The 63,109-nt window shown below is 42.1% G+C and overlaps 2 protein-coding genes across 14 annotated transcripts; both read right to left on the bottom strand.

Moving 5' to 3' along the window:
- Positions 1-2,404: 2,404 nt before the first annotated feature.
- Positions 2,405-41,619, bottom strand: LRP11 (LDL receptor related protein 11). 4 transcript variants are annotated; one of them, XM_064486587.1, is made up of 9 exons: positions 40,937-41,619; positions 33,880-34,037; positions 20,255-20,396; positions 16,494-16,619; positions 15,567-15,773; positions 12,685-12,761; positions 8,423-8,512; positions 6,666-6,748; positions 4,209-4,311 (listed from the first exon to the last, which is right to left on the bottom strand). In XM_064486587.1, the coding sequence occupies exons 1-8, from the start codon at positions 41,568-41,570 to the stop codon at positions 6,710-6,712; spliced, it is 1,473 nt and encodes a 490-aa protein (XP_064342657.1). In that variant the 5' UTR covers positions 41,571-41,619; the 3' UTR covers positions 4,209-4,311; positions 6,666-6,709. The 4 variants fall into 4 exon arrangements, with proteins under 4 accessions (XP_064342656.1, XP_010992296.3, XP_064342657.1 ...); XM_064486586.1 differs by lacking the exon at positions 6,666-6,748 and having other exon boundaries at positions 2,405-4,311; positions 40,937-41,614; XM_010993994.3 differs by lacking the exons at positions 6,666-6,748; positions 12,685-12,761 and having other exon boundaries at positions 2,405-4,311; positions 40,937-41,606.
- Positions 41,620-42,716: 1,097 nt separating this feature from the next.
- On the bottom strand, positions 42,717-49,968 carry LOC105100916 (retinoic acid early transcript 1E). Of its 10 annotated transcripts, none has more exons than XM_010993998.3 (7): positions 49,533-49,968; positions 48,650-49,167; positions 48,250-48,352; positions 47,375-47,638; positions 46,843-47,121; positions 46,032-46,169; positions 42,717-44,919 (listed from the first exon to the last, which is right to left on the bottom strand). In XM_010993998.3, exons 2-7 carry the CDS (start codon positions 48,761-48,763, stop codon positions 44,810-44,812), a joined length of 1,008 nt encoding a protein of 335 aa, XP_010992300.3. In that variant the 5' UTR covers positions 48,764-49,167; positions 49,533-49,968; the 3' UTR covers positions 42,717-44,809. The 10 variants fall into 10 exon arrangements, with proteins under 10 accessions (XP_010992300.3, XP_064342649.1, XP_064342652.1 ...); XM_064486579.1 differs by having other exon boundaries at positions 48,650-49,118; XM_064486582.1 differs by having other exon boundaries at positions 48,250-48,440; positions 49,073-49,167; positions 49,533-49,966.
- Between the last annotated feature and the right edge of the window lie 13,141 nt (positions 49,969-63,109).

Here is a 63,109-nt window from a genome sequence, read left to right as displayed (position 1 = left end):
GGGTGTGACACCCCTCCCTCACCTCTTAAAGTCTTAAACATTACTTCTTTGAAAATGGCTTTTAAAAAATTATGCATACGTCTTTTCACTAGTGTCTCTTCTTGGACAAGTCTTAGGTATAGGAAACTAGCATTAGTAGGTGGGCAAAATGTGTGAGTTTTGAGTTCAATGCTGGCTTCAGTTTGCTGTTGTTGGTACTGCTTCTGGACTCAGGTATTCTTTAGAAATTAAAATTAAACCAATTCTTCAACTTATGCACTGGTCTGTATCCTTCCTAGCCATTATCAACATTTTACTCTATGTAAGTCCCTTTGTTAGGTCTTGGGGATAGAAAAAGGCCCTTACTCTCAAGGGGTTTGCAATCTGATTGAGGGGATAATTTATAAATCTGATAAGACAACCTAAGAGGCATCTGATTGGTGCAGACAAATGCTGGGCCAAGCATTGCTCTTGGACTTCACACTTTTGTGAATTAAAATTGTTAAATAGGAATGGAGTTTAGGGTAGCATCAATAAATGGGTAGAGATAGAAATAAAAAATTTTAACTAGATCTGTGAACTTTTCTCTTTAAAAGAATTGAATTTATGTATGTTTTGATCCGAGAAGAAATCTCTTTTTAATCTTTAGTATTCATAACTTCCAAAATATTTTAGCATTTCATTTTTCCTTAATATAAGTCACTCCTTTACATAATATGAAGGACAACAATAAAAAGATTTTTAAAAGTTCCAGCATAGTGAGATCCTGTTGATACAAGATGATTTTTATGGATCTGCTTTTATTAAAGCCAAATCTAGCTCTCAATTATGAATTAAAGTAAGAATTTAGTTTTGAATAAGGGTTTCAGCTCTTTCCCAAGTAGTATTCAAAGAAATGACATTCTGCAAATATTTAAAATCCCATTGCTGTAATTTTTGAAAGTTGCATTACTCAAAAAAAGCTGATTATACTTTTAAATTGACTATAAGTTACTTACACTAGGGCATCTTAAAAATTCAATGTATTTTAAAATATAAAATATTTTTTAATAATAACTTAATACTCATGAATTCTTTGAAGCTATTCTTGGCATCTGATTGTCAGCCTAGAAATAAAACTCCTTAGTTTTGTTTCATTAGAGAGGTAGGTGTTACTGGTTTTTGACCAAATGTTAACAAATGTTCTAATGGTTTGGTACAGCCCTAAAATAACTCATCTGATTATGGTAATGGAAAACTAGTATTGCAAATGAAATAACAAACATAGGAAATTTTTTAAATGTTCTAAGTGGGGTTCAAAAAGCTAATAACTTAGGTAAGTAATAAATTTCTTGCTGAGTATAAATCATCATTTCCTATAAATTACTGTGCTCTTAAAGAGCTGCATTCAGTAAACAAGTTCTAATCAGATTTCAGTTTCCTGTCTCTCAATTTCTCCTACCATTTTCCAGGAAGATGACAATGTTTTGTCCCCGTTGTACTGAAAGGGTGGTTCACAAAGAGGGCCACTAAAAAAAGAGAACTAACTGGCTGTCCATGGGGCCCAAGAAGTTTGTGTTTATGTATTATAATATAATAAAAAGGAAAAAAAGTCTGATAATTTCCTTATCCTTAATCCTTCCTAATATCATTGCTACGACCACAGTGGTTGGTTCCCCACTTGAGGCTTCATCTTTCTAATTGACTTTGTGCTGTTTGGCCAGGACTGTGACATGCTCCCTTGCTTTAGTCCGCATAGAGTGTTGTAGGAGCCAGTGAAACCCTCACTCTCTTTCCCCTCTTTCCTGTTCTTCTTGCCCCTTTCCCTTCATTTCCTTTCCTAACATAAGATGAAGTTCTGGCTGCTGGGTGTGAAGAAATCATTCTCACTTGGGTGGAGTATCCCAATAGGATGGGCATCACGCAATAATTTTTTTTTTGTCCACAGGGCAGGTGATGGACTACTGAGGCAGCAATCCAGGGACTAAGGGCAGCTGAGGACATTTGTATTTGAATTCCCACGCACTGAACATTTTACCGTGACCTTTAAAAGATAGCGTCGAGGAATTTCTTTTATCAGCACTCTTTGTTTATTTGGGTCTTTGGTGATTATCTGTCAGGATTTTGCCTAGAAATTACATTTTGGATCAAAGAGCCTGAAGCATTTCCATGCTAGCAATACTGTATCAGTTTTAAATCAAGATAAAAGGATATTTTCTGGGGAAAAAGACTTGCACTGCTGCTGTCCAGCATCATGAGAGAGGATGGTACCACATATCACTAGCCCAGGACAAGATCCAAATTCAAAATTCCAAGTACAGTTTCTACTGAATGTGTATTCTTTGCACCATCATAAAGTCAAAAAAAAGTAAGTCAAAGCAATGGAAGTCAGGGACTATCTGTACTAGCAACTGTGATTATATTAAAAAGTTGTTTTAAAAGAGGATTAAAATATAATACAATTTATTAAAGGAATATTGTACATATAGATATGGGACATCTTTTGTCAAGTATTTCAACACCGTACCAATACTAACTTGTGTTTAATTTTTTCGTGTATAAAAGATGTGCTGAAAGATGCATGCCTCATCAGGTTTTATTTTATTGGGTATGGCTGTAGGTGACATCCTTCTATATAAAAACAAACTGCACAGCATCACATACAGAGTACAAAATCTTCAGTTCATTCACACAGTCATTTCTCTAAACTCCTTGAGGAAAAGTTTAAATCTGCTCAATTCTAAAATTCAACAAAACGCTTGAGTTTCTCAGGAAATAAAAATAACCAATTTATTTGTTTTCCTAGAACTACTCATCCATTTGTTAATGTATTCAGTTATATCTGTGACCCAAATTAAGTCCTTTGCCAAAGGAAAAGCCTATATCAGGTTCAGTCTAAAAATAAAGTGTTCTAGAGGGTTTCAACAATTTTAAAAGATTTGCCACTTAACAGTAAAAAACCATATTATGTAAATAGGAACATCACAACATATGTTCCTCTCAGTAGAATAATTTCTAGAATGTGCATAATCCCAGCATTAAGCAATGATGGAAATAATATGCCTTTAAAATCCTGAAGATTAAAAGGTAAAAGATGCTAATAAGCTAGATGCTGGTTTTCTGTAAAGATGAATTTGTGCAAAACTCCTTTATGCTCTGGGAATACATAAGCCTGGCATTAGCTGTTTGCACATTATAACATTTTAGAGCATTAAATAAATAATGGAAAAACTGGCTCACTCCACTGGACATAAGAACTGCTGATACTTAAACACATGATGTTTTTACAAAAGCCGTACCCAGAAATCCATTCAGTGTTCTGCTTTTCAATTTGAATGCATTTTTCCTTCCTTCAGCACATAACTAATGTTGAAAACCAGTGACTATATATATGAACAACTGTGTTCTGGACCATCAAGTTGAGTAGATATAAGAAAGAACTAATCACCTTCTTTGCTCATTTTGCCCTCAGCTAAGTTTCTGTTAAAATTTTTGACCTGCTGGGTTCTCTGCTTCCACCTTGATTTCCTATCTCATTTAATGACCATGTCAGAGCTACGTAATCCAAAGTCTGAGTTTTTCTCCCAAAGTTAATGATGTCAGAGGCATTGGGAAGAACCCATATTCACCTTCCCCGAGGCCTCTTTGATCTGCTCCTTAGGTTTATAATTAAGATATTCCTGCCATAGATACCATCTCATTGAGGGTATAAACACTTGAGATCCATCCTCAGAAACAGGTTTGAAGGGGAGAAGGGAAAAGAGAGCCCTGGAAGCTGAACGTGAGGAACAGGAGGCCACAGAACAAGGGAAGCAGGGCAGAAAGTAAAGAGTTAACACTGCCCTTCTCAGGCCACCTCTTGAGAGACTGAATTTTCTGCCTTGGCTAACTACAAATTTCTGTTTTTAGGGATACCTTATATAAATCAGAATCAGCTATGTAAAGGTCTTTAATCATATGGACTCCTCTCTCTAAATTTCAAAATAGTTCACATACTTTCCAAGGAAAATCAATAAATAAAAACAAAGATTTAGGTCTTGCAGAATCTCTAGGGTTTTCAGTAGTTTTCTTAGCCCAGTTAAAAACAGAAGAGTTTACAATTATATATTGTAACCCAATATATGTATTATATAACCCAATATATGTATAAATTATAAGTGCAACATGTCCTTGACCTCAGCTATTTAAATTACACTTATTATAGATACATCCCATTTATGAGGTAGTCAGATTCCTCAGATGTAATGGGACGAGCTTTTTTAAGTTTCTGTTTCACCAGTCGTAGTCGACAAGCAACCATGAGAAGCAGCAAAGCCGTGATTGCCAAACCCAGGGCCAGGGGCAGCACTGCACCTGTGCAAAGGTCAGAGACAAACAGAGTACATCAGTGGTTAGTAACAATCACAGCTACAATTTATTATATGGTAAGTACTTTGCATGCACTATTTTGTTTAATCGGAACAACTCAAGTAGGCACTTGTATTACCTCCATTTTGCAGATTAACTGAGATGCAGAAAGATTAAATGACTGGCCAAAGAGCACATAGCTTGTAAATTGCAGGTCTAGGTCTCAAACCCAGACTTCTTTAAAACCAAATTCTGTACCAGCCAGGCTCCTAAAAGATTTGTATGCCACCAGTGGGTACAAATGTCACAGTTAGATCATCCTTATATCCAATTGTAATAGATATTTTATGACTAGAACTGTAAAGACATTGTGACCATAGGAAATATTTTCATTTTAGTTGCAGCTAACATTTATGGATTCATATATGATCATTCTCTCTTAACGTAAGTATGAACTAACTCCTCATTTCCTGTTCTGGCTAGGGCTTTAAGGAATTTGTTTCCTAAATCCAGGAAACCTACTCCCAGCCAGGAGAACCACTATTGACAACTTGAGGGAAAAAAACCTCTTTGGTTCTCCTTCAGAGGCTTTTTCCTGTGGGGCTGGTCCTAGACACGTAGACAAGAAGCAGCGTTTAGAGCCTTTCAGGAGTCTGGAAGGGACAGAATGTACCCCAGATCAGTCTTTCTTATCAAGCTCAGCAGGCTCTATTCTTAGTCTGATCTACCCTGTAGTCAGGCCAGGCTTGGAGATGATATGGTGGAAATATTTTTAGCTACAGGGGTCTTGCCAACTGGTGGAACTAGAGGAGCAAAAATCTCCATTGCATAAGCTGATTTTATAACATTTTCTTTCATTCAGTTATTCATTCATTTTGCATTAATTAGCAACCATGGGCCGAATACTGGTAATCAAAGATAATAAAGTGTGCCAGCACTGTTCTAAGTGCTTCATAGATTAAGCAGTTCTCACAACCACCATATGAGTTGGCACTATTATTACCTGCATTTTACAAATGAGGAAACTAAGGCATTGAGAATTAAGTGACTTGTCTGAGTTTATAGGGTAAGTGGCAGAGTCAGGATACAGCCCCAGGCAGCAGTTCCAGAACCACTGTGGTCCACTACTTCTCCAAAGCTAAATAAGATTGTTTTTTAATGACTTCATGTCTGGGTAGATAGACATTTAAATGAAAACATGCAATAAACTTTTATAGTTACTATGATAGAATTATATATGAAGTACAGATATAAAAAGGAGTGGTCCACGTATCCGGTTTGTAGGATTTTTGCTTGAGTGATTTAGATGCGATGGGGCTTGTTTGGGATGAGTGAGAGAGATTAATTTATTTTTTGACAGTTTCAGATTGAGATGCCTACAGCCAGTCCAGGTGGAATTTTCTGTTAGACTGTTGGATTATTTGGGCCTAAATATCTGAGGGCCTTTAGCATCAAGGTGATGGTTGCAGCCGCAAAAGTGGGTGAGACTGCCAGAGAGAAAAGGAGAAGAAAGGAGGGCCAGGAGCAAGGCCCTAGGGAATACCAACATTTAAAAGGGCAGACGAGAAGAGAACCAAAAAGTGCACAAAGAGGTCAGAGAAATGGTCAGCATCCAACAGAGAGGGGGGTCCTGGAAGCAGAGGGATGAGGCTATTTCTAAAGGAAAGCGGTCAGCACAACCAAATGCTAAGCAGAGGTCAAGCGGGGGGAAGCCCGGACTCGGCAACTGGAATTCATTTACAGGGAGGTCGAAGGCTGAGGGATGCTGTTTTGTTTTCTACATATTTTGAGAGATCAGAATGTGTCTGAATGTGTCTGGGGGAATGAGCCAGGAGAGATTACAAACACTGGGAGTTAACAAACGATGGAGAAACAGACTTGCAGAGATAAGGAGCTGCATCCAGGTCAGGGGGAAAGACTGACCTTGGAAAGAGGAGATACCTTTTCCCTCAGTGCTGAAGGAAAGGAAGAGACGGTGAGTACAGACAGGCGTTTACATCTGCGGGTAAGTAACTGAGGAAGTTCCCTCCTGATAACTTTGACTTTCTGAGCTTAAAACTAGTCCTAGGTATAGCTGGCCTCCTCTCAAAGACAAGAGGACCTGGGGCTGAGTACATACTAATGGCATTTCAACCTCTGGTGTGTTTGTAGAATCCTAGGTAAACCTCCTGAAGAAGATTCTCAAGAGTACTCTGGAAGTGTCTGGGTTCAGGAGGATGGGATGGGGAAGCTGTGTTAGTGACTCGGGTACAAAACAAAGTTTTGGGTGAGGCCAGTATTCCCATAGAGAACTGTGAAAGATAAAAATCAATGATAAACCAATGGTCTAGAATTGGATTCTAGAGCTGCCTCATACATACCCATCTCCCAGTGGCAACCCTGAGGAAAGAAGTTTTGAAAGGGCTTAACTGAACCTGGAGGTGTCAGTTCCTTCTGCATCTTCCTGTACGAGCGACATAAGTTGGATATGTTTGTTACAAAGGATTTGGAGAAAAATAGAGAGACTTTGGTCAACCCCCACAAAAACCCTGGGAACCCAAAACCATTTGTTTTAAACTGGAGCCCAATACCCAGCCCGGATCCTATTTGTTCAGGGCAGGTTGCGCTTCTAGATATGTGTAATGTGTTTAAAGATGAGTGCCAGCGTTCAGGCTCCAGGGGAAGGGAACTGTGGTTGAAGACCCCACCCCAAGTCTGGGGCTCAGATTTAGCTATGGCTACAATGATAGCACCTCATCTAGGAGGATTTTCTGTTTGCCAAAGTCAGATACGAAGTTGCTGAACTGTCAGATATGATTCCTGATTAACGCTTTGATGACAAGATAAGTCTCCCATAACGTACTTGCTAGGAGACTGAAAATGATTCTCAACTTTTACTCAGTTGACATAGCTTCTTCAATATTTTTAGTTTGGGTAATTTGAGACTTTAAAATTTCCCAGCTCCTTCTAAAACACATCACGATAGTTTTCTCAGAAACGAGCTAAGAGGATGAATTAGGTATTCTGTTCATAAGACTGGAGTGACGCTCAAATCTGTAACAGTTAGAACAGGCACCAGGCAATCAGAATTGAAGCTCTCTGGATACAGCTGGCCATGGGAGCAAGGGACAAGCCCGGTTCTCTGTTATGTTGACAGGGGATGGGATCTTTTTATCCAAATATCCTGGGACAGGCTAAGTTCAGCAGGCCAGCTGACAGACTGGGCAGCATCCAGGAACTTGACTTCTGGGTTATTTTAGTCATTTATTATTTAAAAATTATACTTGAATATTGTTCAGATATTACAAAAAATACTTGTAAAGAAAGTTTTCTCAATGTTTAGATATATAACTTGAGAATCATATTTTGTTCTAAATATTCTTTTACTAATTAGTTTGTGAGAGTATGTATGTTGAAATTGCTTTCTTTCTAGTTAAAAATAACCAAAATGATGGAATTATGATCTTTTTCTCCTGCCTGCTAAGTACTCCCTCTCCTTCCGACCCCCTTTCCCCCTTCCTGCTGTCTTCTGTCCTTTGTCCCTAGAGCACCTCGAGAGAGAGCTGGGCACACTAAGACCTTCGCCCTTGTTGACCATAAACAACAGTCACAATAGCCGCCATTCATGTGGCTCACTGCATGAGCAAGCAGTGTGCTGAATGCTTTATATTAATTGTCCCCTCTATTCTAACAGCTCTGTAAGGCAGGTACAGTTATTATCTCCATCTGACTAATGAGGAAATTGAGATCCAGAGAGATAACCTGCCCAAGGTCTTAGAGTTTAGTTGGGGAGCAAGGATGTGAATCTTCGCATCTGATTCTAAAGTCCATGTTCTTAACCACTATGTCCTGAGTATTATTTGCTCCATAGAATGTGACACCTGGAAGGAACTATAGTGATTATCCAGTCCAACTAACTTAACAGAAGAGGAAGCTGAGGCCCAAAGATGTGAAGATACTGGTTCAAGAGCCCAAAGACGAACATGGTGTAGGAGAAGAGAATGCACTGGTTCTTCTGACCCACAGATCCCTGTTTGTGTCATGAACTCTTGCAGCTTCATCTAATAACCTCAGCTACAGGATGTGTGGTTCTGCAAATGCTTATTCTCTGCAATGAATTTCCAAGGTATATATTTACCTGCTTCTGGGGCTGGGTGTTCTCTTTGACTGCTCTTTGACTCAAAAATATAATTTTTCTCTTTTCCATTCTTCCCTGAGGAACCACTACCTGCAGAAAATAAATAAAACATACAGAAGGTACATCAGAAACTTCAGGGAACAGACACGAAAATACAGCCTCATTTATTTTTTAAGGAAGCACTTACAGACTTTATTTCTCCAATAAACATAGGCCTATGTTTGATAGTAAAACATGAGATAATTAAACCAGAGTGAGAGGCTAGTACAAAATCAGGGGGCAGAGAAGGGGGAACAAGCACATTGTCCCAGAACTTCCACCCCTACCCAGAGAAGGAAGGAAAGGCCTCAGCCGAAAGTCAAGGGTCATCTCTGAACTTCATAACGTAGAAACAGACACGATCCAGAAAAGTTTTTCTTTAGAAAATGAACAGTGAGCAAATGTAAAGCACTCATAAGCACACCTCATACATAAGGTACTCAGACATGCTACTTCACTTATCTCAGCCCTGCTTAGCAGACAGTAATAGCTCCATTTTTTTCTGGTTAGGCTCAGAGAGGTTCAGCACTCAGCCGGGTTCATTCAAGCAGTAAGTGGGGCCCAGGGCTGGGATTGAAACTCAGGTGTGTCTAACTGCTTGTTGGTGGAAACCAGCACTTCTGATTTAATGATAGGTTATCAATTGTGTTTTAACTATTCTATTAACTTATAATTTACTATTGAGAACAAATATAAAGACAGACCAGATTTTAGGATTTTTATCCCAGGTTCTGATGAGCCATGGCTGCATCATTCTACTTGTCATCTAGGAATTCATAGCATTTGTGTCTACCACATTGACAGTATCATAATTAATGAGTTAGTGGAGTTACCCTCAGGCTGTAGTGCAACTTCTTTGGATAATATAATGATTAACGGGAAAGAATTGGAAATGATCAGCTGACATGAGGAACTTTATGAAGAAACCAAAAAAAATTTTTTTAAGCTTCTTTACTCATATGGCATCAACAGAAATGTTCAAAATAACCTGCAACTAAAATAAGACTATTTAAAAGTAGTGCATGGGATTCTTTGGTCATTTGTAATAAGAAATATACATGAATTTCATGAATTTACTAAGGATCATGGAATCAACTGCAAAATGGAAAACTGTTAAGGTATTCCGGATTTCCACTAGGGCCGGATAAAGCAATGATGGTAAATGATCATTGCAGCCACGTGTTAAACAGAAGGGACTGTAACTACGTTTATTTCATTAAGGCATCCTTAATGCCCCTTTCCACCCAGCCCTTCAACCCATCAGTCACCATATCACGCAGACCCTCTTCTCTGTCCTCACTGCCGCACGCAGCCCTGGGTCTCCATCACCTTTGGCTCGGGAACCGCAAGAGCCTCCTCCCCGGCCTTTCTGCTCTTAGACGTTCCTACTGGAGTGTGTCTGCAAAGGATATGCATCCTACTCATTCACTATCAGTGCCATGAGATCAGCCCATGTTTGCTTCTCTCGACCAAGACCAGCAGGCTCGCAACCTTCTACTGTGCCTCTAAAAGCCCATGCATGCCAGCCTAAATAGAGCCGGTCATTTGGGCTCCCTTCGTAAACTCTGAGCCTAAAGAGAAGGGAAGAATAAGGCATAAGCAATTTCTTGTGGGCTAGGAATCAGCTTTATCTTTCAAATAGACTTCTATTAGTGTCCACTTTACTGCAGTGGTGGAGGCCCCACTGCCACCCACAGTGAGGGGACGGAAAGGAAGAAGAGCAGCCAGTGTGAGACTGAAGAGAAGGCAGTGACCACCTTGGAACCAAAGGGGAGAGAGACGGCCAGGTAAGAGCCATTACAGTGGCTGGGCTGCCAGGTGTAGGGGCTGCTCAGCCCTTAGAGCAAACGGATTGTCACCTGGGCTGGAGACCTGCACCTAAGTAGGATGGGGACAGGGACTACTGAACCTAAATGACAGGGCTGGTGTAGCGCTGGGACCATACAAGTTCATTTTGAATCTTCAGTTGTCAAATTTGAAGAGTATTTTCTTAACTGCCCTCATGCCCTGGGGGAGGAAGCCAGCGATCTAGGAGGTGGGAGAGATGGGACGGATGGGGTAATTAGGGAGAGGGTGGTCCCCAGAGGAAATTTCAGAAGACACAATTGCCAAGGACTCTAGAATCTCCTAGGGCACCCGCCCTGCCCTCTTAGTATTTGAAATGGGAATTTCTGTTTTCTACATTTTATGAAGGAATTGACCGTAATTTCCTAGACTGCCTGATTCACTTGTCCCAGACAGCAGCATATGGAATGCCACAGAGAAATGCCTCACTTCCACACATCCTATCACAGGCTCTAACCAGTGCAGCAAGTCAGAACAAAACAAGACGACTACATCGCTTACTTTTGCGAATAATTCACTTTGGTAATGATCCTTTTGGAAGAGTTAATGTTTCAGGAAATTTTTTTCCCTCCTCTGAATGATATATTGGGTTATGTCGAACATACATAGCTACACATTCACAGAGGGAGTTGGAAGCTGGATGGCAGCTATTTTAATCTCATTTTCAGTTGCCGTAGAACATACAGGCATGTTCTAGAGGGAAACTGGAAAGCCAGCTGGGAAACTGGCTACCACATGGGCCTGCCTCCCAGAGTGCTCTGTAGATTCCTGTGACCACCTGCCAAATAATGTGGACAACACAACTGTCCTTTCACTGGTAGACAATACTGTGTGTCTGCCAAGTAGGTAAGAGGGAGCTCTCGTCAAGAAATGCTCTGAAATGGGGTGGGAAGGGATACACTGGGAGTTTGAGATTTGCAGACACTACTACATATAAACTAGATAAACAACAAGTTTCTTCTGTATAGCACAAGGAACTATATTCAATATGAAAAAGAATATGAAAACAAATATGTGTATGTATATGGATGACTGAAACATTGTGCTGCACACCAGAAATTAACACAACAATGTAAACTGACTATACTTCAATTAAAAAAAAAAAGACTGGGAGGAGGGTATAGCTCAAATGGTAGAGCATATACTTAGCATGCATGAGGTCCCAGGTTCAATCCCTAGTACTTCCTCTAAGAATAAATAATAAGTAAACCTAATTACCTCCCACTAACCAAAAAACAAAACAAAACAAACATAAAAAGAGCTATCATGCCACAAAAAAAAACTAAGTAAAAATAAACAGTAAGAAATGCTCTAGAGATGGTACTAGGGCCAGATTACAGTTAACCATGACGCCGGGCTTGCGTATCTGCTTGTCCTGGAAATGCTACTCAGTCCTCATTATAGCCATAACCTCCTCGTTGATATTCTCTTTGCTCATTATTATATTGTTTCTACACTAGGCAGCTTTGAAAAGAGCCTTTACAACTTGTCAAAGATTAGTTAAAAGGAGTTCCAATTTCATGGGTGATGGAAGGCTAAGAAAATTATCACCTTATATTTGTATTTGGCTGGAGGGACATGTTTTAATCCTATTAGAATACTGGAGGTATTCAACTAGCTTCTAGATAAAATGAACTGTGTCATTCTGTTTAATACCAAGAAACCACATGGTTCCTTGGGACTGACCCAAGTGGATCAGATGTTATAGAATAGAATTTACTGCATAAGCCATCAATAGATTTCAAATAATAAAATGATGTAATCCCCATTACAGTGACCAAAGCTTTTAGACTGACACCTTGTAGAAGGCAGAGGATGCCTTTTCCAAGACCCATGTTTGTTTCTCTCAGTGCCGCAGAATATCTGGGTATGCTTAAAGGCATCTGCTGACTATAGCTGATTAAATGACATTTTCCAAAGAAATGAGTAGGTCCATGTTAGTTAGTTCAAAATAAGTTAGTGGAAATAACCATTTGATTATCTTCATTTGTGATAAGTAAATTTCCCGTAACTGGATCTTCCGTTCATGGAGATGCAGGTGGTCCCTGCCACACCGGAGCGTAGCAGGCTATTCACCTGTGCTGCTTAACAGGCTTCGACAATTTCAAACCACCTTCCCAGAAATGTTTTATAGTTTCAGAATGGTTTCACAATTAGAATAAAGACAGTCCACCATAACAAAAACATGAAATATGGGGCATGTGAAAATCACCCTTTTAAACATTCTTTATGAGAATATCCTCTTTCAATAAAATTCTTTCCACAATAATGCAAAGGTCATGGCTGCTCACTCTAGTTACCTCCAGAGATAAGCTAAACAGCCAGGCTTTGGCATAAGTAGCAAGGGAAGCTGAGAAAGTGCAGGCAGAAGCCCTCACCTCTGTACAGAAATCATGCATTCTCCTAAGTCCATGCTTCAGTCTGGATCCTTGAGGGATTTGGCTGACCTGTTGGGCTAAACATGAATTCTCAAGTTTCAAAAAAACAGATTCAGTGTGACTGTGATACATCACCATTTTTCTAGCACTCTGCACAGATGGAAACCAGATTTCTTTCCTCCGGCTGGGTCAGACACAAGAGGACGGCCTTGTTAATAGATCACTTGGCCCTCCAGCTGCAACCACCTCCAACAACAATTCAGCCGTTGTGCTGCTGGCGTGGGGAGCAAGCAGCAGCACCCCTGCGGTGGATCCTCACCCACGGCTGTGAGAGGTTGGAGTGTGCATTCGTTCATTCGCTCATGGAACTGGATATCTGTACACACCCGCAACTTTATCCTTAGTTACTTGCTTGGGTTAAATTCCCAAGAGTAGGATAATTGGGTCAAGGCTTCAGAAACAGCCCTCTGGAAGACTGGACTAATTTGAATCCCACTAAAAGTATGTGAGACTTGTTCCTCTGTATTCTTGTAAGATTAATTATTGTACTTTTTCACCTCTGCCATAATCTCATTACTTTCTGTACTGCATTATTAGTATTAATCTTAGTATCTCTTTAGCATGTCTTCAGTGAGTTAAGTCTTATTTATCCTTCTAACGTGTCTATGGGGGAAGGAGGCAGCAGAAAATTTAACTTGTCCCTATTTACTGTACTAGCTGATGATCCTTGTGAAACTCAGGCCTAGGCCATGAACAATAATGCATTTTAAGTCTATTTATGTTATGCTGTGGATAACATAATTTCAACTCACATGAGATCAGAGCCCAGGGATTCTAGTCTGATGGTCTCACGGATAACAGAAGGGGAGGAAGGAGAGGGCTGCTGTCCAAATGGAAACCATGTGCCATAGGGGCCCTTTCTAACATCTTCAAAGTTCTATTCTTTTCTTCACCCTGGACTTTCAAACATTATGTTTTTGATGGACATTTAATAACACATGAAAATGCTTGTGAGAAAAATAAAAGTTTTGTAAAAATAATATTATCTTAATTTTGTTAAAAGTGAATAAATGTGTGTATGTATGTATATAAGTAAAAGTAACTGGAAGAAAATGCAACAAAATGTTAATAATGAGCTTTTGCTAGATGGTTTAAATTTTCTTCTTTATATTTTTCTGTATTCCCCAAATTTTCTATAGTAAACACATATTACTTTAATAATTAGGAAAAATAATACACATAATGAATAATAACTGGATATTAATCTCTCTGCATCTGTGAATCTCCACTCCTTACATTTTCATAGCCCAAGTCAAAGGCTTATTATCAAAAAGAACAGAAATAGAGATTGCAAATATATTTCAAATTGGGTGCCCGCTCCCATTAACCAGTGGTGGCAGCCTGGAGCGTTATTTTCAAAAAGACCCTGAGGTTGAGTCCTCCCTCCCCAGGAGACAGAGCTGGGATCACAGAGCAATATCTGGCACAGATAAGGGCTGACGGAGACTTGCATGAGTGTCAGGCTACTTACCTTCCCTGAAACACACCAGGCTACACAGGGTCTTAGAGACCATCTGTTTGAATCCCTTATTAACTGATGAAGAAACTGAGGTCCAGAGACATGAAGCAACTACTCAGGGTCCTAAAGGCAGGGCCAAGACTAGAACCTAAGAAAGGAGACTGGCCTTTGGTCTCCACTCCGCCTTCAGCTAATTCATTCATGCTCAGAGGCCCATCCTGGCCTCTGAGAACTCAGTCATCTCCATCAACTCTTCATCCCTGCTGCCAAAAATACTTGGTCTCCCCTGGCTCTCTTTCTTGGGTGGCTGTCTTCCCCTTCCATACGGAGAAAATGGATTAAAACAAATCCCAAGGCTTGGATGGAGTGACAAAGTTCTCCCATTAGGTGGCAGTACCAACAAGGAAAAGACAAAAGCAGACATCTGAAGTGTGCTTAACCTAACCCGTCCAGAAGAAAAGCCTTTCCTTGGATATTTTGTAGACATATTTGTATCAAGGCACTTTAAAATCTACAAAGTAGATTAACAAAAGATTGGAGGGAAATATACCAAAATATTAAAAGTTGTTTTCAATAAAGGGGTGTTTTTAAAGCCATTTCCTTTTTTATTATTTGCATCTTCTGTATCTTTTATAATGAACAAAAAAATTTTCATAAAGAAGTTATTGAAATAGTGACAGATTATTTCATTAAAATGTATGCAGAGTTGAGTACTGAAAAGACGTTCACAAAAGCACATAGAAATGTGATAATCTGTATCTCTGTCTCCCATGTCATATAATCACACAAATATAAATGTGTAAAAAATTTTTTTAAACAACAGAACCCTGTAATGCTTTAGGAGTATGACTGTATTTTAAAATATTACTAGCCATATTTTTAAAAAACAAAAGTATGATAGATGGTTAAATTGGAGGCATAATATTGAATTACTAGCACATGCAACCATTTCAATATAATATTTTCTTTACATTCACTTCCTTAATATGAAGAGGATTTACATAAATATGTTATAGGGGTTATGCTGCATCACTTTAAAATGATCTAAAATTTAACACTTAGGGCATTAGTTTCCTCAACATAGGTGTTAAGACTTTAAAACTCTAACTTATTTACAAGTAAATATATTGATTCCTCTGGGGTACATATGTATGTATGTATGTATGAACATATTTAGTAGGTGTTCTTTACCATAAATAATCAGAGAAGATAGATGTTTTTTCTTTTTGGAAAGTTCTTCATTTTAACTTTGTTCTTCCCTTTAAGATATTTCCTTAACACTCTTCAAATAGAACCTTCATTTTGAGCCAAGTGTCATAACAGAAAATGAAACCCTTTGTGAAAACCTGCCTCAAGTCCTTACCTGGCATCCCAGGATCAATGCGACTCTCTGGTCCCCAAAAAGTGGAATGATTCCTCTTCTCCGTGGCTGATAACACAGGTGGCTGTTTGGGGGCAGTGACTTTCTGGGACTTTTCCAACAAGGAGCCCCCACCTGCCTCTTTGCCGGGTCCTGTGGTTCTAGGCTGTGCGGTTGCCGTGTGGGTCACCATCTTGCGGTCAAGGCTTACTGAGCGTGAAAGAGCTACTGTCAGTTGTTGAGTTTCTTTTCTGAACTTTAGCTAAAACCACTAAATTTGTAATAGATTTAAAGTCATGGATATTTGGGAATGATAACCCATCCAAGATACATCAGAGCCCTATAAAAAGCTATTCACTCCTGTTTTCAAATGGGAATCAGTTCTCTCTTCTAACGATTAGCTTTCTACAAGTTCACGTAAAGAAATTGGCAAAGACACAACTTAAACCTCAGGTTTTGAGATTCTTTATCCTTCCTCAAACCAGTACGTCAGTAACCTTCCCACAGCCCTTCTTTCTTGCGGTGTGTGTTTATACACACAATATTACAAGACTGATTTACAGCTCTGACTTAGCCACATCTTAATATGCCATAAATTTTCTAAAAAATTTATCAAAACAAAATGTGAACTCATTTCAGTTTTTTTTTTCATTTCAGTTTTTTGTTTTTTTTAAAAAAAAAAGCATATGCTAAATAGCATTTTTAGGATGGGGAAGAAGCTTTTGGAAAATTGAAAACATCTCTTAAAAATGTAAGTAATATAAAAAATTTGACATTTGTGACATATGAAAGACTTATAGTAAATGCTCAATTTAATTTAAGGCATAGCTTGTTCATGTGAAGTTATACCTGAAACCAGGCAGAAAAACAACACCTCTGAGTTTGCATTAACTGTGAGAATACAGGCAAAATGTGATGCAGCCAACTCACAGTTTTGACAGAAAGCTTCATCAGACCCGTCGGGACATTGCTCCACTCCGTCGCAAGCCAGTGTGATGTCAATGCAACAGCCATCATCACAAAAGAAGTGGTAGCGCGAGCAAGCGTTTGAGCATCCTGTTTGTAAACAAATCTCAAGTCACAGGAGGGCAGGAAAGCTAAGATTTCCACTGTGTCAAGATTAACAGAGACTGTGTATACGATGAAACGCATCTGGGTAAAGAGATGCAGACAAAGAGGAGGCACCTGACAGTTTGTGCTGGAGCAAAAGGTTCTGGAAAGGTTAGGGGGTTTCTTCTTGACCTTCCTGACTTAATATTCAGGAATCACCATGGACTTCTTGTCTTAGAGCTGTTCTCCAAGCTGCCAATGACTAAGGGATGGGAACGGAGAAGCCTCAGCTCTGGTCTTCCCCATCCAGCCCTGGGTTTCCTCCCTAAGAAGACTCACTCTGCATTCATTTGTTCATCCCACCCACCAACTCCTCAGCAGGCCCCCGACACCACACAATTTTAACCCCTGCACAGCACTTGGCTGACTGACCGTGTTTTTTCAGATGCTACATCTTGCATTCATGTCTCCTAAGTATTATTTTTACTGAGATCAACTTCCAACTATTGAACCCTATTTGCTGACTACCGTACATCTTTGGTGCTATAAAGAATAAGCAGGATCTTTAGCAACAAGCTGGTATGAATTTATTTTCTACAAATAACGAAATTCTCTCCCTTTTTGAGCTGTTAGGAGTTTTTAGCCTGCAGTGCAATTTGTAAAAGCTACATGTATTGTTCTTGAAAGGCATTCTCTGCATCCCCAACTCCAGATTAAGCCAACTTTACTAGAATTAGCTACATAGCAATTGGGTGGCTTTCTGACACTGGTAATACAGACTAAAGGCACCAGGCTAAACGTAGGTCATAGGAGTTCCATAATTTCCCAGGTACAGATGGACTAGACAATTCTCTTGGGACACAGAAGAGTGGCAAATGATGATACCCCTCTGAGACAAATGGCTGAGCACTGCATACATGCCCACACGAAATCTTGGATACATAACCTACTGGAAAGCAGTTCAATTAAAAGTTTGGGAAAGGAGTCCATCTGGGTAGAAGGCAATTTGAAGATATCTTGATTCTGGAGGAAGAAGAGGGTAAAAAAAAAGAAGTGGTAGAAGAAGCTCCCGAGAAAGAGGAAGCAAGGAGCCCGCAGTTACGGCTGAGAACTTGGCCTAGAAAGGAGAATTTGCTTCAGTCACAGGAAAGAGTTGGGAGGAAAAGTGAAGGCAAACTGTGACTACCAAGCAGGATGTGGCTTCTGCTCATATTTATAAAATTCATGACATGAAAATCCTAAATATCTCAAGCCTTTACTTACTCCTTGGTAGTTTGGGAGATAAATCCGTATTAGTAATTTATCCATCTATTTCTGTGTTAGTGGTCTCCAGATTTTTTTGACCACACGTATCTCCAATCTATAAATCATATTCATGTACCACTATTAACATGTTATACATGTTATAAAACAGATGGAAAACTTAAAGATTAAAAATTAATAAAGATATAAGTTCTAGTGTCTTCTTTTCCATCTTAAAAATGTCTTGACCATCTCTGGGGGTTCCTACTTGGAGGCCACTTATCTGGATCAAATTTACAGGGGTTTGTTGTCTTGCTATTTGAATAGATTATTTTTTGCAACGCTTGAGAACATGCAGGCTCTACATCCAAAACTGAACCAAGTTATTACCACAGAAGCAGGGGTACATGCTTGCCTGTTCACCCCAGAAGGCGTTACCCTCGGTTACCACGAAAGCTGGTCTTTAACGGCAAGATTCCTGTATATAATAGAGGAGACAGAAACGCTTCTCAGTGCCCCACCTCTGGTTCTCAATGTCTCTGTGTGTGTCTGATGAACTTCAATTCATAGTATGTTATTCCAATCTAACCAGTGAGTGATTCCGTACAGCAGTTGATAGTACACACAGCATTCTTTCTTATTTTCTACATAAAGTCACTTACATAAGACCTATACCCAGTTGGCCTTTCAGTAATCAAAGGTGACTCCATTAGTCTCTGCAGCTTCAAATACACTTTACTATCATCTTGAGAAAGGCCAGAAATGTACAACTGGCAACTTGCCTTGGGAGCTCTGGAAAACCAGCCTGAGTAAATAAACCAGCGCAACAAGTGGCTGGTGAGTGGTCAGCCCTCTGCTTCCGTCAGCTCGGGGCCCCTTCTCCCTCTGAGGCACCTCAGTTGTACAAAAGCAACCCTTTTCCAATTTCTGTAGGGGATGACAGCTTCCCATGAACACTTTCCTCCCGGAATCAGTGCCTGACTTGGTTCCTGCCCAAGGAGCCCTAGTTCCAGAAGGGCAGCCCTCTGGGACCCGCAGTCCCCTGCTGGCAGTGATTCCAGCTGGAGCAGATGCTGTGTTTCCAAGGGCCCTGGCGCATGGCCAGCATTCAAGGTATATCTTGAGTACCTGTGTGGCTCTTCCGTGCAGCTGCAATAAATTAAAAAATAGAGCGTCTGCTCGAATGTGGGCTGGGCTGGATGTTTCCACTTAGTCACTGTCAGTGACTCAAGGTGCTGCAATGAGCCAGAGTCTGGGACCTGGTCTGTCCATCTGCACTCACCCCTCCTCCCCCACAGTAAGCTTAAACCTCAGCCAACCTGATTTTGAATGCTGCTCATGCACTGTATCCTTGTGGAAGGCAAATTATCAAGGCTGTCCTTGGAATCTAAAGTCTCCTTCCTTCATTTCCAATATGCATACTGACCCACATCTTTGGTGGAAGACAAGATCAGCAGACATACGTACAAGTAAATCACAGCCATATTCCAATGTTTTTATTCTTATTCTTCTGATTGCTGGCTTAATTATCATCCAAGTACTGAAGAATCAAAGATGTAGGAGGCACGCTACACATTTACCAGAGCTGTGGAGTGCACCACCCTGTGCCCAGGGCCTCACACACAGTTCCCGCACACTGCAGACGCTGAGAAAAGACCCGCCGACCGAGTGATAGGACCCGCTCACGTCCAACACTTCAGTGCTTCCCACAGTGATTTGCTGGGGGGGTGAGGAGCTTCCCCCTGCAGTACCCCTGTATCTTTAGTGCTGCCAAGTTCATCTAAATTTGTTTTTAACTTGATGAGTTAATCTTAGAAACGTAAGTGTCTGGGAAAGTAAGAAACAGATAAATGAGTTTACATTGTACAACAGAATGTAGAGCCCTCAGACATATGTCAAGCTATGTTATCTGCGCATCTGTGTAAAGTATCCATGAAAAATTTTCAATAATCCTTTTACATCGACACATGTACTTCACATATTCTAATGTGTTTTAAATGTACTCCTTAGCTGCATTCTTTGAACATAGGTATCAAGTAGACCACCCTCCTTTAAGCAAGATCCTCTCCTGAAAAAGCCAGATGATTGTAGTTTATGAAATCGAGTCACAGAAAGATGGAGCATCTACAAGGTCCCCATGCACATATGGTCAAATCTCGTCCCCTGCATTGCTCCCCTCACAATCCCAATATGGCAGTGTCACTTAGCCCCAAACATAATGAAGCCGATTTTTGTCACCATGTTTTTAGTAAATACTTTCTCATTCAACAACAGCCAGAAGTAAAATGGAGGAGCCCATGCAGTGCATAGGATGTAAAATGCCCGTCTAATGCCATCTTTCCATCAATGGCCTGTTTCTGTGGGCCACTGTGACTGCAAGGGAAGGGCCTTCCTCTCACCTCCTGTGGAGAAGGCCACGGGAAGCACCGTCACCGAGACGTTGTCGGAGCTCCTCTGCCCAGCAGTGTCCATCACAGTCAGCTGAAAGGTGTACGTTCCTTCCTGCAGGTGGGACAGCTTCAGGGTTCCTGACTGAGGCACCTGATACCCAAATAGGAAACATAGTATTTAATCAGGAAACTGAGGCACAGTGTCCAACATCATCCCGCACTGGAAATCAGTGTTGCCATTGGAGCAGCCCCATGACCCACCAGTCCACTCCTGGTCCAAGGTTGCAAAATACTAAATCACACACTGTTTTGGCAGGTTGATCCTGTTTTGATTTCACAGTCTCCAATTTTATCTGGGCTGATAACATCCTAGACTGACAGTCCTTCTCTTGTCCTTGGCAGCAGTGCTAACAAACCTGTACCTCTTTCCTGCTCCACACCCAAGCTCCACACCCAGCATTATCCATTCCCACTCAGCACGTGACCTCATTTATTTCAAGAAAAAAATTAGGACCATAATTATGGCCATATTTATGGTTCCACTGCTCACATCCTGGGAAGTAACTGTATCTGTACCCATTGTCACCTCTCTTCCCCCAGCCATAAGATGAGCTGTCCCTCGTTCCCTCCAGGCCAATCCCTCCACCTAGTCCCTGGCCCCTGTCCCTCTGTGACCTTCAGTACAGTGACCTACCAATTAATTAACTTCTCTTTCAAATGTCTCTGCTAATACTACGCTCAAGTTTCTCTTGACTTAAAGGACAAACAACACAACAAACAGTAAAACAAAAAAAACCCTCCAAGATCTTTGCTAGCCAGTCTTACTTCCTTTCCATTTCAACTTAACTTCTTGAAAGGGCTGTTCATGCTGCACCGGCTGCTTTCACTTGCTCTTTTCCCAGCTATTCTTTATCCCACACGCCCGGCCTCCTTCTCCACCATTCCCTGAAACTGTGCTGGTAAAACTCACTCACTATCTGACCCAGCAAAGGTCATCCAGTCATCATGGTCAACAATACTCATCAGTCTCTACATATGTTTTAAATCTAATTTTAAAAAATATATTAAGATATAATATATATTTTTTCCATAAAATATTTTAAAAATTTTAGCTGGCCCTCTAACTGTGTTTAGCACTGCTGGGCACTCCTGTTTTCTGTAGCTCTCTACCTCCCTGGCTTCTGTTTCTGTGTCCAAGTTCTCCCAGCTATTCCTTGCTGATCACCCATGGGCTTCACTCCCGCACATCCCTGAACCCAGGGCTTCATCCTGATCCTCTCCTCCTGCCACAATACAGGCAGCTTCCTGGTTGTGGAAAGAGCTCAGTTTGGGGAGTCACTTTTGGTTGAAGGGCTGTTTTTTTCAGCCATCCCAATGATACTATCAACTGTAAAAGAAAATCCCGTTCTGCTTAAATGAACTAATCTGGATGTTACTGTTTACAAACGAATTCTCACCATTACACATGTTATTACATTGATGCATGAATGGACTTGAAGGTACAGAGAGTGTCCCTATTATAAGTATCATCTGCTGGTTCTTATTTATGGAATTCTAGAATTTGGACTCTTGCACATAAGCTTGGCTTAGAGGATTTGTCTAAGAGCACTATATATACACACGAGTAGAATGCTTTACAATCATTTAGAGGCAATTTAATGAAATACAGTGTTTTTTAGGCTGCTCAGTAATCACCCAGAGCTCCTGTTAAGTGCAGATTTCTGGGCCCAGCCTCAGCGTTTGAGTCAGTGGGTGTGGAGAGCAGGGTCTGGGAATTGACACATAACAAGCACACCCAGGTGATGCACTGATCACACTGGAAGAAACAGGGGTAAAGTGGTTAAGAGCCCAGAGCCTGGCATCCGATAGACCTGGGTTTGTACACCAGCCTTGCCATACACTGGCTGAACGGCCTTGCACAAGTCACTTAATCTACCCGGGCCTCAGGTTCTTCACCTGAAGAATAGAAGTAATGTTAGCACCTGCCTGATGAGGATTAAATGAGATAACCATGTAAAAAGAGCATAATATAGAATTTAAATATAATAGAAATTATAGATATAAATTTTTTTAAATTTATATAAAAAGCTTAATATAGTAAATGCTTAAATATATCCACTATCTCCATTGGTTGATTCTCATGTCAAGATGAATGACATTACCATTTTTATAGATAAGGAAACAAAACCTCAGTAAAGTGACTTTCATTCGCTGAGGCAGTGACAGAATTGAGACCTCCCGTCATAAAGGAGTCCACAAGCTGTCCCATCACTTTCCTTGCAGAAGTTGGCAAGGAGGCCACCGGCCCTTTGTTGTTTATTTCAGAGATGTTAGAGAGCATCACTGCCACCCTGTTACATTGTCTTCAGGCCCAGCTGCACCGAGAGAATATCACACCGGGGTCGTTTACATGAGAACTAAAACACTACCTAAAAGCCTAGCAGAGAGGGGAAGATAATAAGATAACTTTAGAAGAGCCTGGAGTGGGAACTGGTCCCGAGAAACAAGACCGTACTGAGATGAGAGTGGTAGTCAGTCTGAGGACAGTCAGAGAAGGTCAGAGATTCCGAAGAGTGAGATTAAAAATGAGACAAGAACAGTGGTTTGGTACCTCAGGTTCATATTTAACTCCTCTTTTTTTTCTCATTCCACATACAATCCATCAGGTAATCCTGCTGGTTCTGCTTTAAAAACCATCACGTCCACTGTGCCCACCCCAGTCTGAGCCCGTCCTGTCTCTTGCCTGAGTCATTGCAGGGGTCAGAAGACTTGAGCTCCAGTGGGATTGAGGCCTGACACACCCTTTCTCCTAGAAACTTTCTCTCCCACTCCTGTCCACATGGTTGCAAGGGAAGGGTCAGTGAAGACCTCCCTCTATGGCCATAGGGATGTGAGGCTAACCTAAGGGGAGCCAGTGACAGTGCCTGGGTGGTGAAGCACGGATCTGCCTACGTGGAGGTGGTAGGTAGGGCAGGCTCTTACTCTTTCCAACTCTGGCTCAGAGTCAGGCAGCCTTGCTAGGCAGCAACAGGTTACACCACTATGTCCTGCTTCTTGGGACTTAGACAGGAATGCATGGGAACACCACACTGGAGTGTGCTGACATGAGCCCTGCAGCCTTGAGCAAGGTGGTGTGAGAGAGGCTCTGTCCTAGAAGGTCTGCCGGAATGCAGACATGCGACTGCCGAAGGCCAGCAACGGCGGGGGTCGCTGTCCTGGGTGTATGGGAAGAGAGGGTAGGTTGTAGAAGTGACTCAGAGTTGGGGTTTGTAGGGTGGGTGTGACGGGGGACACTGAGTGTGGCCATAGGAGTAAGGCGGAGATGAAGTTAGCCGAGATTTTAAGAGACCAGGGAAGCCATGAGGCTGGGGCTGGATGGGCCATCCACACAGACACTGTCATCACCCAGGCCCCAGTCAGATCTCTGCAAAGGCAAGTCACTGGGTTTCTGGGTGCTGACACTCAGCATGCCAGTGCCAAACTAAAACTCTGGGGGCCTTCTCTGGGAAGCCCCAGGGCTGGAATGCTGGGGCTGGAAGGACAGAGCATCCCCCACCTAAAGGGCCAGTCCCTTGGCCTGGGCCTTGGCTGCTGCCCTCCAGCCTTCCTCAGTACTTCCTCTCCAGTGCAGGAGACACTGGATCCAGATGCAGACCGTGGTAATCACCTTCAACATCCTGGGTGCACTCAAATTTAGGTCTTTTCGGATTAAATATCCCTTCCCTGGCTTGTGTGAGTGAGTGTGTGTGTGTGTGTGTGTGTGTGTGTGAGTGAGTGAGTGAGTGTGTGTGTGTGTGTGTGTGTGTGAGTTGGTGATCCTCATCAAATGACTGCTCTGGGCCTCCTTATTCACTTGGCAGAATTAACATGGTTTCTAATGAGCCAAATTTCCACCTGGCTCTTGTGGGGCCAGGGCATTCTAACAAGTAGAGTGGAGGTGTGTAGAAGTTTGTCTCAAAACCTTTTTCAGATAAATAGAGTTTGAAAAATCTGCTTGCAGGGGAAGGATAGCTGTGTCAGGTTGTGCAGCTCAGCTATCCACAGGCGCAGTGATGATCAGCTGTCTCGACAGGAAAGCTCCGAGAGCTGCTGGGTTTGGACAACAATGGAAAGGGGTTGACACACTGACAACTGCTGACGGAGCGTGGATCTTGCCCAAAGGGCCTCTAAAGCGGGCTTGCATTTGGCACCAGTGCACATCTGTAGGCCTTGCCTCTATGAACAGAAACTAACTATAGTAACTTAATACCAAGGTCTTTGTTTGAGGCTTATTTTGATAACTGAAAAGGTTAATAAGATCCTGTTAGTCTCCTGTGAAATTTCCTCTACAAAAGCCTAACCCCCCCTCCTTTCTAGTAATTTGTATAAAGCTTTCGCTGTATCATTTTCATTAAAAAAAGGAAGTAAATACTCTGACTTTTTGCATTTCATCATTTCAAGTTACTTTTGCCCGCTGTTGTTTTATTTCCTGGAAGCAGACAATTCTTTTACATTTTTAAGCCATAAATGATAAAACATTGATTTCATTTTTGAATCCCTTTCGTGACACAACTTGTGGTACAAAATGTTTCAGTAAGCCAACGAACGCTAACGCTTTCTAGCTTTATGTCTCATGTCAACTAATCCAACTTGCAAAACTGGACACGAGCTCTGTTTGTGGTTTGAAGACAATTACAACCCTTGTTGTAATCCATTGCCACCTCCCCCAGTGCATACAGACAGTGAAAAAGACACAAGAGGCAACTATCCTGATCAGCAGAGGCTGGAACATAAACTGGTACCACAGCTGTCTAGATAGTTCAGGTGAACATGCTTAGGCTCTGATCTTCAGTTACATGTTCCTTTTCCTATTTCCTTACTTTCCAACATGGATAGGGCCCAGAGCTCCATAAAAAGAAGCAAAAGGAGCCCAATAGCCTGTCCTTTCCTAGTTGTACTCACTCACATGAATGGAGTTAGATCATATTCACAAAGAACAGCACTCTGATGTGCCCATTGTCCTCAATTCTGGAGGAAGGTGATTTTAAGAGCATTTCTTCAAGAGTTGTGGATTTCCCTTACCATCCTAACCAGAGGAGGATCATTTTTAAAAGAAGAGAACCTAAGAAGGCAGTAATTAAAATAGAACTAAATTGCTTATCAAGAGATTTCAGGCATCAAAGGGAGAAATATTTTGGACTGAGATCTTTCTAACAGATGGGGAACCAGAGCTTAATCTTCATTCTACAACCCATCCAGGGTTTACTTCCATGTTATTGTTTCAGAATATGTTCACAACCAGTTTTCCCCAACTCTTCCCTCATTTCCCTTTCATGCCTCTAACTTAGCCCAATCAGAGAAGAATCACTTTTTATACTAAAATTTAAAAATGCTTTGAGATATAAGCAAAGCCGCTCATGTAGGAAGAAGGGCTAGGAGCATGAAGGAGCAGCATATAAAATCAAAGGGGCGGGGCAGCCTTGGCTCCTGACAGTGTGTAGAAACAGAAATAGAAGCAATATAAGAAAAAGCCAACCTTTCAGGCATTTCTTATAGGGACACCGCTCCCCAGGTCCTGGGTGAAAGCTATTCTAGCCTCTCTTACGAGGGTGATTGGAACAAGGAATCTTGCTCTATTTCTCTTCTTACCTCCAATGTGCTAAGTTCTGAGACTAGAAACTTAATGAATGTTTGATGAATGAATGGACAAAAGAGCGAACAGAATGGCAAACAGGAAAGACGAGAGACAGCTAGAACAGGAGCGGAGAAAGAGAGTAAGGCTAAAGTTCTCATCGTTCTCACCAAGAGCAGGACAATGTTCCCTGAGGATGGGAGCCGGTTTTCTTGACATCTGGCCAGAATGCAGAGTTTCTACAGGTGAAAGGTCAGCACCGCTTCCCTCTTGCTTTTTCTCCTACTTCCCTGCCCTTCTTTCCAAACCAAGGAAGTTTGTAAAAGTATGTTACTGCACAGACCACGGGGGTAAATGGGCAGCTGTCCTCTGGGGAAAGCCTAAACATGATTCTCATTTTAAATGTCTACGGACTTTATGGCCCTAGGTTACTGTAATCAGAGGATATCCACTGAACTTAAACGCTCTCACACGTGCCCAAAATTTCTGCACTACAGAATGTGGATCTTTCCAGTCTGAAATTTTCAAGTCAATCTAACTATGAATCCTATTGTCAAAATATTAACATTACAGGGATGTGTACCATAGCACCGTCATCTGCAAAGTCTTCTCTGACTCCCCTCAGCTAGATGTTTTTAAAAATTTATTTTTATTGAAGTCTAGTTGATTTACAATGTTGTGTTAGTTTCAGGTGTGCAGCAAAGTGATTCAGTTTTATATATATATAGTTATCTCTCCCTCCCTCTGAATTCCGGAAGCACTTTGTCTATATTTTCTTCTGGCCTTGCTACCTTCTGCCTGGTATTATTGTTATTTAGGGGCACATCTGATTTCCTCAACAGGAGTCAGCTACTTGAGGGCAATATCCTCCACCAATTCTTCACAGCGCCTTACTCCCTTGCTCCTCGCCAGTAGAAGACTTTCATAATTTTTGTCTGCTTTACATACAAGTGAGTAAATTTATTCTGAATTTAGTTCAGTTAAACTATTGGTCAAAGAGACCCCACAGATAGTTTACACCCCAGGCTGTTTAGAATGAGCTGTAATAGTTACCTCTCTGTGAGTGCTCAGTTTATGCTCTGCAATGTGCTAAGCATGTTATTTGCATTATCCCCCCCCCCCCATTTTAACCCCTCACTGAAACCTTCTCAGGTAGTAATATTCTCTTTACTTGAAAAGAGGAAGCTGAGGCTTAAAGAATGAAGTAGTTTTCCCAAGTTCACCCTGCTAGGGAATTGGCAAAACCGGGTTTGACCCCAGACCATCTGATTCCAAATTCCACGCTCATAGCCACCGTAGAATTCTCCCTCCCAGTTAGCAGGGTTAGGCTTTCTGGGCCCTCACACCAAGAATCATTTCTTAGAAAGAACTCCGGCACAGTTTATACTACAAACCGGCTAGCTTCTATGGTCAGAAAAAGCAAGGTAATCCTCACACACGCACACACATATACACCCACTCACATACAAGTTGTTTAAAAACCTCTAAAAGCACTTCCTCCCCCTGCCCGCTACCCCCCACCACAGCAATAGAAGTGTTAGGACCTCTGAAGGGAGAGTGACAGAAAGTCTGGTGGTTTAAACCCAACGAGAACCGAAAGCCCAGACTGACTGCAGAGCCCTGTGATACAGAAAGTCTATTGTGCTGCAAATTTATTGTCTGGGAAATTGAGTGTTTCTGAACAGGAAAATGACTTCCAAGCTTCTGCTGCTACTGAAATAGCTCTCTCACAACTCGGTTTACCCAGATTTATTTTGCATGAAGTCTGTACTTTTTTTTTCTGGGGAGATTATTTTTCAACATTTCCTTTTAAGTAATTTTCTTAAAGAAAAAAATGCAATTAAATATTCAAGGCCTTGAGCTATTGTGTAAAAAGAATTCATGCTTAAGGGCAGTCTACATCTAGGCTGATGGTTAACTTTGAAACATGACCCATGTGAACTATTACTCAGTCTATGATGCTCTCATGTGTCTCCCTGCTTACCTGGAGCAGTCAGTCCTAGGATTTGCTGGGGATTTTTGATTTTTTTTTCCCTAACTGACATCACTCCTCATCTTGAAGCAAAATACAAAGAAATTCTTAAAGCCACAATGGACTATTCATTCATGTGCACCAACTTATCCCCATGTGTTACTTAAGAAATTTGCAGGCCTGGTAATCTTCAGCTCAAAAATGCCCTGTGGGATGCCGTAACTTTTTCGTCCTTTATTCGAAGCTTCGGGTGAATAAAATAACAGGTGCAGTGACGTAGGCGACATTTTGCAGAGGTTCAGATTTCTTTTGCTGCTGGGGGAGGGGGTGGTGGTGTATTTTTTGCTTCTCCCTCTCTCCTTCTGCCTTTGCTCTCAACCCCCAGGAAACACCCAGGCCCTCTGGCTTTTTCAGTGTCAAAAACTGTACTTTTTTTAAAAGCCCTTTTTTGACTCAGACCAGAGTCTGAAGGATTTCCTCTCTAGGCATTTGAGGAGTGAGGCTTTGTTCCCTGCTGAAGGCTTTCTGGGCACTGGTGAGCACATGGAGTGAGTATCTGGGGCTGGGGTTCCTTGGGAGAATCTCGCCTGCCAATGGAGAGTGACGCAGAAGCCAACCTCCTGCCTTGATAGTTCACTGAAATTCTTCCCCTCATTTTTCTCTTTAAAAATTGTCATGGCTGAGCAGAATCTTCGGGGCTGAGCAGAATCTTTGGAGCTGGTCTCTGGACAGTAGCCCACCATCTCCCCAGATTGCCGGCTGTCCTGATTAAAACACCTTCCCTTTCTACTGACACTTGCCTCCCGAATTATTGGCTTTTGAGCAGTGAGTAGCCAAACCTGAGTTCAGTAACATTTCTCTGTGACAAAAAAAGTCAATATTCTTCTATTTATGTTCCTTTCCCAGAAAACCTTTTCCCTCAAGATTCACTTTTAAAATACTATTTTGAGCTGCTGAAGGTGGTCTAAAATGAGACTAATTGGGAGGCCAAATATAGACCATCCAGTCTCATGAAACTTGGGTTTTATCAAGAAGGATCCATGTTTCTGTTTGCTCAGGACATCCCCGGTTTGTCTTTGTGGTCCAGGTGTAATTATTAATACCACCTCCTTTCACTCCCAAACATGTTCCAATTTGGATGATAATCTACCTATCTGATTTTTTATTTTGTTTTGTTAGCGCCTGTTTTTAAAAATTAATTATGTACAGCAGGCATGCTAGCATGCAATTGGTTTTAATTTAATAATGAAGCTACTGGTGTACACAATATCCACCCTTTAGTAAGCTTCCATTACACACGGTCTTCTAAAACCGTTTAGTCAAATTTTCCACAACTGATGAATGGAAATCAACCTACAGATTCATGAATTCCAAATCTCCCTGAAAATCTTTATATTCTACATCATGTTCCTAAATGTCATATTTTACTTTCTGACTTCAGATTTGAACGCATTATGTTGAATAATTATGAAACTCAGTCATCTAATGGACTATCTGAAAAATGTGTCTTCTTACATTTAAGAATGTATTGTAGATTAATATTCAGTTAAATGGATGTAGAATATCCTGTTCAAGGGCAGAGATTATTTAACTTTATAACCTGGTGGATAGCCTCCTGGTTCTGACCAATCATCTCTCCTATTCATTTTCTTCATAAATGAAGAAACTAAGTCAGGAACATGACCTTTCCCATATGCTTAGTTAATGGAAAGTGTTTAGTACAGTCCTGAACACACGCTAGAGGCTAAAAAAGGTTACTATTAATTTTATCATAATGAAGCTGGCAGCACAGTTCCTCTTAGGGTGGGAACTTCATTGATTTTTGTTGTTTTTTGAACACCTGAATGGGTCGTTTGGACATGAAAGGATAGGTCTGAAACCTGGTCTTAAAGTTTCACAAGATAAAGGGAGGGCTGACTGTGCTACCACAGAAGATGAGAGAAAGGGGTGAGGACTCTGCAGATGGCGGAAAAAAGGGAGGTGGAGAGGAGAGGGCTCACGAAGGGGTTGGGATAGGCACCCAGCGGAAAGCCCAACCAGTGAGAGCTCCTGAGTGGTGGGGAGGCTCCAGGGCTGAAGAACAAGGATATCCAACACTGGGTTTTAAGTTCATCGCTTTGCTTTGTTGGGCTATAGCTGCCCTTCCTCTGTTCCCAACAACCTTCCAGGTGAGCCCCATTCTGTAGCCTGAAGAAGTATATAAACGAACATTCTCATCAGCTGGATCCCATTCTTAGAAACAAGGTGATTTGATTTGAGGGTCCCCATTTTCCTGTCAGAAATTTTAGGGTGTAAAATCAGACGGCCCAAGTAAAAGGGATCAGAAGGATAGCCTGTCAAGGTGGTTATTTACTGTTAAAGGAAAGCTTTCACGATGTTAAAACTGACTCTCACACAGTATATATGAACGTGTGCCACAGATTTCATTTAACTCATTAATGAAAGAGAACCAACAGGTCTTCCACTGACTCGAAGGAGAATCTGAAGGACAGACATACAGAGCCATGAATGCTGACATGAGTTGCTAGTAGATGCAAAACTGAAGCAAGTTTGCTGTTAGTACTTGTTAGGTACTGAAGTGGATTTAATAGTAAATTAATACCTACGGGTGCTAAAGTTTCATGTTTGGAACCCTCTTTTCTGCAGAGTGGAAAGTAATTGCAACTCTATATGAAAAAAAAATGGTTTGCATTTCCATGGACAACAATCACTTGCATTACTGTCAGTCTTCTGCAGTTTATAAATGCTAACTCTGAAGGATCTGCTAGGCAATGCTGGCATTCAATTGAAAGGTACTAAGTATCCTCTTGCCATTTCAAAGTCTTTCACTATTTTTTTTTTCTGACAATCTTAATCCACAAAATGAGAATGAGCCTACATTTGAGGTTATTCTCAGGATTTCAGATATGTCTAAATTGCCTGAAACTGACTGGGGACTCAATCACTAATGGCTATTATTATGATGAAGTCATGGTGGGATGAGTTAACTTTGGGGGCATTCATGAATGGACACCATTATAAGACAGGTGCAGTTTGGCACCCAACAGCTCCTCTATTGCAGACTTTGTCATTTAGATGGTGGCTTTATAATTTTAGTCTATCTGCTATCACTGTTACACGCTTGGCTGGGGAATCAGTACAGATTTTCCTCTTGATGGCACTGCAGTCAGCCCTAAAAGCCTCTAAGAAATGCCTAATTCTGTTTCTTCTTTATAAATATCTTCAGTAAATTAAATACTGAATCATCAGCATTAGTTTTACTCAGCACTCATATGCACAATTCATTGTTTACAGAATAAAGCTTTTAGTAGCAACTATGAAAAGCTAAATGATAATAGAGACAGATTTGCAGCTGCTTGAACAAATCTATCCCAAGAGTGCCCGTTAACAGTCAGTGTCCATCTCAAGAGAGCGCTCAGAGTGGTCTGAGCAATGACTTGTCCGTGCATCTTTCCTGATCAATCTTAGTTCTCAGAGATTTCAGTAAAGATATAATAATTTTGCAGCTGACACAATGCACAGAAGAATAATCAATAAGATGGATGACATTCAAAGTTCAGAATTATTTCTGTTGTAGATGAAAGCCAAAAACTGAAATGTAAAAAAAGATAAATATAAGGTCCTGCACTCAGGTTCAATAAATCACTTACACAAACGTAGGAATCCATCACTGCAGGCCATCAGAACAGTTCGTGTAGAAAGATGAAGCAGGTTTTAGGTGATCCTGCTAATGGAAAACTCAACATGAAGCTACTGTGTGAAGCAGCTACTAACATAGTTTATGTAAACGAATCTTCATTAGTAGAACAGAAGACAACATCTGGATCACAGGAAGTAATAGTCCGGGTCAGGAAGAGCCACAATTTACATACGGGTTTCAATTAGGGATGTCAGATTTTAAGAAGAGCATGGATGAATCTGAGAAAAGCCAAAAGAGGCTGAATGGTGGGCTGTGTGAAAATCAATTCATATGAAGAACATCTGAAAGAACTGGGAGTGTTGAGCTCTGAGAAGACTATTCCAAGTGGTGACATTCATTAAAAAACAAAACAAAACAAAACAAAACTTTACTGGCTGATACACAGAACTAAAAGATGTGTTCAATGCTTTTCCAAAAAGAAGACCCAGCACCAATACATAGAAGTTACAGGGAGGCACACCCTACTGGCCCAACAATTAGAGCTGATTAGAGATGTCATGCAACATGATGTGAAATAGTGAGCTTTCCTCTCTGGAAATACCAGGCAGAGACTGGATGACCACTGGAAGGGATGCAACAGCAGGGGATCTTACATGGACAGGAGGCTGGGTGAGATGCTGATTGAGGGTCCCAGTCCTGTTCTAAGACTATGTAACTGTTGAGTAAATCAATGTACCTGAATCAGTCTTGAAGGACTAGCTAATTATTGCTCTTGTTTTTGTTACAATAGAATAGAAATCAGTGCTTCCTCACAGAGGGAAGACCCTGTGAAGACACAGGGAGGAGAAGACAGCCAACTACAAACCAAGAGGAGAGGTCTTAGAAGAAATCAAGCCTGCTAACACCTTGATCTGGGACTTCTGGCTTCCAGAGCTGTGTGAAATTGCTGTTGTTTAAGCCACCCAGTCTGTGGTACTTTGTTACGGCAACCCCGGAAAACCAGTACCGATTTTCCCCACCTCCCCTGACTGAAGTGATCTGGATGAGATTTATCCGCTTAAGCCAGGAAACACTCTTATCTATAAAGGGTTAATAAAAAACCACTTTCCTCAAAACTCAAGACTCCCCGTGATGATCCAATAATTCCACTTCTGGATATTTATCCAGAGGAAACAAAAACACTAACTCAGAAAGATATATGCACCCCCATGTTCACTGCAGCCAAGATATGGAAACAACCTAAACGTCCATCAATGGATGAATGGATAAAGAAAATGTGGTGTGCATATATATGGGCCTTGAGGGCATTATGCTAAGTGAAATAAGCCAGACAGAGAAAAATAAATACTGTATGATCTCACGCTTATATGGAATCTGAAAAAACAACCCCCCCCCCCAAAGACCTGAGCTCATAGATAAAGAGAACAGATTGGTGGTTGCCAGAGGCAGGGGGTGGGGAATGGGCAGAATGGGTGAAAGGAGTCAAAAGATACAAACTTCCAGTTATAAAATAAATAAGTCATGGGGGTGTAACGTACAGCATGATGACTATACTTAACAACACTGTATTGTGTATTTGAAAGCTGCCAAGAGACTAAATCTTAACAGTTCTCATTATAAGAAAAAAATTTGTGAGTATGTGTAGTGATGGATGTTAACCAGACTTATTGTGGTGATTATTTCACAATATATACACGATATATCGAGTCATTATCTTGTGCACCTAAAACTAAAATAATGTTACATGTCAATTATACCTCAATAAAAAAAAAAAAAAAAAAAAAAAAAAGACTCCCCGTGTGCAGGCAGCCACAGAACAAGTGATACATTCCCATCTGCAGCAATCCCAGCGCAGCTCAGAGAAGACTGATGGAAATCAGTGAGGAACACTGAATAGGAGTGTTTGGTGCCACCTTCCCCTTCATTTATTAACTCATTTGTCTCAAGCAGGCCTGACTACTAGGTAAGGTGGTTGCTTTTTAGGTCATGGGAAGAATGAGTTCATTCTATTGTTATTTTCCTCTTTATGCTCCTTTGTCTTTTTCAAATTTTCTACTTAAACTCTGAACCAAAAAAAAAAAAAAGAAATTAAAAAAATTTTTTAAGTAAGCTGAGTCATCAAAACAAAGCATGGGTCTTTTTTCTTGAAGTGGTTTTGTGTTCAGAAGAAGTCAACAAAAGAGCATCAAGAATGAGGGTAAGCTTCAAAACAAATGATTAAGATCACTGTTCCCTCAGTAGAAAAATAAATTCATGTAATAAAACATTTTTTCAACCATCATTTTTATGCTTTCTCTATTTTATACCTCTTCTGCTAGCTTATAGACATGTTGGGAACACAAGTGGAGGGATATTACCAAAGACCACGTCACTGAAACATTAGTTTTCATTACAATGACTACATGAATTACCTTCATGTCCACTGACGGGTCCCCCTGCAGCAGTGTCCACTCATACTGGACGATGGCATGGTCATCTGTGCTCTCACGGCCATCCAGAATCACCCCATCTGTGGGCAGGTGCAAAACCACATCCTGCCCGGCCTTGCTAAGTGGAGGCTCGTCCTTTTCTGTGAAAGAAAATAATCACAAGAGAGATTATTTCCTATTTTGTTTCTAACTTATTAAGAGAGGTATCTGTTTGCTAGCATAGATATAGCCCAGCAAAAGAACTAGCAAGAAAATGTATAGCAAGTGCAAGTTATTTTCTTAATTATTTCACTGTATTCTCTTCACATAATAAACAATAAAATATACTATGAATATAGAGTTTAGTGATAATACATGCAGAAGAGGAGGTGTGGGGTGTTAGCTATTAGCAGTAGCAAGGACAAAGTTGTGGGTATGAGACAGTACTAGGCCCTTCAATCTGGAGGAGTAGTTTTATTCTCTAGAATGAAATTTTCACTTAATTTATAAATAAGTTAAGTTCAAATGAATTAAATGAATTTATTTAAAAGAGATTTTGAAACAAACCTCCCCAAAATTTACCTCTGATGTAGATTTTCTTTTTTTCTTATCTTCAAGTTTTAAAAATATAAATAATATAAAGTGTTCAAGGAAAAGGAAATAAATTAAATTTTGGAAAGTTAAGGCAAGCTCTGGGATACACACAAAATAAAATCCAGATAGAAATTCTCTGGAATCCAATTTCTCATCGATGGAAATAAAAGAGGTTCATAGCTTGTAATAATTTTTTTAACAGAAGCTGGCAAAGAGTTTCTGAGATACCCTAAAATAGCAAACAGGGATATATTTACCTTTGATCATTAATGGTACTAAATAATATTTAGTGTTCACTAAATAGTAATATTTAACTCACATCTACTTCAGTGATGACTCATAGAAGCTATCAGATACAGAAAGAATTTCTAAGAGCAAATTTGTGAATATTTTAATTGATTTAAGCATCTTACCCAAATGCACATATATTTTAAAGAAATGTAGTAATGTAATGTAGCTCGGAAAAAAAAAAACAAACTCTACAGGTTTTTTAATGCATCCTTTTTGGCTTGCACTATTTCCTCCCTCCTCCAGCGCCAAAGCTCTGGTCCAAATTCTGGCTTAGACTAGTTCTTCCTTAGTTTATTCTGAATGATGTTGCACAAGACACTGCTTTCTTCTCATGCAGCCAAAGTTTCCTCCCAAGTAAACTTCTAAGGGTCAATCAGATGCCCAGTGAGCAATTTGGGGTTAGCAGCAATCCTATTAGTTTCTCATTAGGCAACAAAGGGTAGTCACTGCAGTTGGATGACTCTTCTGGAATGATAATCTGATTGGGTCATTTCCTTGCTTCAGGGGATGTCCAGAGACCTACCTGACCTACCTGTGCAGCCCTATCTCGTCATCTAGTGCTCCTCTCAAGTCCCAGTGCCAGGATTTATGTCAGGAGGGGCTTGCAGCTCTTAGAGCTGTGGCTTTTCTGAATGAGAATGCCGCTGCCAGCCTCAAAGACAGATGACTTTTTTTTTTTAACGAGCAAGTTTACAAGGAATAAGCACACTTGCTTGCCAAAGAGTACACATACCTATCGAGAAGGTAAGTCCCATTTTTACAGTTACTGAAAACAATGAGGACCCGTAACTCCGAATTAAATAACCCACATAAGCAACCCCTGCTTTAGAAGAAATTTGATCTGCCTTTTTACACCTGAGCAAAGATCCAATGCTTAATGTCTTTATTCTACTTCTCCTAGGTAAGGAGAGAGATGGCAATTACATTACTAATAGGCCCTTTTACACTTTTACAGAGAACTTTCCTTCGCTTCTGGAAGGTTCTCACTTTCCACACAATGGTTTACCACTTAACAATTCTGGAATCTTATAATTCAGCAGTGATACATTATAGTTAGCAGCTATCTGCATTAAAACTTATTTTAAAATACCATTTTTAAGTAGACAAACTAAAATATACCTATATGATATAAACAGCAATGACACTAATAACGCATTTTTAGGTCCTCAAAGATTTAACCAAAAATATTTAAGATGGAAAAATCAGGTAGGTAATCTCTGAAATATCCCACATATTATAAAACTAATTAATCCTGGCCCTCCTGGAAGAAAAAACTCATCACTTTAGTCATTTACTTTTCTTTAGGTAAGCCTTAAGGTGTGATTTATGAACACAGTGAAATCCTCATGTTCTCTAAATTGGTCCCTGTCGTATTTGAAATAACAGAACTACATTTCCTCCTCAGTTTGAGTCCAGGCAAATTACACTGTATAATGGATTTTAAAATAAGCCAGAGCTTATCTATCCAGAAACAGGCCTTAGAAATAAACAAATGACAACAAGAAGAGGAAATGGTGTGCTATCATTAAACAATTTGTGATGAAAAACAAGATAAATGTAACTTTGAATTTTCATTGTAAAAATATAATAAACCAACATTAAGTACTATAGAAACATTGACTTCCTTTGAAACCTGAGCACACTTGATAAACTCCACAGAGGTGAAATAAAACTCATTCCAATTTTGATGGAGCACATCAAGGTGGCATTTTATATGGAGAAAGATATTGTTAACTACTCTGATTTACAACACTGCTCTGAACAGAGCCTTAACAACAAGAAAGAGGTCTGTAATTTGGGTTTTACCTTGTGGGCACAAATGATACAGCCAAGGCTGAGGATACAGAAGTGGGGCCAGACTAACGGCAGGAGGCTTAGGTATTATGGGTCAAAATCCATGTTGGTTTTTCTGTTTGTTTGCTTTTGTGGTTTTTTTTTTTTTTTTCATTGTATTTTTCTTAATAGCAACAATTTTGGAAAAAATTACTCACAACCCCAATATGGTTGTCTTCATTTTTGGTGTGTACTGTTCTAGTCTTTCTCCTTCTAAGCAGCTGATAGTAATTAACAGCTACCATTTATTGGGTGATTTCTTTGTACCAGGCAGTGTTTTTGAGCCACGGTTTTGCTCAACTTTCAACAGCCTCTGAGGCAGGGACTGTCATCTGCCTCACACTCATTAGGAAACTAGGGTCGGAGAGGCTAGCTTAGTTGCATAAGATCACACAAGTGATAAATTTGTTAGTCCAAATGTCAGCCCAGATCTGTCTAACTGAAAAGTTCTGTCCTTCCCCTGTACTTGGGGGGCATTAGATGTATATTCTGGTTTTAAATAGTAAATATAAAGATACATCCTGAATTTAACCTACTAACTTATTAATATATTCTATTTATTGATATTTATTCATATATCCCAGCATTGCCAGTGTCACTGTATAAACTTCACAGTTGTCATAACAGTTTCTCAACCTCTACTATTGGACATTTTACTTCATTACCACTTTTTTTCACCATTATTAATAATGCCATAATAAACTTCTTTGCTCATACTTTTCCTTTAGCATAGTTTTCCTAAAAAAAAAAGTACTTCAGGAGAATGAATATTTTAATGGTCTCTGCTATCTTCTCTGATTTCCAAAAAAGTGGTATTTACACTTTCAGTGACCATGTAAGATTATATTAAGTTCTCCATTAGCATGTCAATGTAAACGTAAACTTCAGAGTAAACTTATTGCCAATTTAATCAGTATAAGCTGGTATTATTTGCATCTTGATTACTTCAAAGGTTGAACATTTTTTCATAATTATCAACTACATGTCCTCTTTCAGGAACTGTGTTCATATCCTTTGCTCATTTCTTTTTGTTTTTCCTCCTGATTCACATAAGCTTTCTATTAATATAATAAATGCTTTAATCTCGTATTTTCTCAGACTCATTTGCAATTCCTTTTGTTTCCTGACATAATGAAGTTTTAAAAAATGTGTATATAACACATTCTTTCTCTTTGTGATCTCTTGATTAGAAAGTTATCTTCCCCCCATATGTGTAAGAGCAAGTTTATTTCCTTCAAATCTTCCTATGTATGGAGTAACCTATGGTGTAATTTAAAAAAAAAATTCCATTCTTTAACCCAACTGGAAATTCATTTGTGCGTGATCAGAGTTGCAGGTCTAAATGTATTTTCCCCACCATTCCCACCAGTTATCTCAATATTACTTATTAAGCACAATTGTTTGCTACTCTTCTATGATGTTTATTTATAACACAAAAGGGACAGGTTGAAAATGTGAGAAATGTGAGATAGGTCGAGCACGTGTGGAGAGATTAGTCTTGAACCTTCCTAAATCAACTCCTTCCTCTGTACTTGGGGGTGGCAGTGTGTGGGCTTGCAGAGGGGAGGACAGAGCACTGCCTGAAAACTCTGATTTTTCCTAACACAGAAAGAGTCCTGACTTCTCAAATCACAGAGGGTCTACCCAGAGATCCCAGTATTCAAGCTGAATGTCCAGTGGAAACAGCAATAGAGGTTCTGGTCCATGAGCCCTTGGAAACTATTCTCAGATTCCTCTGGGGTCCTAACCACTCCTGTCTCTTTCTCCTGCTGTTCTTCACATTCATCGGAGAACCCAGTGGCCCAACCTCTCCAGTCAGCCACGCAACCTAACCAGGGTCATATAACAACGTCATGTACATGGGTGCTGCCTTTATAATTCACAAAGCACGTCCACCGTTGATCCTCACAGCAGCCTGGCTGGAAGGCAAGGAAAGCACTCAAGGCCCAAGAGGATTAGCAGGGACCCTCTTGTGGAAGAGCTTCAAGCCCCCTACTCTGACCTTTGCACACACTGCAGGCAGATGCTGTCATTTCAACACACCTCTCTCCAGCATCCTCCACTCATTCCCACATTCTCCCACAACCCCTACGGCCACCTACTCAGTCCCAGCATGGAAACCCAACCATGGATGTGTCTGCTTCCAGGTGGCCTGGTGCTGCTGGAGAAAGCACTCAAGCTGCTCCAGAACACAGCTCACAACTCACATAACACAACACACATAACACAGCTCACTACTCACACAACACAGCTCACAACTCACAGAACAGCTCCACAGCTCATGTGCTACGAGACCCTCCAGAAAGTTACTTTCTGTCACTAAGCCTTTGAGTACAGTGGGGATTATAATAAGAATCCAGATTTTGAGGTGTTTTGAGGACAGAGTTCATGTGTCTAAGGAGCTTATAACAGTGCCAAACTCAATAAAGGTGGCAACAAACAGGGCTGATGGGACCCGCTATAAATTTGTGCTAGCCCATCCCACCTGGTCCCTCACCATTTCCTCATGATCTTCCCATTCCCCTCAGTCCCCTAACAGATTCTCTGCAAGAGCTTTTCAAAACCGTTTTCTTACTACTTTAGCCTTAAACTTCACCTGCTCACAAGATTCAAAAAAAAAAAAAAAAAAGAAAACAAAAACACTCAAGAAGGAAAAACTTAGTCTCAGAAGCACAAAGAACTTCAAGAGGTTAAGGGTCTGGGCAGGGAAAACGCAGAACACTTGGCTAGGGTAACCTCTGCCCTACCTGCAGACAGAATGAGGGTGCTCTGGGTCTGAGCTGCACACTTCGACGTATCCATACCACTGGGGATCTAAGTGTGAGCAAGACAGTGTTTTTCCAGAATAAAGACCAAGCCCAGTGGCCATTTATATGTACCCTTGACCATCTAGAAAACTGAATTTCTAGACAAACTCTCCCCAATGAAGGGAAGGGCTAAAAAGAAAGTGGAAGAAAAAATGACTCAGAATCTTCTACTAGTAAACTGAACTTTCCGCCCCCCACAGGCATATTCTTCCCTTGTTTATTTTCCTTTTGGTTTCCCCTGGCTTATAGGAGCTCTCCCTTTTGGCAATGTCGGTTTCTTCCAGATGGGCACTGAGAAAAAGGGAAAGGGATTTTGCTTCTTTGTGGCTGGGATTTTTGAGTTCCTGTTTGGGCAGAGGAAAGGGGTGTGTGTGTGTGTGTGTGTGTGTGTAACAGCCATGGGTGTGCTCAGGGATGCTGGTGGGGGTCCCAGTGAAAGCGCCTCCTGCCTCCACTTCAGGGAGAAAACTCTAGGATCCTTCCCAGGGTCTGCGTCAAGGCTGAGCAGTCTTAGGGTGACCTTTTAATGTTTATTCCCCTGGAGGTAGGTAGTGAGGTGGGCCATTGTAGATACAGATTTCCAGATCCTTCTCTTTAGACCCAAAGGTCATGGAGACTCCAGATGTCCAAATTGAGGCTCCAGATTGAGGCTCTGCCCGTCTAATCTTGTTATGGTTTCACTCTTAGGTTACTACAAAGTAAACAGCAACAGAGTGCACTCAAATACACTGAGCTGACCACAAGCAGACCCAATCAAGGTTTTAGTCCCTCAGTGACCTTAATCTCCAGCTGTTACAATTTTTTGTGTGTCTCCAGTATGTGTCTTGATTCTCATTCTGAGCATTCTTAGAAAGTAAAACTATAGAATGCAAAGCATCATTTTAAGCTCCTTTTCAAAAGGTGCCTTAAGCTTTCTTATTTTCAACTAATCAAGTCCCTTCTTTTCCCTCTTTACAAAAGAAAAGCGTACTTCATGGGAATCAGTTGGATCTACCTCAAAATAACCTGACACGTGTCTCTTCCCATTTATGTCTGATGAAAGCAACTATAGGTGGAATCATAGGGCGAGAGCCAAGCTAAGAAATCAGGGTGTGCTATGAGCAGCCTGGCATCTAATTAGATTTTGCTCTTGCAATTACTTGACACAAACCATGACTTATAAGAATCTTTGAGAATAAAATAAACTTTTTGTTTCCTGAACTTTTCTTCTCCTTTAAATTCGTGAATCCTCTCAGATCAGCCTCCTTCCCTAAGCTTAGAAAAATTCCAGAAGCAGCCTACCGTGCCTACTTCTGCCCAGTCTACTGGGGTTTCTCCGAAAACATCCCTAGGGTGAGAAATCAAAGCCACTCCTTTACATGCCTGCAAGTAAGTCAGTTAACTTGGATCGAGGGTGTTTCTTTTCTGACTCGGCTGAGGAGGTCCCAGGTCTCCTGCCTAGGCGGGTCTCCCAGATGCTGCTACCAATAGGTCCAAGGACAGCGACTGCAGGACCCAAGCGGCCTGGCCCCAGCCTTCTCCAGTGGAGCGCTTACCCAGCCGAAGCTCGGCTCGGCCGGTGGCCAGGGCGCCAGCTTCCAGGCCTTCCTGCTCGCCCTCCGGGACCCGGCTCAGGCTGTAGCTGCTGTAGCCGCGGTGCAGCGCGAACTTGCAGACGCTGCGGCCGCGGGCGGTGCAGTTGAAGAGGTAGCAGCCGAGCGCGGCGGCGGGGGCCGGGAGCCGCCGGGGCAGCTCCACCACGGCCACGGAGCAGCGCGGCTCGAGGCAGCAGGCCGCCACGCACTGCCGCCAATCCCGCACGGCCGCCGGCGCCCTCAGGAAGCTGGCGCCGGCCGCGATGGAGTCCTTGGTGCGGATGATGGCGTCCGGCATGGCGCTGTAGCCGCCGCCGCCCGGGCCCGGACAGCCTTCCTGCGGGCCGCCGCCCGTGCGCAGCTCCAGCTCCAGCTCCTCCTGCGGCCGTTCCTGCTGCAGCTGCCGGCGGAACTCCTCCAGCAGCTGCTCCACTCCCGAGAGCTGCGCGTGCAGCTCGGACAGCGGCGCGGAGGGCGACCCAGCCGCGCGGCCGCTGGGCAGCCACAAGCACAGCAGGAGCAGCCCGCGCAGCGCCCGGTGCCGCGGCGGCCGTCCGCGCCCCGAGCCCGCGCTCTCCCTGGCGGCGGAGGCCATGGCGACCGGCAGCAGAGGAAGCGAGCCGAGGCGGGGCCGCAGAGCGCGAGGAAGGCGGGAGAGCGCGAGCCCTGCGGCCCTCCTGCGCTGCCGCGGCGGGAGCTAGGCCCCGGCGCCTCAGAGAGCGGCCCGCCCGGGGCCCGGCTGCGTCCCCGAGGCCGCGGGCGCGCAGTCGCCGGCGGGAACGGCAGCAGCTGGAGGCATGGCCAGCCCGGCCTGGCACCGCCTCTAGTCCTTTCTGGGGGCTTCTGGGCGCAGCGGCGCCTGTCTGCCCCAAGCCGACGGGCGCTTGGTGCGGAAAAGGCGACCTCGGCGAGAATCAGCACCCGGGGAGGGAACAGTGGCCCGGGGGCGGGGCGCGCCAAGCCCCGCCCACCACGCCCTCTCTCTGCTCCCGTTGACCCCGCCCACACCCACCCATTTCGCGGTTGAGGGAAGTAGTCTTGGCGGGAGAGCGTCCCCTAGAGGGATCTGCGCCCCCTGCCCTCCGAGTCTGGGCCGGGTTTGTGTTTAACGCACTGCGCGTTATTAATCAGTCCTCCTTGGGTGTCAGCTCAAAGGGTTACGCGCGCTTGGGGAGAAGGGGAAGGGGGTTCACAAATCCTTGGCCTGCTCCAGAGGAAGGGCGTGCTCAGCTAGGAACCGGGGATCACCAGGCACCATCTTCAACCCTTCATCCCCAACGTCCCTGACTCTCCCGATCTTAGGTCCCCAAGATGTTCGGGGGCAACGTAAGGCGGCGGCGCTGTGGAAAAGTACACAAATAATAGTCGCAGTCACTTTTACCCAGACATAACTAGAAGTCTGAACACAGGCCATTCTGAGTCCTCTCTACAGCGCGAGCAGAGGCCATCATCTTGGGTCTTGCAAGATCTACAGAGTTGTGTTCTACACGACATAATAAGGTACATGAAAATGTCCAATTCAGGTAATGCTAACCGAGAGTCTAGCTGCCTGTGACCAGCTCCCGCTTCTTGTTTATTTCTGAGCCCATTTCTGTAGATTCAATTTTCTCCTGATTATGAATCATATTTTCTTCTTTTGACAGTTTTTTTATTAGAAACTTGAACGTCGTGAATTGTACATTGTTAAGTGTCTCTGTTTTTTAGGAGGGCAAGAATAAATCACTGGATAGGAAAATAGAAGTCTTTGCTATAATTTTTATTTTCAGAGCTGACATTTGGGAACCCACAGCTTTCAGGTCCAGAACAGAGTAGGAGGCAGAATTAGAAGGTAAAAATAGAAAGAGAAAAGGAAAAAAACTAACACAATATTTTTGTCATTCACGAAACATACAGTAAGTTTCTGAGTGACTTTGAGGCTGGAAAAAGAAAAAAAGGCCTCTTAGCCCTGAAGGTTGTGTCTGGAGGCCAGCACTTTGGGCTCCAGGTTCTTCCACTGTAAGACGTTTACCCCACACGACTGCAGCCACTTTGAGATGCCCAGGAAGCAACGTAAGGTTTCCTTTTTGCCTTACACCTCAGAGCCTGAGAAAGCTCGTTATGAGGAAAAATTTTCACGTGTGGTGAAATTCTCCTTGAAGGTATTCAGACCCAGCAAAACTTCTAAAACTAGTTATTATAATAATTATTAAGTATTAAAAATAAACAGATATGATAATATAATGTTAACTAACAATTGTATATGATCTCCCAGTTTGCAGACTCTTTCATGACATGATTTCATGTAGCCTTTGCAAAGGCGTTAGATGGACACGTGACCTCACTCCTATCTTAGGGACAACGATGGAGCCTCAGTACAGAATGAGACCCAGCTCATTTCTTCCATGGTGGGAGGACAAGAAAGACGGGGACAGGACTGCATTTCTCAGGGACAACATGTCCAAGCCCTTCCAGCACAGCCAAAGTTTCCCCACCTCGCTAACTTCACAATCTTTTGAAAAAGTGGAAAAGACAATGTTTTGTTTACGGTTAAGAGTGGTTATTTCTAGGGTATCAGATGGGGGCACTGAAAGGGAATGTTCACATTTTGACTTCATAAGATTTTATATCACTTGAATATTTTACAGTGATTTGTGATAAAGGAAATAAATTATCTCCAAATTCTAATTCTTTCTCCTTTCAGTTTTTTAGAAATAAAATATCTTTGATTTGAAAGCTTAAATGTCACAACCTTATGAATGGACAGAAGAATTTTTATGTGAGGATATAAATTCAGGACTGTGATCTGAATAGATGGAGATGTGTCTATATTTTAATGATCTCCAATAGATGGAATTGAGATTATTAAGGGAAAAGGTCCAGCAAACTGAGATTTGCACTTTGTTGGTAGATTATTGTATGTTGGAATCAGATTGTCATCCTAGTGACTGACTTAAGTGCTTTATAGGCATTTTAAAAAGTTAAACTAGCGCACGTGAAGTGCTTAGAAAGGCATCTGACTCATGAAAGATGCTCAATAAATGCCAATAAATATTATTATTATATCACATTCCTCCTTTTAATTTTACAGGTAAAAAACCCAGGCCCCACAGAAATGAAGAAGCTTCTGCACAATTAGAAGACGCATAACCAGCTGAAGCCGGAATCTCCCACACCCGCCAGCCCAGCCGTCATTGCACTAAGATTCCTTCCCATCCTCACCCTTTTCATGGCGTCTGCTCTGCCCACATCCCTGGAGGGGCAGCCCCAGCTCCCAGGTGACCCAGGCCCGTCCACTGCTGATGGACCCATGAGGAACCCCTGGCCCGAGCCCAGCGATCAGACACTGTCTCCCAGGAACACAGAACTTAGATTCGAGGGACAGTGGAACCAGTGAGGGAAGTGAAGCTGGGAACCAGGTGGGGCCACCAGGTTGGGCAACCAGGTGGGATCCTGTGAGGGACGATGGGGCAGAAGAGCCGCTCAGCAGAGGGGACACAGGGAGTGGCGGGAGGGGCAGGAAGAGCTCGGGGTACACGCAGCCCTGAGAGAGGGAGAGAGTGAAGGCAGGAGCTGCCTGACTACTTCCTAGTCCCCGCGGCTCCCCTGGGCGCCTCCCGGGCCTCCTCCTTGGATCCGTTGCATGGGCTTGTACGCCTTGCAGCTGAGTGATCTAGATTTGTCCTGGTAAAATCTCTGTGGATTGCGAACAGGAGACACTCACTTCAGACTGGCCTGGGGAAAAGGGGTCACAGTGGGTGGGCCTGTGAGACGTGTCACAGGCAGGGCAGGAAGGGCAGCTGGGCCTGAAGGAGGGCCTGGGCCCCAGGCAGCTGGTCCCAGGTGCTGCTTCTCCCTTCAGGTCAGGGGGTCCTGGCTCTGCACCCCTCTGTGCACATGATTCCTGCTTCTCTCAGAGTCTGAGGGGTTGTGAAAAGTCGAGACATGCTCTTCAGTCCTGGAACCATCTTTTACCCTCAGAAAAGAAACAAGTGTTTGTGCTACATTCTGGATCATTTGGGCTCCTGCCTGTTGTCTCCTGATCTGAGATGCTGCCCACCAACCCTTTTGTCTTCTCGTTTGTTATTCTCTCACCTGTCACATCAGCAAAAGCAGTCAAACGAGGCCAAAGAAGACAAAGTCGGAGTGTGTCACGGGCACACAAAATCTCTCAGGTGCTGGCGCTCCCACTGAAGGGAAGGCCTGTGAGAGGCTATAGGGAGGCCCCTCCCAAAGGCGGAGGAAGATTTTCTTCCCCCTTCAGTCTAGCACGTGCTTCCCTGGGGCGGCCTGCCCCTCACCTCTGCTCAGCTCAGCTGTGGCACCAACATTCACTGGAGCGGCCCTGACCTGCTGCTGCCCGAACATGCAGGCCTACAGCCCTCAGGCTCAGGGAGCCAGAAGGAGGCTGAGTCAGCAGCACCCAGTCCTCTGGAGGGGCCCAGCCTCCTTGAAACCCTCACTGTGAGACCTAGTTTCTAAAAGTGGCCTTTTCCCTCCTTCCTGGCTCCCCAACCCCCTTTGCTCCTGGGAGTGCAGCATAAATCCACTGGCTTGGTTGAGGTAGTTAAGCCCTTCTCATATTTTTCTCTGCCTGGATTGGCAGCCAGACTGTCATCAAGGGTTGGGTTTTGCCAGTAAGAGGTGGTGAAACATCGTAACCTTCTCACGGTCCGGAGAAGGAATATCAGATAATGGAACAGCTGTTAGAACATTAGGAAAATTGTTGAGCTAAATAATGCTGACCTCAGAGAACAAAAAACGTTTTCACCAAAAGACAGGGGGAGCCCTGGGTTAGACCAGATCAAGAAAACACTCACCATAGGCCTTGTAGAACTCTGACCCTGGCCCCCACAGGAGAAGGTACTTTGCCCCTCCCCTCACTGCACTATTGTGCTGCCCAGACCAGCCTCTGCTCCCAGCCCGACTGTGGAGTGTGGGGGCTCAAGACATAGAAAGTGCATTTCTATGTAGAGCTGGATCAGTGGACAAGAGCTTAGGGGAGGCCTGTGGCTCACCTCTCCCAAGTCCTTGCCAGATCATGACCTGCCCAAGAGCCACAGGCCAGCCTGCTTCTCACCTTGGGTGGTACGTGACCTCCTGTAGTTTCTGATGGTGATGCCAATTAGGACTAAACTGACGAAGATGGATGGGATGACCCATGCCATTAACTGGAGGTCTGTAGACTGCTCATTATCTGAGGACAGTAATGTTGGTGCTAAAACAAACATAAAGCAAAAACCTTATCAGATCTAAAAATACACCTTCCTCAGCACCTTCTGTTCCCGGAGAGCACATGTCCCCCCACACAGTGACTGACTCTTTATGTGAAGTCACCCTGCCAGGTCCTGGGGAGGAAGATGAACAGACGTTGTGCCTGGTCCTCATAGAGCTCACATCTCTCCTGAGGGAGGCAGCAAATGTCCATCTGATTACCGTTCAGGCAGACATGCTTGCTGGGGAAAGACCTTTCTGAGGACAGATCTGGGGGTGCTTAATTCCGTCTGGGGAAGGTGGTGAGGGCTTCGTAAGAAGTGACATTTGAGCTGATAAAGATCACAACAGGAAGGAGAGAAGGAAGGCCTGGAAGCACAGTGATGCCTATACATTTGGGGACAATCTAGCAGTGCAGGGGGACTGGATCATTGGTTATTGGGGGGAGGGGGCTCGGGGCTCCTGAGCTGAGGGAAGTGGGAAGGGAAAGGAGGATGGTGGGAAATCCTATCCTGTGCCCGTCACTCACTCTCCAGACAGGGAGACCACTAAGAAATCAATCACTCAGTCAATCCATCATCTTTTCAATTCCACACACATACGTGCTCACATCCACACAGGGAAGGCACTAGACCTGTGAACAGAGCTACCACCTCCTCCACACTCTGCTCACTTACCTGTGGGCTCCGGCTCCAGCCTTTCCTCCCAGTGTTCTAGGAATTCCTGAAACCAGTGATTACAGTCTCCCACGGAGGTCTTCCTGAAATACTCTGCCAGTCCCTGGTCGTTCTCCCACTCCTCGATCCCTGTGTCTCCAGGACTAATGACTGTCCACTTCATGTTCATGGCGTCAAGCAGGAGGGCTGTGTGTCCGTCGATGCTGAACTGCCAGGACGCACCAGTGCATCGCTCTGCTTCACGCCGACAACACAGCTCGGCCTGCAGGGTGGGAGGACCTGCCATCCCACAAAAAGAATCATCCTGGACCCTCCGGAGCCCATCCTTCCCCAGTGGCTCAAGTGTCTCTGCACATTAGGGGCCTGTGTTCTTCTCCCCATGACTTGCCCGCTCTTGCCCATTAAGTGCATCGTGTTCTATGGTTGGACCCGTGGTCAGTTCTTTCAAATAAAGCCCCTTCCCTGCATGTGCTGTGCTCTGTCCCCTCTCTTGCTGACTGTCTCCATCTCCCCACCCACTTCCCACACTTACCCCTGGTCTTGTTTTTGTGTGGTTTCAAGACAGGCAGCATCATTCTGAGCTCTTGCCCCACCTCTGCCAGTGTCTGGCTCAATTCTGTCCATGCTTTGGTGGCAGTTACTTCCTTCCCCAGGAGACCCAAAGGTTTGACCTCGTTGCTGTCAGTGTCATAGTGGAGGAAAGGCTTTGTATCCACCGAGCCCTGAACCTCACACCAGGGCTGTCCAGGTCTGGACTGTGATTTGATGGTGAGGTCGAGGCAGAGAGAATGAGCATCTGTGAGAGAGAAACATAGGGGTGTCCCCAGAGACGCCTCCTGAAGGGCCTGGCTGCAGAGGGAGGAGTCTCCATCCCAGACACCCTCCATCTGCTGCATCCTTAGTCCTACTTCACCTTTAACTGAGGATTAATAAAAAAAAATTCATGCTACCATGGACCCCTCAGGGGCACAAAATGTTGCCAGGAGGATTCTTCTGACAAATCTATTTAGCGTTAGGTTCCAAGTTCTGAGGTACAAAAAAGTACAAGACAGTCTCTGTCCTCCAGGGACTTAAAATCTGCATGAACAGGCAGGACTTTCCACAAAGGAAAAGACACCATAGGACACATGTCACATACAGTAATCACTAAAGGCTTCCTGGAGTAAAAGGTAGGATTTGCCCACAGGGAGAGAGTTGTCACAGGAGCACTGGAGCAGGGATAACGCCTCTGGCTGGGGCCAGGCAAAGCAGGTGTAATATCCTGGGCAGCCAGCCCAGCTGAACCACACCCTCACTGTTCTAAGTGAGCACCTGGATGCGCACCCACCAGTGTGGTGCCCTTTCCCTTCCCTCTCTCCCTCCCATTCTCCCCTCTCCCCAGCCAGGTTTGGATCCCAGGACACTCACTGCCCAGAGTCTTGTCGAGTTTTATAAGCTGCAGTATCAGCAAAAGAAGACGTGTAGCGTGAGATGTCGGCAACATTCTTCCCAGCAGTTTTAGGACAGTAACCTACAAAAGAGGCCTGGTGTGCATCTATGTACCTTCACCTCTGAGCACTGCCCCGAGTCCTCAGTCCAAGATGACTGAGGAAGCTCTACTGAAAAACAATGCAAAGAACAATTATACCACGGGAGTGTTTTGCAAGTATTCAGAACATAATTCCTCATTTAAAAAAAAAAAGAGGTAACATTTAAAAGTAAATTCACTTTGAATAAACTTCCTCCCCTCTACAACCCCCTCAACTCCCAAAACCCTTTTCCTCTTGGAGCAAAATAATGTGAGCCCCTCTCTTCTCTTTCCACTCACCGTTTCCTCTAACCTCCGAGATAACTTCCTCTGGTTTTTGTTTTGTTTTGTTTTGTTTTGGTTTTTTGCAGCTTCTTTTGTCTCTTTTCTGTCCCCCTTCCACCGTCTTCTCATATTTTCTCCGACCTCCACTCTCCCACTCCTAACCTTTCAAATTTTTTCTCTTTAATGATTCAGATTCACTCTCACCAAGTACACCCCACTGTTAAATCAAACTAGCTGCAGGTCGCTGGCATCCGGTGCATCAGAGACGGATGGACCGCCGTGCCTGGCGCCTCCTTGCGGGCGCTGGGCCGCACTCGCCTCGGCTGAGGGCCATCTGGTCCCGGCGTCCGCCTGCCTGCCTCGCGCCCCCGCCCGCGCGCTCGCGCCCGGTAAGTAGCCGCGGTGGCGGGCGCCGCTCCCTGCACGTCCGGCACGTACCCGGGGTGGCGAGCCGGCTGTCTTCTGGCTCGTGGTCTAGCGCGTGCTTGTTTGTGAAAAAGAAAAAAACACAAGTACGATAGAGTCCTAGAATCCTGTTAGAGCCAAGAAACAAGAAAAGCCAAGGCGTTATTAGCCTCTGTTCACCGGCAAGTAGCAAAATCCTCGAAAGGCACGGGAGGCGCAAGCTCAAAGCAAAGGTGTAGGACTTCCCCTTCTTCCTCACTGACTGGCAGCCCCGACCCCCTCCTACCCGGCAGCGCCCCCCATCCCCACTTCCGCAGCTGTTCCCCCCACCCCACCCCCAAACTCCCAACCCCCTCGCCCAGGCAGTCAGTCGAGCAGGTGGGTAAAAGTCCGCGGGGCTCGGAGTTGGTGGCTTCGGGACGGCGGGAGAAGACGGAACCCTTGTGGGACCAGCCCAGAGGTCCTACTAGCCGTCCACTCCTCCCTTTCTCACCCGCAGCCGGGGTCCAACGCTTCCTGTGTGTAGGGCGCGGTCGTTGACAAGGGAGGCCCCGGGCCCGCAGGCAGCAGCCGGGCCACGAGGGCGGTCCTCGCCTGTCCCGGTGCACCCAAAGTTGCTCTCACAGCTTAGGAGATCGTCGGCATTTGCAGACGTCCCCGAGAGAAGTTCCGGAAACTCCCTTTTCTGGGTTTTCAATCTGGATCCCTCTTCTCTCGCATCACCTCCAGGCGTCCCGCGGCCCTGGCTCCGCCAGAGATGGGCCCACTGCGTCTTGAGCGGCTTGGCTGGGATCCCGACCCAACGCGGCTGCGAAGAGGGGCCCGGGCGGAGGCCGCGGCGCTTGGGAAACCGCACTCCTCCGGTGAGGCTCGCGGGGCCGGAACACACAGCCTTGGGAGGCTCGCGAGGGCTTGGAGCAGAACCCGAGTGCGAGGTTCGCCGCAGGGGCGCGTCAGGGACGCCCGGACGTTCACGAGCTTCCTTCCTCCTATCTGCCTGCGCGGGGCTTTGGGGTCCTGGACTGGAGAGAGGGACCGGCAAAGGGAAGCACTAACGACTTCCCAGTCTCTTATTTCCAGGACCTGTGGCCCTGTCCCTCACTTTTCTATCACCCCCTACCGTGTTTCCTAAATACTTCCTGACGCACTTTTCCCTACCCACCTGGCTGCTGCCACACGACAGTCATTCTTGGATGGGATTCCTTGTAAATTCAGTTAAATAAATAGATAGATAAAATAAAGTACATGACACCATGAATCTAATTTATTTTTCTGACTCTCCCTCCCCACTTTTGATTTCATTAATCTCACCGTGACTCTGTTCTAGGTTATCTGCGACCAAGGCCAGGACAAGTGAGAGGGAGCAGGTTGCCACCTCCACTCTCTGGCAACATTCCTCCCTGCTCCTCATCTATAGTGGTCCCCACATTCACCCTTGAATCTCCAGGGTCACAGATGCACAGGTTTTCCCCCAGCACACGTGCACCCACTCACTTCACATTGCCACCCACACTGACTCTGTTGTGTATTGATTTGATCTGATTTCAAATCTACCTGTTTATGACCTAAATGAAGTTGTTCTAATCCACTTGTTCATGACTAAGACAAAAATTTAGTTTTGGGTTGTTTTGATACAAGAATGATGAAAGATGTGTCAGAATGTCATCATCTCATCTCTGTGGTTCATAAGCACTTAGCAGCTCAGCTGCTGAAGATGCCTGTTGGGATTGTCAGAAGAACGTGTGGTGAAGCAAATATGGCGAAGGAACATTTAGGTTACAAATACTGAGGGTTTGTGAGGAGTATCCTAGCGTTTCAGACTGGGCAAAAGCTTCCCTTTGCTGATCTAGCTTTCCGAAGTTCTTCAGACTCTTGCTTCTCTTGGTGGGCAGTGGTGTTACAGGATGCAGCAGTCTCAGGAAAAGAAGGGACATGAGTTCCTGCCTTGGGGAGGCACTCGTCGCCGACTAACTTACAGATTTACTCGTGCAACCTACCTGCCGCAAATACTTGAGCCTTGATGCTCTTGCTACAAGGGGCTGTCATTTTGCACCGGCCGTTGAGTCAGCCCGGGTTGGTTAAGCCGGCAATTCCTGGACTTTGAAGGAACCATCATATAAAACGTACACCCCGACAAACTTTGGACTTTATTTCTGTCATCTCCCCTTGCGTGGAACAATAGTATGTTTCATCAACCATGTGTTTGGAGTATGTTATTTCTTTATTGGCTTATGAAGAGATATTAACCTGCATGCTATTAGCTAGTGAAATTTCCACGGTGAACCCATGTTAAACAAACTATCGGCAAAGGCAGTCTCATTTTCTGAGCTTAATTTGCCACCCTGGAAACAAAATACGCCCCGTCTCCATCAGCTCTATCCCAGCCTAACAGGAGGGTTCCAATTTCTCCACATCCTCCCTAAGGCTTTTTACCTTCTGTCTTTTTGTGGGTGTACAGGGCAAGCTCCGTGGTTTTGATTTACATTTCCCTGACAGCTGAGGATATCGAGCCTCTTTTCATGTGTTTATTGGCCATTAGTGTACTTCTTTTCTACTCAAATTCTTGTCCCATTTAAAAATTGGTTTATTACCTTTATATTATGGAGTGTGAGTTCTTTATATATTCTCAATACCAGTCACAAGATACATGACTTGCAAGTATTTTCTCCCATTCTGTAGATTGTCTTTTTATTTATTTACTTTTTTTTTTTTTTTTTTTTGCTGGCTTTTTTTCCGTAGTGGGGGGGTAAATAGGTTTATTTATTTATTTATGGAGGTACTGGGGATTGAACCCAGGACCTCGTGCATGTGGCACACACTCTACCACTGAGCTAGACCCTCTCCCCTGTCTTTTTACTTTCTTGATGGTGTCCTTTGAAGTACAAAATTTGTAATTTTGAAAAAGTCAACGTAGTCTATATTTTTCTTTTGTCATTTATGCTATTGGTGTATTTAGGAGGATTTTGCCAAACCCAAAGACAAAGATTTACTCCTATGTTTTCCTCTAAGACTTTCATAGTTTTATCTCTATTATGTACGACTATGATTCATTTTGAGTTAAATTTGTATATGGTGTAAGGAAGGGGTCCACCTCATTCTTTGGTATGTGGCTGTCTAGTTGTCCTCCCAGCACCATTTGTTGTACCAACTAAAAATTGGCACTTGTCATCTGCCTATACAAGGATCGGATCACATTGGCACTTGCCATTTACCTCTGCTTGGATTACATCATGAGCTGCTGCAGCTGCTGGCCTCCAACACACCCTAAAAGGAGTTCAAGGTGGAGATCAAAAATGAGTTATTCTTGCAGGGAGGCTATCGCTCAAGTGGTAGAGCGCATGCTTAGCATGCATGAGGTCCTGGGTTCAATCCCCAGTACCTCCTCTAAGAACAAATAAATCGAATTACTGCTCCTCACCCTCCCCCCCCAAAAAAGAGGTGCTCTGGAGAAACTGGTAGAATAGGCCTTCAGACAGTGAGATATTTTCAGGAGAAGATTTTATGAGCCCCAATTCTTGCATCTCCTCATATCTAGAAAAGCACTAAAATCATTAACGGTGACATCTGCTCCCCATGACCAGCAGCAGCCTCTGCCTAAACGTGTGCCTGACTGCATGTCCCCCCTCCACTGAAGTCATATACACTACTGAGTTTTCTCCCGCCTCTTGGGAATTGTGTCTCAGAGCTTTCTGGGATGCTGGCTCTCAGGCTATGGTCCTCACTTTGCCCCAAATAAAACTTAACCCACAACTCTCACATTGTGTGATGTTATTTCAGTCGACAGTTTTGGTGACCCCACAAAGGGACCCAGAGCGGACTTCTCTCCTTCATCTGAACTCTGTGAGGAACCGGAGCCTTGGTACTAGCAGAGGCCCCTTGCACCCGTCCACCTCCTTGGGGAGTCCAGATGAATTTGGGTGAGTCTCTCCTGGTTCTCAGATCTCCCATATTGGTTGATGATCCTGAGTTTTATTTGGCAGTGTATCCATGTACCTGGTCCTCCAGTTGAGAGATACTGGGAGGAAATACCCATCCAGTGGAGATGTGCTGGGTGAGGCCTGGCTGAAAGAAACCAGTGTCTGGACTGAGTGGTTAGGTAAGAGGCTGAGCTGATGCTTTTCCTTAATTTGGCTACCTCAGTAGAAATCTTCAGGGATAAAAGTGAAATTTTATCCCTGATAAATTCAGCTTTAAAATGAGAAACAGAGTCTTTCAAACAGAGAAACAGGGGTGTCAGAAAACCAATGTCCGACTAACACCCCAGCCAGATTCATGTAGAGAGCTCATACTTACAAGTACCTACTTAATTGGGGAAATTATCTAAAGGAGATCTTGATCAAAATGGCCAAATTGGGGGTCTTCTGATATTCCAAAATTAATATTTTTGCATGCAGAGTTAGAAAAAGCTGGCCATAAGATCAAGCAGACCGAATGGAATGCTTACTTGATTGGTGTTTAGAAGCTTCTAAAAGAAGAAATGAAAAAGTAATTATTTTTTGCAGGAAACCAATAAGAAATTGCTTGAAACTATATCAGAAGTAAAAACAGTTGCTAGCACTGACAGTCTCTCTCTCTGGTCCTCCCAGGTAACCTCTTTTATCTGAATTGCCTGGTCCAGACGCTATCTCTTTTTCTTTTCCATCTCTTCCACCTTCTGCTGTTCCCTCTTCCCTGCTAAAGAAGGATTAAAAAAAAGTCAGAGGTGATGATAGCTCCCTTTAAGGAGAAACCTATTACAGGAAGAGTGTTTACGTACAACACCCTGGACTGAAGCAGAACTAGAGTCTTGGCTAAGGAATTTCCCAGTCCAAGTCACGATCCATTGGGATTTGCTAAGGAGTCTGATTTAACCATCTGGACCTACAGGCCTGGGCTTTCAGGCCTATGCCAGTTAATACAGCTATCCGTTTCTGAAAGCAAAGCAAGGGAATGGATGGAGAAAGCAGGTTGGAAATGCCCTTTAACAGATTTTCAATTGCATAGTCCATAGACTAACACTGAATGCAACAGATTAGCTTGAAAATTACTCGAACTTATCCCAGAGCCTTTTCCAAAAAACTGTGGACTGGACAAAGATTTAGCAGTGCAAGCAAAGACTTGATGAAACAATTCCGACTGTTATGAAAGGTCTAAAAAACTTTCAAGCAATATTCTGGCTTTACACCTGAATCATTCTCTAATCACCAAAATAATCCTTTAATTTAGGTGAGGAATTGACTACTCTAGTCAAAAGACACAAACTAAGTTGGTCCACATTACAAACACCCTTGTTAAAAAGAAAAAAAAAAAGGGGGGATATCTACAAAAATCATGAACCTTCAGTTGCACCAATTAAGTACTCAATGCCAGTCAAAGGTTAACCAGTCCTGTTCAATCCACAACCGAATGAGAAAACCAAACTTTGCTTTTACTGCAGAAAAACAGGGCATCAGAAAATGAATTCTAAGTTATGAAAAAGAAGCCTGGAAAGAAAAGTGGATTTTAGACCAGAATTATGAGTTGAATAAGAACAGGGCTGCTCCAAGAGAACATGGGGAGTCCTTCCTCTTCTCTCTAACACCCTGGGAGAAGTAGAAATGATTATACAAGGAGAAATAATTAAAGCCCAAACAGGTATAAGGGCCACCTTTTCAGTTCTGAACCCCACCAAAATTACAGGCTCTCTCCCTCAAAGTAATACAGTTCAGTTGTAGGGGTTTCTAATGCACCTATTAAGGCTTTTAAATCATTACCTTTAGAGTTTTACTTAGGGGAGCTTGAAAAAATACTCCTTTTTTTCTAGCAGGAAGCGCTCCTATTCACCTGATAGCCAGAGATCTATTGGAAACTTATGAAGCCCATGTTTCCTGTACTCCTAAGGGATAAATGTTTCTAGATCTGAAGGACCAATCAAGACTTCCTTCATCATATATTGTTTGTGACCCATGACGAGGATGATGCTGAACTAGACTAATTGCTAGGCTTAGTACCTAAAGAATTATGGGCACTTGATTCTCCCAATGTTGGAAGAATACATTCTGCATCAACCATTAAAATCACTATCGATGAGAACGAGCCCCTGCCCAATATTCATCAATATCCATTAAGGCAGGAGGCCACAGAAGGAGTAAAGTCTTTGATATCCACTTACACTGAGAAAGGGCTTATTGTAGTTTGCACCTGCCTTTGTAATACTCCCATTTTGCCAAGTGAAAAAACCCTACTGGCAAGGGTTGGAGATTTGTACAAGATTTGAGATCTACCAATGCTATTATTATTCCTTGTCATTCTGTAGTGCCAAACTCCCATACCTTACTGTCTTATATTCCTAAAAACAGTGGCTTCTTTTCTGTAATAAATCTCTGTAGCACATTTTTAGTATTCCTATACATCCACATGATCAGGATCTTTTTGCCTTTACTTAGAATGAAAGGTAATATACATGGACTGTAATGCCACAGGGCTATCCTGAAAGCCTCACTTACTTCTCCCAGATACTAAAAGCAGACCTAGAGAATCTGTTCAGAATTCTAGGAGAACGTGCTCTTCTCTCCCTGTGCCTTAAGACCCGGGCTCTCAGGAACACTTATCTCATCTGGACCATTTCCAATTCCTGAGACAGCAGGAAAGAAAAAGGGGGGGAGGGGTAGTGGGGGAGGGAGAGAGGGAGAAGCCTTTTAAATTTAGCTTATTGCAACTGTTAGAACTAGTGAGTTTTATATTGTAATACCTGATTCATGACTAAGTTTAGTAAATGAAGCTATGAGATCTCTGGTTGTGTCTGCCTATATGCTTATTTGTGTATTTTATATGTCTTTACCTTTGGATGGCATTATCAAAATTAATATGTAAATGAGCTCAACTTAATTACCCTAAGGGAAATTAAACACATTAATTCTCAGAAATATAAAAGGAAACTGACCAGAATGAACTTCAGGTTCATGTGAACTGGGAAATATTCAGTATTAAATTAACATCTGGTATTAAAGTTTGCTGATTTAATTAATATAGACATGTCTTTAGAGTCATCAACATTAAATATAATACTTTTGTTGTACCTAGGTTTAATAGAAGTCAAATAAAATCTTATTATATCTGTTGCAAATTTGTCCGCAAGAAAGATAACTTGGTATGGTGAATTTTTAAACAGCAAATTGAATGTAAATGAGATAAGAGCTTTTGGATGAATTCTTTAGCAGGGATCATATTTTAGAAGTGTCTACTTAAAAATAATTTTTCCAGACATTTGGTAACTTAAAATTTTAGAGTTGTTTTAAGAGAACTCTGGGACAAGATGAAACAGAGTAATATTTGCATTAGAGGGGCCCCAGAAAGAGAAGAGAGAGAGAAGGGACCTGAGAAAATTTTTGAAGGGATAATAACTGAAAACTTCCCTAACTTGGGAAAGGAAACAGTCACCCAAGTCCAGGAAGCACAGAGAGTTTAACACAGGATCAACCCAAAGAGGAATACACCAAAGCATGTGGTCATCAAATTGATAAAAATTAAGGGTAAGGAGAAAATATTAAAATCATCAAGAGAAAAGCAACAAGTAGCATACAAGGGAGCTCTCATAAGGTTATCTGCTGATTTTTCAGCAGAAACTCTATGGGCCAGAGGGGAGTGGCATGATATACTTAAAGTGATGAAAGGGAAAAACTTACAACCAAGAATACTCTATCCAGCAAGGCTCTCATTCAGATTTGATGGAGAAATCAAAAGCTTCACAGATAAACAAAAGCTAAAAGAATTCAGCACCAGCAAACCAGGAGCAAAAGATTGCTTTGGTGATCTGGGGTCTTTTGTGATTCCATATACATTTTGGAATTCTTTATTCCACTTCTGTGAAAAATGTTGTGGGTGTTTTGACATGGGTTGTATTGGATCTGTGGGTTACTTTGGGTAGTATGGCCATTTGGATAGTGTTGGTTCTTTCAATCCAAGAGGACAGAATGTCTTTCCATTTCTTTGTATCATCTTTAGTTTCCTTCACTGGTGTTTTACAGTTTTCAGAGTATAGTTAATCTCCTTGGTAAAGTTTATTTCTAGATATTTTGTTGTTTTTGATGCAGTGGAAATGTTTATGCCACTTATAAAATTCTTGTTTTTGAAGAGGAAAAAAAAAGTGAATGAAAGGCTGCAAATGGCAAAATATCTTTCTTTTTAATGGGTGCGTTGTATTCTGTTGCATATATGTGCTGTATCATCTTTATCCATTTGTCTGTTGATGTGCACTTGGGATACTTCCATGTTGTGGTAATTGTAAGTGGTGCTGCTGTTAATAGTGGGGTGTGTATATCTTTTTGAATTAATGTTTTTGTTTTTCTTAGATATGTGCCCAGGAGTGGAGTTGCTGGGCCATGTGGGGGTTCTATTTTTGGGTTTTTGATAAATCTCCATATTGTTTTCCATAGTGGCTGGGCCGGTTTGCATTCCCACCAACAGTGTACAAGGATTTCCTTTTCTCCACATCCTTGCCAGCATTTGTTATTTGTGTCTTTTTGATGATGGCCATTCTGATGTGTGTGAGATGATGTCTCATTGTGATTTCGATCTGTATTTCCCCAATATTAGTGACGTTGAGCAGCTTTTCATGTCCTTGTTGGCCATCTGCATTTCCTCTTTTGGAAAGATGTCTGGTTCTTCTGCCCGTATTTTACATGGATTGTTTGTTTGTTTGCTTGCTTTTAATTGAAGTACAGTTGATTCAAAATGTTGTATTAGTTTCCGGTAGACAGCATGGATGGACTTGGAGGGCATTATGTTAAGTGAAATAAATCAGACAGAGAAAGACAAATACTGTAAAATATCACTTAGATGTGAAATCTAAAAAAAAAAAATAGCAAACTAGTTAATATAACAGAAAAGAAACTGATTCACAGATATAGAGAAATAACTAGTGGTTACAAGTGGGGAGAGGGAAAGAGGAGGGGCAAGATGGAGGTGGAGGATTAAGAGGTACAAACTATCAGGTATAAAATAAGCTACAAGGATGTATTGTACAACATGGACAATATAGTGAATATTTTATCATAATTATAAATGGAGTATAACCTTTAAAAATTATGAATCACTATACTGTATACCTGTTACATATAATATTGTACATCAACTATACTTCAATTAAAAATATAGTATTATAAGATAAATACATAAACTAAAAATGGTTAATAAATGAATAAACTATTAAAAATTTTAGAGTTGTGCTAAATCAAGTTAAATGATGGAAGTTTACTGAATAGCTAGGTCATTCCCAAATAAAGTAAGATACTGAAACATTAATTACTGAATACTGGCTTTCTTTTGCAGAGAAACCTAAAGGTATTTAGGACTATTAATAAATATGTTTAGTGCCAAAATAAGATGCACAAGGTTTTTAGAAATTATTATTGGTATTTATGTTTGCTAATCTACAGAATACTAGTGTAAAAGAATTCATAATTGCTTACTTCTTAGTTTTCATTAGAAATTGAGATTTTTAAGAGTTGAGGATTCTATTTTAAAGTTTTACTTAAATCTACTAGGAAAAATAAAGGAAACATTTCAATAAACAGCAGGAAAGTAGGATGTGTGACTCAGTAGAGAAGGTATGAGGAATGGAATTGCATTTTGTTAAGGGAAAATAAAAGTAGGTTTGTCGTATAGCTGGTTGTTTCTGAATGGGAAAAAAAATAAGGGGGAAACTAATACAGGTACAGAAAGTGGTGAAAGTTTGTGGAAACAGACCCTAAGAAAACAGCCTTGTGCATAATCAGGATTAGTTAAATTTAGATTTAATTTAAGTAAGTAAATGGATTTAGTTGTTAAAAGTATGCTAGTGCAAAACTTGAATTTAGTTTTTCTCCCTGATAAGAGGACAAATTTTTCATAAAATGCTGATCTGTTATTGATAACAGATTATAAAGTTTCTTTTATCTTGAATGAAAAATCTATTATAAATGTCCATATTTGCCTTTGAAATGTTTTGTTATCACTTTGGCTAAGTGAGTAAGTATTGTTTCACAGTGATCTATGATCCCATCTGACAAAGTGTTTCAAAACCTTTTTTATTTTTTTTTTGACAAATTTCCCAAATCAAATTTTAATAACGTTTCCTTGACCTATAGCAAATATTGGGATGCTTCAAAGGGCCACTGAAACATCCCAGAAAGAGATATTAAACTCATTAGGTTCATTTGGTATGTTAAATTAAATAGGAAGTATTGTCAAATAAGTAATCATCTTAGGTCATATTAGGAAAAATATTATTAATATGGCTATTCTAGAAATTATACGGAATTCTTAAAAATCTGGTATATCCTGATAAAACGCTATGAGTCATCATTCTAATTATTAACTTAAAATGTTGTATGTCACAGCAGTACCCAAATTTCTTGTCAATTGCATTGTAATCAAGTTTTTAATTGTGCCTGAAGGTTTTTACCATTCATGGATAGTTCTGGTTTACTCTGATGTTCTTTGCAAAATGCCTCCTCTTCAAGAAAAGACTTCTGTGATAAGTACAGATTTCTGACACCTTTCAAACCATAATGTTGAACTGGGCAAGAAATTAAAGAATTCCAATGGAAAATCTGATGGCTTCATAAAACTGTTAACAAAAAGGATCAGTTACATAGGACTGAGTGAACCAGTGAATAATGGTTATAATTTTTATGGTTCCTGTTGGAAACATTACTGGCTTTTAATCTGTATTTTCCAGATATAAAGAAACCCTTCCCCTTAAGCTAATGATGACTCACAGCAATTTGGTAGATTATACCTATGTCGGCAGACTTAGAACAGTTATCTCTTCCCTCTATCTGATTCCTCCAGAGACTGGAAACTCTCAGGTTCCCCATGGCTTTATCAGATAAATTAGGAAGACCACCTCCTAACAGGTATAGGAACTTTAAGGTATCTTGGGGACCTCCAAAAGAGAAGAATTCCTCTAAATATGTAAAGCAAAATCTGTCACAAGCCCTTGACTTGGCTCTCCTGGCCCTAGGAGACCTTATTAAAATTTCAGCCAAAGACTCCTTATGAAAAGTTCCAGCACAGCCAGTTTAAAGGAGCCTCTATGATCAAGTACTCAGACTTAATTTGCAAACAAATTCATCTTGATTTTGCTCTATTTGGTAAAAAATGAGGGTGACTTTAGAGAGAAAAAGATTATGTTTCAGTGAATATTAAATTATAGCTTTGTTAATGGAGGTTGGTATTTACGGCCTAAGACTCATTTCCCAGACAGTTCCTTGCTGTTTGGTTATATTATTGTAAAGCTTAATTGAATTATTAAAAGGAAATTCTAAGTTTATTTCTGAAGCTTATCTCAGAAATCTGTCTTTGGATGTAGATCTGATGCCCCATGACCTGCAACCAGGAGATTATGCATACTGGTGTCAACTAAAATAAATGTGCAGCCTAAAAGTTGATAGTTATGTTTTATTTGGCAGGAGGACTCGAGCCGGGATGACAGCCTCTCAGATGGCTCTGAGGGACTGCTCTGAAGAGGTAGGCAGGGAGCTAGGATATATAGGAGCTTTATAACAAAGACCAGGTGGTTGGAACAAGAAAAGATTACCTGTTATCTAAAGAAAACCAGGCATCTCAATTTAAAGAATTTACTGCTTTTCCATGTATGGGAGGAAGCAAACATTTGGGCTTATTGAATTCATTCCTTTGACAAGCACCTAGCTATCTAGGGCCAGTATCCTGTCCTTTCTTATACTGTGTCCCCTCAGAGGGCACCATTGTGAGTGGCTGCAGAGGCTGGACTGCAGGCTTGTCTTCACTGGGGGTGGCGGCAGCTGCTGATGCCTTGATGGTTTCAGCATTCTTTGTTTACAGATATAGTTTGCAGTATTTTTTGTTCACAGGGCTCTTCATTGGTCCTAAATTCAACCAATATTTTGGGAGACATTTCATGACCAATTTTGTCCCAAGGTGCTAGGAAGTCTCATTCCTAGATCAGGTGAAGATTCTGTTGACATGCCACTCTAAGTCTAATTTTTGGATCAGGCCCTGTTGATACTAAAAATTCTCTGGATCACTTGTCTTACTAGGCTATTATGATCCAGGAAATGTTTACCCCTCATTGCTCATTTCCACACCTAGAATCACACTATTACAATTATTCTATGCAGGGTGATACATTTTATCTTTTTCCTCAAGATGTTTAGCCATCATCAATCTTGTTGGAGGCCTAGTTACACGTTGGGAAATGTAAGAGACAACAATCTTATAAAATAGACAGGATATAAGTGATACAGCTAGTAACGTGAATAAAGTCACGAGTAAGGATTTAATAGTCGAGAAGTTATATTTTTGGGTTAAAATTTTGCTTGTGTTTCTGATTGAGCTTAAGTGATCTTGTAAGAAAATTCATATTCGTGGTCAGGCTCAGAGCAGGTATTATTAATTGGCCAGGTGAGGTCTCCCACCTTGTAATGTCAATAGTGGCCTAAACAGAACTATACTTTGTTTTTAGAATAAATTTTCTGAGGGCTGTCTAGTTAGAGCCTTGGAGTCGAGAAACCCACCAAGGTAACACAGAAGTACTAGATAGAGGTAATGTACCATAAACCTAACAACTGGATGAGTTCATAATCAAACGTATGAGCAATTATCAAAGTAATTGGTAAACAGGCCTGGTCCGGTGTCTTGGGTCAGCTGTCTACCTCAGATGTTGTCTTCTCATCCTGGCCTGGTAGCTTCTTCTCCATTTGAGCATTGTTTTAAGGTGAGCAGTGCTCTATAGGCCAGCCCAGTGCAGAGGCTCTTTCTGACTGGAAACTAATCCAAAAGTCAAGTTTCCTTCAGCTTTTGCTGTGTATGGTCTAGCTAAGAGTAACTGAAAAAGTGTCCTTCCATTCAGGTTGGAGATAGTTCTTGAAGTCATGCCTGTTCCAGTATATATAATCTCCTGGTTGCAGGTGATGGGGCATTGGACCTTCATCCCAGGAAAGATTACAGAGCTTCAGAAACAAACCTAGAGTGTCCTTTTAATAATTCAATTAAACTCTGCAGCAATGTAACATAACAGCAAGGAATGATCTGGGAAGTGTCTTAGTAAATATAGACCTCAATCAACAAAACTAGAATTTAATATCCACTAAAATATGATCTTTTTATGTCTGGGAAACAGATTAAAAGCCAGTCATATTTCAGACAAAATCAAAAATTATAATCATATTTATCCGCTTACTCAGTCTCATGTAACTAATCCTTTTGTTAACAGTTTTATGAAATCATTTTATCAGAACTTTAAAATTTCTTGCCCAGTTTAGTTCAGTGCTATAGTTTGAAATTTATTAGAAATCAGTAAATCTCCTTGAAGAAAAAGCATTTTGCAAAATCATCAGAATAAACAATAACTGTCTTTAAATGACAAAAAGATTTAAAAGCATGATTAAACACTGTTACACTGTAATTGATAAAGAAACCTGGTCACAATAACCAGAATTATGACTGGTAACATTTCAGATATATCAGAATTTTAGGGAGTCCATATAATTTCTACAATATCTATATTAAGAATATTTTCTCATACAATATAACCTAGGAAGATTTATTATTCATTTGACAATACTTCCCATGTTATTTAACATACCAAATGAAACTGACTAGTTTAAAATCTCTCTTTGGGATGTTTCAGGGCCCTCTGTAGCATCCCAACGTTAACTGGAGGTCAAAAGAACTTTAATCAGAAGTTGATATTTGGAAAGCTTGTTAAAAGGTTTCAAAACACTTGGTCAGATAAAAGTATAGATCACTGTGAAATACTACTTATTCATTAACAAGAAAATATTTCAAAGGTAAATGCAGAACAGATCACTTAAGGGGTAAAGAAGCTTTACAATCTGTGACTGAAGGTGGATTAATATTTGAAAAAAACTTTGTCCTCTTAACAGAGAGAAAGCAAATCTAATCTTGTACTGGCTTACTTCTGAGATTCATTTACTTCGAACGAATTTATCCTAAACTTAGCCAATCCTGACTATGTACAAAACTCTTTCCTCAGGGTTCCTCTTCCACAAACCTTCCACAAGTTTCTATACTCAGATTATTTTGTCCTTTATTTTCTCTTCCATTCAGAAGTAACCAGCTTCAGGA

The sequence above is a fragment of the Camelus dromedarius genome, chromosome 6 (genome assembly GCF_036321535.1).
Source record: "Camelus dromedarius isolate mCamDro1 chromosome 6, mCamDro1.pat, whole genome shotgun sequence".
In the NCBI taxonomy this organism is placed as follows: Eukaryota; Metazoa; Chordata; class Mammalia; order Artiodactyla; family Camelidae; genus Camelus; species Camelus dromedarius.
The sequence above is the reverse complement of the archived record's forward strand: the minus strand, read 5'-3'. Positions and strand labels throughout refer to the sequence as shown.

What these genes read in the sequence shown, in the direction of transcription:
- LRP11 (XM_064486586.1), bottom strand. Translation starts at nt 41,570, where the DNA reads ATGGCCTCCGCCGCCAGGGAGAGCGCGGGCTCGGGGCGCGGACGGCCG. An exon ending in ACCCGTCAGTGGACATGAAG is followed by an intron (nt 20,397 to 33,879) that starts GTAATTCATGTA and finishes TTTGGGTATCAG; the next exon opens with GTGCCTCAGTCAGGAACCCT. An exon ending in CGTGGCCTTCTCCACAGGAG is followed by an intron (nt 16,620 to 20,254) that starts GTGAGAGGAAGG and finishes GTTTACAAACAG; the next exon opens with GATGCTCAAACGCTTGCTCG.
- LOC105100916 (XM_010993998.3), bottom strand. Translation starts at nt 48,763, where the DNA reads ATGAGAAGACGGTGGAAGGGGGACAGAAAAGAGACAAAAGAAGCTGCA. An exon ending in ACTCGACAAGACTCTGGGCA is followed by an intron (nt 47,639 to 48,249) that starts GTGAGTGTCCTG and finishes TCTCTCTCACAG; the next exon opens with ATGCTCATTCTCTCTGCCTC. An exon ending in GCTGGAGCCGGAGCCCACAG is followed by an intron (nt 46,170 to 46,842) that starts GTAAGTGAGCAG and finishes TGTTTGTTTTAG; the next exon opens with CACCAACATTACTGTCCTCA.